At 42.0% G+C, this 72,089-nt stretch overlaps 3 protein-coding genes across 3 annotated transcripts; 1 reads left to right on the top strand and 2 right to left on the bottom strand.

Moving 5' to 3' along the window:
* Positions 1 to 7,530: 7,530 nt before the first annotated feature.
* LOC145877065 (uncharacterized) lies at positions 7,531 to 12,264 on the bottom strand. Its single transcript, XM_082972364.1, has 2 exons — positions 12,210 to 12,264; positions 7,531 to 10,226 (listed from the first exon to the last, which is right to left on the bottom strand). The coding sequence occupies exons 1-2, from the start codon at positions 12,262 to 12,264 to the stop codon at positions 9,208 to 9,210; spliced, it is 1,074 nt and encodes a 357-aa protein (XP_082828490.1). The 3' UTR covers positions 7,531 to 9,207.
* A 4,267-nt stretch (positions 12,265 to 16,531) lies between these two features.
* LOC145877064 (uncharacterized) lies at positions 16,532 to 32,044 on the top strand. Its single transcript, XM_082972363.1, has 2 exons — positions 16,532 to 16,560; positions 28,311 to 32,044. Exons 1-2 carry the CDS (start codon positions 16,532 to 16,534, stop codon positions 29,647 to 29,649), a joined length of 1,368 nt encoding a protein of 455 aa, XP_082828489.1. The 3' UTR covers positions 29,650 to 32,044.
* Positions 32,045 to 38,532: 6,488 nt separating this feature from the next.
* LOC145877058 (uncharacterized) lies at positions 38,533 to 48,476 on the bottom strand. Its single transcript, XM_082972359.1, has 2 exons — positions 47,972 to 48,476; positions 38,533 to 41,390 (listed from the first exon to the last, which is right to left on the bottom strand). Exons 1-2 carry the CDS (start codon positions 48,258 to 48,260, stop codon positions 39,658 to 39,660), a joined length of 2,022 nt encoding a protein of 673 aa, XP_082828485.1. The 5' UTR covers positions 48,261 to 48,476; the 3' UTR covers positions 38,533 to 39,657.
* Positions 48,477 to 72,089: the final 23,613 nt, after the last annotated feature.

Below are 72,089 nucleotides of genomic sequence, written 5' to 3'. Positions count from 1 at the left end.
AACAAGAGCCATGGAACGATGATGGCCCATTAGACACCTGGCGCGCGAGTTCATGTTGGGTACCCTCGTTCCAATACGTTATAAAAGAGAATGCATTCGTCCACCTTGAATATTATTCATGTTCTGGTTAAAAAAGGCCCTAATGATTTATGCTATACAACGTTTGACATGTTTGAACGAACGTAAATATATTTTTTCCCCTCGTTCATGAAGTGAAGTCCGGCGGGCTTAGATCATGTGCTAACAAGACGGAGATTTTTGGACATAAATGATGAGCTTTTTTGAACAAAACTACATTCGTTATGGACCTGTGATACCTGGAAGTGACATCTGATGAAGAGAATCAAAGGTAATGGATTATTTACATAGTATTTTCGATTTTAGATCTCCCCAACATGACGACTAGTCTGTATCGCAACGCGTATTTTTCTGGGCGCAGTGCTCAGATTATTGCAAAGTGTGATTTCCCAGTAAGGTTATTTTTAAATCTGGCAAGTTGATTGCGTTCAAGAGATGTAAATCTATAATTCTTTAAATGACAATATAATATTTTACCAATGTTTTCTAATTTTAATTATTTAATTTGTGATGCTGACTTGACTGCCGGTTATTGGAGGGAAACGATTTCCTCAACATCAATGCCATAGTAAAACGCTGTTTTTGGATATAAATATGAACTTGATAGAACTAAAAATGCATGCATTGTCTAACATAATGTCCTAGGAGTGTCATCTGATGGAGATTGTAAAAGGTTAGTGCATCATTTTAGCTGGTTTTATGGTTTTGGTGACCCTGTCTTTGAATTGACAAAACATTACACACAACTCTTGTAAATGTACTGTCCTAACATACTCTAAATTTATGCTTTCGCCGTAAAACCTTTTTGAAATCGTAAAACGTGGTTAGATTAAGGAGATGTTTATCTTTCAAAGGGTGTAAAATAGTTGTATGTTTGAAAAATTTGAATTTTGACATTTATTTGGATTCAAATTTGCCGCTCTTGAAATGCACCTGCTGTTGATGGAGTGCACCACGGGGGGGACGCCGCCTGCGTCCCACCTAGCCCATAGAGGTTAAGCATCAGCTATCCGAGCAGCTTACCGATCGCTGCAGCTGTACACAGCCCATCTGTAAATAGCACATCAAACTGCCTACCTCATCCCCATGTTTTATTTACTTTTTCTGCTCTTTTGCACATCAGTATTTCTACTTACACATCATCATCTGCACATCCATCACTTCAGTGTTAATTTGTTAACCTGTTGGGGGTAGGGGGCAGTATTTACACTGCCGGATAAAAAACGTACCCGATTTAATCTGGTTATTACTACTGCCCAGAAACTAGAATATGCATATAATTATTGGCTTTGGATAGAAAACACCCTAAAGTTTCTAAAACTGTTTAATGGTGTCTGTGAGTATAACAGAACACATATGGCAGGCAAAAACCTGAGAAGATTCTGTACAGGAAGTGGCCTGTCTGACCATTCCTTGAGCTTCTTGACTCTGTTTATTGAAGACTGAGGATCTTTGCTGTAACGTGACACTTCGTACGGCTCCCATAGGCTCTCAAAAGGCGGGAAAAAGCTGAATGATGTAATTCCAGCCACTGGCTGAAAAACATTAGCGCTTTTGGCAAGTGGCCGATCAGAGTACTATGGGCTTAGGCGCGTTCCCGAGTCGACCGAATGCTTTATTGTCTTTCGTCTGTTTACCTAAACGCAGATTCCCGGTTGGAATATTATCACTTTTTTACGAGAAAAATGGCATAAAAATTAATTTTAAACAGCGGTTTACATGCTTCGAAGTACGGTAATGGAATATTTTGAATTTTTTTGTCACGAAATGCGTCGTGCGCGTCACCCTTCTTTACCATTCGGATAGTGTCTTGAACGCACGAACAAAACAGAGGATATTTGGACATAACTATGGATTATTTTGAACCAAACCAACATTTGTTATTGAAGTAGAAGTCCTGGGAGTGCATTCTGACGAAGAACAGCAAAGGTAATAACATTTTTCTTATAGTGAATCTGATTTTGGTGAGTGCTAAACTTGGTGGGTGTCTAAATAGCTAGCCCTGTGATGCCGGGCTATCTACTGAGAATATTGCAAAATGTGCTTTCACCGAAAAGCTATTTTAAAATCGGACATAGCGAGTGCATAGAGGAGTTCTGTATCTATTATTCTTAAAATAATTGTTATGTTTTTTGTGAGTAATTTAGTAAATTCACCAGAAGTTTGCTAGTTCTGAACGTCACATGCTAATGTAAAAAGCTGGTTTTTGATATAAATATGAACTTGATTGAACAAAACATGCATGTATTGTATAACATAATGTCCTAGGGTTGTCATCTGATGAAGATCATCAAAGGTTAGTGCTGCATTTAGCTGTGGTTTGGGTTTATGTGACATTATATGCTAGCTTGAAAATGGCTGTCTGATTATTTCTGGCTGGGTACTCTGCTGACATAATCTAATGTTTTGCTTTCGTTGTAAAGCCTTTTTGAAATCGGACAGTGTGGTTAGATTAACGAGAGTCTTGTCTTTAAAATGGTGTAAAATAGTCATATGTTTGAGAAATTGAAGTAATAGCATTTCTAAGGTATTTGAATAACGCGCCACGGGATTCAACTGGCTGTTGAGTAGGTGGGACGATTTCGTCCCGCCGACCCTAGAGAGGTTAAATTGTAATTACTTCGCTACTATGGCCTATTTATTGCTTTTCCTCCGTACTCCAGATTTTTCTATTGTGTTATTGACTGTACTTTTGTTTATCCCACGTGTAACTCTGTTGTTTTTTCGTCGCAGTGCTTTGCTTTATCTTGGCCAGGTCGCAGTTGTAAATGAGAACTTGTTCTCGACTGGCCTACCTGGTTAAATAAAAAATAAAATCTTAACTTTATTGACAACACCCAAATGGATACTGTCATTAACACGGTTCTTTAATAATTACACACAATTCATAATACTGTAGCAAATATTATATTAAACATTACATTCAAACGAGCCTTACAATTATAATCCAAAGTAGTGTGAAATGAACTCATAAGCAACCTGGAAATGGAGGTTACTCCCCTGAGTTTCACCCATTCACATTCAGAATACATTGTGAAAAACTAAAATCTTTGCTCACCATTTTTGCTCCTGACAGATATAGTACATCCATAACTATCGGTTTCTTCATTAGCAGGGAGGAGTTTCTGCAATCAAATTGCCCTCGTGCTGCAATTTTAGCAAACACAGAAAGGGGCCTATATTGGAGACCAATTAGTCGTCTGGCACACTGCTTAGAGTTTCAACAACATGAATAACTTATTTCTAGCCTACAATCATCTATGTTACTACTAATGTGAAAACAAGACAAAATATGACTATTCTTGCTCATTTTAAGACAATTGTCAAATAATTTTAACATTCATGACAGACGTCAATTGTTGTCCAACATCATGGCTACGCTGTTGGCATCCCCTTTTACAGTGGATTACCGCTGTTGTGGGCCTTTAACCATCTGTCTGACTTTATTGTTCACACAGGAGAGATACGGGACTATCGTGGATCCTGGTTAAATAAAGGTGAAAAACAAAATGTACTAAAAAATACATTTAAAAAATCATAAGTTTATTGACAACACCCAAATGGATACTGTCATTAACTCGGTTCTTAATACTGTAGCAAACATTATATTAAGCAGGACATTCAAGCGAGCTTTACAATTATAATCCAAGGTAGTGTGAAATGCACTCATAAGCAACCTGGAAATGGAAGTTACTTCCCTGAGTTTTTCCCCCATTCACATTCAGAATACATTGTGAAAAACTTTAATCTTTGCTCACCATTTTTGCTCCAGGCAGATATAGTACATCCATAACTATCGGTTTCCTCATTACCAGATATACTACATCCATAACTAGTGATTTCCTCATTACCAGATATACTACATCCATAACTAGTGGTTTCCTCATGACCAGATATACTACATCCATAACTAGTGGTTTCCTCATTACCAGATATACTACATTCATAACTAGTGGTTTCCTCATTACCAGATATACTACATCCATAACTAGTGGTTTCCTCATTACCAGATATACTACATCCATAACTAGTGGTTTCCTCATTACCAGATATACTACATCCATAACTAGTGGTTTCCTCATTACCAGATATACTACATCCATAACTAGTGGTTTCCTCATTAGCAGGGAGGTGTTTCTGCAATCAAATTGTCCTCGTGCCGCAATTTTATTAAACACAGAAAGGGGCCTATATTGGAGACCAAAAGTCGTCTGGCACACTGCTTAGAGTTTCAACAACATGAATAACTTATTTCTAGCCTACAATCATCGATTTCACTACTAATGTGAAAACAAGACAAAATATGACAATTCTTGCTCATTTTAAGACATTTGTCCAACAATTTTAACATTCATTACAGACGTCAATTGTTGTCCAACATCATGGCTCCGCTGTTGGCATCACCTTTTACAGTGGATTACCGCTGTTGTGGGCCTTTAACCATCTGTCTGACTTTGTTGTTCACACAGGAGAGATATGGGACTATCGTGGATCCTCTGGGGAGCCTCAACAACCTCGTGATGCTGAAGAGGCAGAGAAGAGTCTCTCCAGATCAGAACACCTCAAGAAACACCAGCAGAGATCCACAGGGAAGAGAACTCACTGCTGCTCTGACTGTGGGAAGAGATTCACCTCATCAGGCATTAAAATTAATCAGATAATCCACACACTGGAGAGAAACCTTTTAGCTGTGATCAATGTGGGAGGAGTTTTACTACATCTGATCATCTGACAGTACACCAGAGAACACACACAGGAGAGAAACCTTATAGCTGTCATCAATGTGGGAAGAGTTTTGTTCAATCTACATCTCTGACAGTGCACCAGAGAATACACACAGGAGAGAAACCTTATAGCTGTGGTCAATGTGGGAAGAGTTTTAGTCAATCTTGCTATCTGACAGTGCACCAGAGAATACACACAGGAGAGAAACCGTATAGCTGTGGTCAATGTGGGAAGGGTTTTGCAGCATCTACCTATCTTACTCTACACCAGAGAATACACACAGGAGAGAAATCTTATAGCTGTGGTCAATGTGGGAAGAGTTTTAGTCAATCTGGCCATCTGACAGTGCACCAGAGAACGCACACAGGAGAGAAATCTTATAGCTGTGATCAGAGATAATCTGATAAAAAAAATCTCTGATCAAATATCAGAAAATACATACATGAAGAAGTTGTTTCATGATATCTATGAATTAATGTCACAATGTAGAAAGTTTTAACATTGTAGTAGGAGTATTTTAATGATGTCACAATGTAGAACCCTAAACGTTTGTCCCCTGTTCTATTGATTTCAACATGATATGGATATTAGCCTCAGGGGGAAAATCCAGGCTCTGAAATGGAAGAGTTACTATTTATGAGATTTAACAAAAAGTGACTAACACAAAAAGAGGTGTGTTACACTTACCATGTTGGTTACGCACTTGAATCAAAATCTATCTGGCTGTTTTCTACAAATTGTCCTCTAACCAGTGAGGTAAAATATATCTCCCATTTCCATGTGTTTATTTTAGTTGTGTTAGTTTCAACAGCACGTACAACCTGATTACCCCCCTAAATGATATCAGTGATTTATTGCTACTTGTCAAAACAACAGTGTTTCTGGTGCTTGTACAGTTTATAAGGTGCTTGTTTTAAAAAATACAAGTAATATGATTATTGTGGCAGATGTTTGTGTACATAGCACATTTTATGTTTAGGTTTGCAATATATCACAAACTGACATTGTTGCCCTGCTTTTAGAATATCAGGGTTCATTCTCAGATGTGCCAAACCAAATGTACTAGAGCATGACATTGGGGACTGGGCCCGATCCAACAACATGCCTATCTAGTGAACCCTGAAAAGAGAGAGAAGCTCCACAGTGGTTTGCTTCCTGTCTTTAAGTTTGGAATACACACTCAGAGCCTCCTGACTGGGCCCTGTTTACACCACACAGGAATACACACTCAGAGCCTCCTGACTGGGCCCTGTTTACACCTCCACACAGGAATACACACTCAGAGCCTCCTGACTGGGCCCTGTTTACACCTCCACACAGGAATACACACTCAGAGCCTCCTGACTGGGCCCTGTTTACACCTCCACACAGGAATACACACTCAGAGCCTCCTGACTGGGCCCTGTTTACACCTCCACACAGGAATACACACTCAGAGCCTCCTGACTGGGCCCTGTTTACACCTCCACACAGCAATACACACTCAGAGCCTCCTGACTGGGCCCTGTTTACACCTCCACACAGGAATACACACTCAGAGCCTACGAGGCTTTTCTAAAAACTCCACTTTGCGTGTTTCACTCACCTCTTTTTTTAAACTAGGTTTGAGATGTGGTATCCACTCGGCTCGCTGCCTCTCAGATTAAAGGTGGGTCCATTTGTTCTGTTCCCGAACTGAGATCCCAAGTTAGAGGGATCCCTGGAGCACCATTTACCCAGGTCACCAAGTCAAGATTCACATCCCCATCGCCAAATGTGGTGAATTTCTTTAATATTAATTGAGACAAACTTATCACACAAGTCAGAGTTATTCTTAAACTAAATCTTTATTCACTTATAAGGGAGCAGGTCAATACAACACACATATAAAGTCAATCAATTGGGTGCCCTATGATAATGATGGCTGGTCGACGAATCACCCCCAGATGATTCATTGAGAGATGAATCACCCCCAGATGATTCGTTGAGAGATGAATCACCCCCAGATGATTCGTTGAGAGATGAATCACCCCCAGATGATTCGTTGAGAGCCACGATACAAAAGTACAAAGGTCTTTTACAGCCAAGATACACCCCTTTCAACCTACATGACCAACAACAGATGTATAGAACGGGTCACAAGGTTAAGATTTGTATGAAAGATACTTATAATTCTCAGCAGACAGTATCTGCTGTAAAAACAGTACTCTTTATGTAGAGACCAGGGTCTGGCCCTGAGGTCATCTCTCCCTGGTACCATATAGAACAGAAACATTAACTCATGTTCTGGAATGCGGTCTCTTCAGGTTTTATCACCCAAAAGACATTGTAAATCTCCTGTCAGTGTTTTCTCCCAGAGGCCCATCCTCAGTAGAACACAGACACAATAGTTCTAAGAACCCTCTATTCTGTTGCATAAAACAACCATTTGATGCAATAAAAGTATTATTACATAATGTTGCAGTTTTGCTCTCAGTGTCCACTGGAAGTTGACTAGTAACAACAACTGGGACCTAAAAGACACCCACCATGAGACCCACTAAATCTGCCCAAGAAGAGGAAAACAAAATAAAAACCCACACCAAACTTAAAGACAGGAAGCAAACCAAAAAGGTAGAGCAACTAAAGGTGTTGACTCTCCACATGTATCAAGACAACTGGAGCACTGGGCCAGACACTCTTAAATAGAACCTGGACCAGCTCAGGTGAAACACCTTCCCACTAACGAGATGGACAAGCCAGCACAGGTGTAACACATACTGACTAACGAGGTGACACCAATCAGTGCGTCCTACGTGCTAACGGAGCTGTACGTGCTAACGAGCTAGACGCGCAAACGAGCTAGATGCGCAAACGAGCTAGACGCGCAAACGAGCTAGACGTGCTAACGAGCTAAAGTCCAACCTCAAAACATAAATGGAAAAACCAAAGCCTGTAACACCTTCCCCCTTAAGACAACAAATATATCCTATATTTCTTTTGGACAAGTTTGCTCACCACCAACAGAAAACAACTTCCATTTCACATTATAATCAACTAAATGTATTCCCTTCTACAATATAAACATGGTGTCTACTGGCTGTCAACAATTAAAAACAAGAAAAAACATTTCTAAATAATATACAGTATCTTTTCTCCTTCATCTTTCGTTCTATACAATCCTTCCTTAGCTTCTAGAACTCTCGTCCTCTTGGAACGAGCCCAAACAAAACTCATCTCCAATAGGACACAGACATGTCTGATTTCAAGAGGAAACTCCTGCAATATCTGTACTAACTTTCCACCTCACTGCAGAGCTTCTCTCTCTTTTCAGGGTTCACTAGATAGGCATGTTGTTGGATCGGGGCCCAGTCCCCAATGTCATGCTCCAGTACATTTGGGTTGGCACATCTGGGAATGAACCCTGATATTCTAAAAGCAGGGCAACAATGTCAATATAATTGTACCAAAAAAATTGTCAGTTGGTTGAATAATCATGATTACTAAATGTTACATGAAATGAAAATATGAAATAGCCCCAATGTCAAAACACAGTTTAAACGTGTCCAAATCAATAACCAATACGCAGAAACAGTTTGGGATGAATTGAAAACCTAAACATAAAATGTGCTACATACACAAACATCAGCCATAATAATCATATTACTTGTATTTTTTTTTAAACAAGCACCTTGTTTTGACAAGTAGCAATAAATCACTGATAATCAATTAGGGGGGAAATCAGGTTGTACGTGATGTTGAAACTAACAACTAAACAAAACACATGGAAATGGGAGATATATTTTACCTCACTGGTTAGAGGACAACCTGCAGAAGACAGTCAGCTACATTTTGGAGTGATGCATTTAAATTTAGGGGTCGCTAAACAAAGGAACACAACACTTATTTGTCATAACTCATCGATATCATGCTAAAATCATTTGTGTGACAGAAGGGAGATGAGGTTGCACGTCCTGTTAAAACTAACAGCTCAAAAACCACACGGAATCTGTGAGTAATGTGTACATCACTGGTGAGAGGACAATTTGTAGAAAACAGCTAGCTACATTTTGAAGTGGTGCATTTTGATTCCAGTGGGTCACCAACGTGGTAAGTGTAACAACTTTTTTGTTAGTAACTTTTTGTTAAATCACATATATAGTACTCTTTCAATTCAGAGCCTGGATTTTCCCCCTGAGGATAATATCCATATCATGTTGAAATCAATAGAACAGGGGACAAACGTTTAGGGTTCTACATTGGGACATCATTAAAATACTCCTACTACAATGTTCAAAAATTCTACATTGTGACATTAGTTCATTGATATCATGAAACAACTCCTTCATGTAAGTAGTTTCTGACATTTGATCAGAGATCTTTTATCAGATTATCTCTGGTCACAGCTATGAGGGTTCTCTCCTGTGTGTGTTCTCTGGTGTTTAGTCAGACGACGAGACTCAGTAAAAAACTCTTCCCATACTGATCACAGCTATTCGGTTTCTCTCCTATGTGTGTTCTCTGGTGTTTAGTCAGACCCCCAGACTCAGTAAAACTCTTCCCACACTGATCACAGCTATATGGTTTCTCTCCTGTGTGTGTTCTCTGGTGCACTGTCAGATGGCCAGATTGAACAAAACTCTTCCCACATTGACCACAGCTATAAGGTTTCTCTCCTGTGTGTGTTCTCTGGTGTAGCGTCAGAGTGCTAGATGCAGCAAAACTCTTTCCACATTGATCACAGCTATAAGGTTTATCTCCTGTGTGTGTTCTCTGGTGTAATGTCAGATGGCCAGATTGAACAAAACTCTTCCCACATTGACCACAGCCATAAGGTTTCTCTCCTGTGTGTGTTCTCTGGTGTAGATTCAGATTGGTAGATGCAGCAAAACTCTTCCCACATTGATCACAGCTATAGGGTTTCTCTCCTGTGTGTATTCTCTGGTGCACAGTCAGTTCTCCAGATCGACCAAAACTCTTCCCACATTGATCACAGCTATAAGATTTCTCTCCTGTGTGTGTTATCTTGTGTTGAGTCAGAATGTTAGATGTAATAAAACTCTTCCCACATTCATCACAGCTATAAGGTTTCTCTCCTGTGTGTGTTCTCTGGTGTTTAGTCAGACCCCCAGACTCAGTAAAACTCTTCTCACACTGATCACAGCTATACGGTTTCTCTCCTGTGTGTGTTCTCTGGTGTGATGTCAGATTGCCAGATTGAACAAAACTCTTCCCACATTGATCACAGCTATAAGGTTTCTCTCCTGTGTGGATTCTCTGATTCATTTTAATGCCTGATGAGGTGCATCTCTTCCCACAGTCAGAGGAGCAGTGAGTTCTCTTCCCTGTGGATCTCTGCAGGTGATTATTGAGGTGTTCTGATGTGGAGAGACTCTTCTCTGCCTTGTCAGCATCAAGAGGTTGTTGAGGCTCCCCAGAGGATCCACGATAGTCCCGCCTCTCTCCTGTGTGAACAACAAAGTCAGACAGATGGTTAAAGGCCCACAACAGCAGAAATCCATTGTTTATTTGAGGTAAAAGGTCCTACCCATGAAGTTGTACAACAATTGACGTCTGTTCAATTATTTGACAATTAAGACAGTCAACTTAGCAACAATCATATTTTGTCTTGTTTTCACATTAGTAGTAACTAGAAATAAGTTATTCATGTTGTTGAAACTCTAAGCAGTGTACCAGACGACTTTTGGTCTCCAATATTATCCCCTTTCTGTGTTTGCTAAAATTGCAGCACGAGGGCGATGCACACACAATCTGGTTGTAGAAACTCCTCCCTGCTAATGAGGAAACCACTAGTTATGGATGTAGTATATATGGTAATGAGGAAACCGCTAGTTATGGATGTAGTATATCTGGTAATGAGGAAACCACTAGTTATGGATGTAGTATATCTGGTAATGAGGAAACCACTAGTTATGGATGTAGTATATCTGGTAATGAGGAAACCACTAGTTATGGATGTAGTATATCTGGTAATGAGGAAACCACTAGTTATGGATGTAGTATATCTGGTAAGGAGGAAACCACTAGTTATGGATGTAGTATATCTGGTAATGAGGAAACCACTAGTTATGGATGTAGTATATCTGGTAATGAGGAAACCACTAGTTATGGATGTAGTATATCTGCTAATGAGGAAACCACTAGTTATGGATGTAGTATATCTGCCTGGAGCAAAAATGGTGAGCTAAGATTTTAGTTTTTCACAATGTATTCTGAATATTACAGCGCAAGATCAGGAGTGCTACTCAAGGAAACTCACATTAAGCTCTGTGTCTACTCACTAATTCACCACCATGGGGGAAAACTCAGGGGAGTTCTCATAGGCTGACAGCAAAAATAGCCTCCATTTCCAGGTTGCTTATGAGTGCATTTCACATTACTTTTGGATTATAACTGTAAGGCTCGTTTGAATCTCCTGCTTAATATGTTTGTGTTATTGTCGCAAATCAACTAATTTATACTTAAAAAACACTTCAACCAGTAAAATGCTCTTTAGCTAGCTTTGCCATCAGCCTGAAACTGAGGGTTTGTACATTTGCATCTAGACGTTCCGCTAGCGGAACGCCTCACTAATATCCAACGGTAGAGCGTGGCGCGGAATACAAAAACCTTAAAAATGCTATAACTTCAATTTCTCAAACATATGACTATTTTACACCATTTGAAAGATAAGACTAAGTATCTCTGTGTCCAAACAGACTAACGAGACCCCGCTGTAAATCAAGCAGACAATAACACACTATAAACATCAATTTGTTAGGGATGTTGGATCCAACATGGAGCACGGCATAACTGTCTTTACCAGAGTAATGAATGAAGAAGCACTTTGGTTGTTGTTGCATGTCGTGATGTTTGTCATGTGACTGTCATTCAGAAAATGATTTCCTGGATCAGCTGATGATAGTTGAACATGTGACTGTAACTAAACAGCTACAGTATTAAGTATTATGTGTAATTATTGAAGAACCACGTTAATGACAGTATCCATTTGGGTGTTGTCAATAAAGTTAAGATGACTCTTGGTTAGAACCATTGGATTTAGCAAACTCTGAAATGATTTAGGATTTCTGTGCCCATGAAAACTGTTTTCCCAGCGTAACACAAGGAGACACTAAATGTTACGTAATTAGAGAGCATTTCAGAGATCTGAATACAAAAAACTGTCTGACAGCAAGATCCAGTATTTAAGTTGAAGTTCATCATATGACAAGCTTAATGTTATGACTATAACTACTGTTCCCTGAAGGAGGGAAACTAGGTACAACATACAATTAAATCCTCATGCTATGACTATAACTATTGTTCCCTGAAGGAGGAAAACTAGGTACAACATACTATTAAATCCGTGCCTCTCTGGAAGCCCCGCCTTCCACAGGTGATGACTGTGAGGCTCGGATTTATTCCTTAAATTTAATACCGCTCTTCACCGACCCAGGAAAGGGCAGCGCCAAACACGTGTTGCACCTCGTTTCCCTCCTTCATGGAAGAGTAATTATAATCAAAGTTACACTCCCTTTCAGTTGGTCAACTTCGGTACAACATACTATGGGGAAATACAATCATTCCCCAACTGACCCAAATGGATACTAAATGAAACGGCCCCTGGCAGACCACCCAGACCTTACCCCGCAGTTTTGTCAATTTATTCATTGTCTTTTGTTTGAAACTCCTGTCAATGTTGAGTAAGGACGGGCACCTGATTACACATATAGAAGTAGGATTAATCTACCTGGCCTGTACACAAATGTAGGCCTATAAATGTGCCCATTTGGGGATGTCTGATAGTATTTCAACCTGGTCGAGAATAATTTTTATTTTATTAACCTCTTACATCTAGACGTTCCGCTAGCGGAACACCTGCTCCAATATCCAATGATAGGCGTGGCGCGAATTACAAATTCCTCAAAAATACGACTATTTCACAGCATTTTAAAGATAAGACTCTCCTTTATCTAACCACACTGTCCGATTTCAAAAAGGCTTTACAGCGAAAGCAAAACATTAGATTATGTCAGCAGAGTACCAAGCCAGAAATAATCAGACACCCATTTTTCAAGCTAGCATATAATGTCACAAAAACCCAGAAGACAGCTAAATGCAGCACTAACCTTTGATGATCTTCATCAGATGACACACCTAGGACATTATGTTATACAATACATGCATGTTTTGTTCAATTAAGTTCATATTTATATCAAAAAACTGCTTTTTACATTAGCATGTGACGTTCAGAACTAGCATACCCCCCGCAAACTTCCAGGGAATTTGCTAACAATTTACTAAATTACTCACGATAAATGTTCACAAAAAGCATAACAATTATTTTAAGAATTATAGATACATAACTCCTCTATTCACTCGATATTTCCGATTTTAAAATAGCTTTTTGGTGAAAGCACATTTTGCAATATTCTAAGTACATAGCCCAGGCATCACGGGCTAGCTATTTAGACACCCGGCAAGTTTAGCACTCACCAATATCAGATTTACTATTATAAAAGTTTGATTACCTTTTGTTGTCTTCGTCAGAATGCACTCCCAGGACTGCTACTTCAATAACAAATGTTGGTTTGGTCCAAAATAATCCATCGTTATATCCGAATAGCGGCGTTTTGTTCGTGCGTCCCAGACACTATCCGAATGGTAAAGAAGGGTCGCACGCATGGCGCAATTCGTGACAAAAAAAATCTAAATATTCCATTACCGTACTTCGAAGCATGTCAACCGCTGTTTAAAATCCATTTTTATGCCATTTTTCTCGTAAAAAAGCGATAATATTCAGACCGGGAATGTCCATTTAGCTAAACAGAGGAATGAAAACAAACCTTTCGGTCGACGCGGGCACGAGCCTGAGTCTCACAGTACTGTAACCAGCCACTACCCAAACGCGCTACTTTGTTTCAGCCAGAGCCTGCAAAGCCACGATTCCGCTTTTTGCCGCCTTCTGAGAACATATGGCAGCCGTAGGAAGTGTCACGGGACAGCTAAGATCCTCACTCTTCAATAAACAGAGACAAGAAGAACGACACCTTGTCAGACAGGCCAGTTCCTGCATGAAATCTTCTCAGGTTTTTGCCTGCCATATGAGTTCTGTTATACTCACAGACACCATTCAAACAGTTTTAGAAACTTTAGGGTGTTTTCTATCCAAAGCCAATAATTATATGCATATTCTAGTTACTGGGCAGGATTAGTAACCAGATTAAATCGGGTACGTTTTTTATCCAGCCGTGAAAATACTGCCCCCTAGCCATAACAGGTTAATACACGTGGGTGGTGTTTATATATGGAAAAATACACATTCGAAATTTTCAACCAATCGATTGGTAGAAACAAAATTAGACTCTTGGTTGGCCAAGATTTATTTTAGTTGGGGACAGCACTAGAAGATGATTTTGGGGCTCCCGAGTGGTGCATTTCAGTGCTTGAGGCGTCACTACAGACCCTGGTTCGAATCCTGGCTGTATCCCAACCGGCCGTGATTGGGAGTCCCATAGGGAGACGCACAATTGGCCAAGCGTCGTCCGTCATTGTAAAAAAGAATTTGTTCTTAACTGACTTGTCTAGTTAAATAAAGGTTACATTTGAAAAATATAATAAAACATAGAGCATTCAGAAAGTTCAGACCCCTTCCCCTTTTCCACATTTTGTTAAATTACAGCTTTATTCAAATGTTTAATGCCCATCCAAGAGACTGTCGACCAATCATGTTCACATTGTCATGCTGTGACACGCAGTTCCTAAAATACATGTTATAAACTAAGCTAATTGTCCCAAAATCCCTTTTAAAAAGTCAGGGTACGAGTGAGAAACCGTCAAGGCACCAACTTTGAGAAGGTTCTAAAACAAAGGTTTCAAACCAATTCATGAATGTTATTGAATCATATAAATGTTATTGAATCTAGGTATGTTTCACCCTTAATGTAATTGAATCTATGTATACAGTTGAAGTCGGAAGTTTACATACACATTAGCCAAATACATTTAAACTCAGTTTCTCACAATTCCTAACATTTAATCCGAGTGGAAATTCTTCCCTGTCTTAGGTCAAGTAGGATCACCACTTTATTTTAAGAATGTGAAATGTCAGAATAATAGTAGAGAGAATGATTTATTTTAGCTTTTATTTCGTTCATCACATTCCCAGTGGGTCAGAAGTTTACATACACTCAATTAGCATTTGGTTGTATTGCCTTTAAATTGTTTAACTTGGGTCAAACGTTTTGGGTAGCCTCCCACAAGCATCCCACAATAAGTTGGGTGAATTTTGGCCCATTCCTCCTGACAGAGTTGGTGTAACTGAGTCTGGTTTGTAGGTCTCTTTGCTCGTACACGCTTTTTCAGTTCTGCCCACAAATGTTCTATAGGATTGAGGTCAGGGCTTTGTGATGGCCATTCCAATACATTGTTGTCCTTCAGCCATTTTGCCACAACTTTGGAAGTATGCTTGGGGTCATTGTCCATATGGAAGACTCACTTGCAACCAAGCTTTAACTTCCTGACGGATGTCTTGAGATATTGCTTCAATATATCAACATACCTTTCCTTCCTCATGATGCCATCTATTTTGTGAACTGCACTAGTCCCTATTGCAGCAAAGCATCCCCACAATATGATGCTGCCACCCCTGTGCTTCACAGTTGGGATGGTGTTCTTCGGCTTGCAAGCCTCCCCCTTTTCCCTCCAAACATAACGATGGTCATTATGGCCAAACAGTTCTATTTTTGTATAATCAGACCAGATGACATTTTTTCAAAATGTACGATCTTTGTCCCCATGTGCAGTTGCAAACCGTAGTCTGGCTTTTTTTTATGGCAGTTTTGGAGCAGTGGCTTCTTCCTTGGTGAGCGGCCTTTCAGATATAGGACTTGTTTTACTTTGGATATAGATACTTTTGTACCTGTTTCCTCCAGCATCTTCACAAGGTCCTTTGCTGTTGTTCTGGGATTGATTTGCTCTTTTCGCACCAAAGAACGTTAATCTCTAGGAGACAGAACGCGTCTCTATCCTGAGCGGTATGACAGCCGCGTGGTCCCATGGTGTTTATACTTGCGTACTATTGTTTGTACAGATGAACGTGGTACCTTCAGGCGTTTGGAAATTGCTCCCAAGGATGAACCAGACTGAGGTCTTGGCTGATTTCTTTTGATATTCCCATGATGTCAAGCAAAGAGGCACCGAGTTTGAAGGTATGCCTTGAAACACATCCACAGGTACACCTCCAATTGACTAAAATGATGTCAATTAGCCTATCAGAAGCTTCTAAAGCCATGGCATAATTCTCTGGAATTCTCCAAGCTGTTTAAAGGCACAGTCAACTTAGTGTATGTAAACTTCAAACCCACTGGAATTGTGATACAGTGAATTATAAGTGAAATAATCTGTCTGTAAACAACTGTTGAAAAAATTTGTTGTGTCATGCACAAAGTAGATGTCCTAACCGACTTGCCAAAATTACAGTTAGTTAACAAGAAATGTGTGGAGTGGTTGAAAAACGAGTTTTAATGACGCCAACATAAGTGTATGTAAACTTCCAATTTGACAACAATTTGACCCCCACAGCAAATCTTAACTGCCAATTATAGAATATACTATATAGCCTTCAAATCAGGTTAAAACTATAATTTTGACCTCATGGGTGGCCAGTCCTTGTATTTATAGTGTAGTCAATTCAGGGGGTAGCCCTGAGCTGGACTCAAACCTGGGTCCAGCAACTGTCAAGCCAACATCTTATAACTGTTACGCCAAGATGTCTGAACTTCTTGAAGAGGTCGCTAGGTTTTGGATTAAGGTTGATACAATAGCTTCCTCTATGAATTTGAGAGTGGTTACACTTCTCCTTCCCCCATCCCTCAGCTGTTTACCAAACCAAGTCTCAGGGCGGATAATTTTTTGCTATTTAAATCCTAGGTTATCCCTATAAAATAGCCACACATCTATCAACCAATCTGCAGTTGAAACAATAACAAAGCTGTCATTCCACCACTAGTTTGGTTATAAGATGATGATGGGGCTGGAGAAATGTAACTAATCTCAAATTCATAGACAGACCTGCGGATGCAAGGACTGACCATCCATGATATCAACATTATAGTTTTAACCATGTTGAGGCTATACAGTGTTGGTTTACATTGTTTCTAAACATTGGAGTAAAAAAAGCTTATTTGGGGTTCTGATGGGGTACAACAGTTGAACTAAGCTCATGAGACGTGTGTTATATTCTTCAAGAATCAATGGCTATAAATAAATAATGTAAAAAGTCTAAATATGGATGTAGCTATTGCATATTTCCCCTTTAACACCACACATCAGTTCAACAACTGCAGAGTTTGTGCCTCTGTTTTTAAGACAGTACTTACTAGTGTTAATCAGGGAACGGTTTCTCAAAACCATCTTATGGCTAAGTTCACCGTTAGAACCATTGGACGCCTTAAGATGCGTTTGGGAAACCGGGCCCAGATGTCCAGTTTCCTCCTCTTCTTCTTCCTCCAATGTGACAGTGATCTCCTCCTCCTCCTCTTTCACTCCAAAAACGACATCCTCCTCTTTCTCATCCTCCTCTTCTTTTACTGTAACATCCTCCTCCTCTTTCACTCTGAACGAGTCTTCCTCTTCTTTCACTGAAACGTCTTTCTCTTCATCTTTCACTGTAACAGCCTCACCCTCCACTTGTTTTTGCATTGAAACATCCTCCCCTTCTTTCACTAGAGCTTCTTTCTCCGTCCAGCAGACCTCCTCTTCTTTAGCAGGAGGAGAGTAGCTTAGTAAACTCATGGTCGGAGATGTTAGCTAGTTAGCATTAGCGACTAGCCTAGTTCTAAGATAACTTAGCAAACCAGCTAGCTGACAAACAACGTAAATATAGAATTAAATGGGCCAACACGTACATACGACATAAGTGTGTTTAACACACAGCGACTAATATACACCAAAACAGTGTAAAGAGCGTGAATGTTGTAGCTATGTTTGCTAGAAAGCTACCGAGGTGTCTGACTAGCTGTTGTTGTTGAAGGAGCGTCCCGTCCACTAGATTCTACGTCACACTGGCAGCATCGCCTGAACCTAAAAGACGCACATCGCCATCTGCTGACTGGACTGGGCAACGCAGTTGAGGAACCAAACGTTTATTTTTCATTTATTTCAGGAAAGTTTAATATTATATTAAGTCGTTCAAAGAGAAGCATGTGTTAATTGATTCGTTTTTAATGAGTGAGAATTTAAAACAAACTTTACACCCACTACATATTTGCATTGAACCATACTTCTGACATGGATCATTTTGACCCCAGAGGCATATCTTTTATCATAGCCAAAATGTATTTTATTCAATTCTTCCAAATTTTCATGACTTTGTCAATCAACTTGTTCTTAATAAATCTAAATCATGGTTTAGTGTTTCTGTATCAATATGGACTTTTAACAAATTCAAATCCTTTGGAGTCATTTTGACTCCAGCCAAAAGCATCTTTGATAAATAGGACGTTTATTTCAAATCAAAATCACATTTTATTGGTCACATACACGTGTTTAGCAGATGTTATTGTGGGTGTAGTGAAATGCTTGTGTTTCTATCTCAGACGGTGCAGTAATATCTAACAAGTAATATCTAACAATTTCACAACATAGACCCAATACACACACATCTAAGTATTTGAATCTAGGTTTCTCTGTAGATATGATCCATCCCACCAGAGGGTGGAGGGGCTCCTGTATCAGTGGTTTTGACCAGATAGACACCTGCAGACACACAGTATAGTGCCTCCCATGTACTCTCCTATGATTGGACTCTTCTATACCACGTATCACATGACTGTGTACAAAACTGCATTCATTAAGTATTCAGACCCCTTCACTTTTTAAACATTTAGTTACATTACAGCCTTATTCTAAAGTTGAATAATTTTATAATTGAATAATCAATACCCCATAATGACATCACAATAACCCATAATGAGAAAACAAAATCATTTTTTAAAAACATTTTTCCAAATGTATTTACTTAAGTATTCAGACCCTTTGCTATGAGACTCGAAATTGAGCTCAGATGCATCCTGATTCAATTGATCTTCCTTGAAATGTTTCTACAACTTGATTGGAGTCCACTTGTGGTAAATTAAATTGATTAGACATGATTTGGAAAGGCACACACCTGTCTATATAAGGTCCCACAGTTTACAGTGCATGTCAGAACAAAAACCGAGCCATGTGGTCAAAGGAATTGTCCATAGAGCTCTGAGACAGGATTGTGTCGAGGCACAGATCTGGGGAAAGGTACCAAAAAATGTCTGCAGCATTGAAGGTCCCCAAGAACACAGTGGCCTCCATCATTCTTAAATGGAAGAAGTTTGGAACCACCAAGACTCTTCCTAGAGCTGGCCGCCTGGACAAACTGAGAAATCGTGGGAGAAGGGCCTTGGTCAGGGAGGTGAACAAGAACCCGATGTTCACTCTGACAGAGCTCCGGATTTCCTCTGTGGAGACGAGAGAACCTTCCAGAAGGACAACCATCTCTGCAGCACTCCACCAATCAGGCCTTTATGTTGCAATGATTAAAGTGTCAAAATGTATTTCAATGGACAATTCAGTGAACTGTTCTGTGAAAGGTGTTGGCTAGAGATGACATGCAGGAGCTTGCAGGGATTTGTAGTCTTGCATGTCGTCTACTTTGATGCTAATTAGCATTTTAGAATCCAAGAGTAAAGAGACACAAATATATTGATACAAGTATTTGTATTGATTATGGATCCCCATTAGTTCCTGTCAAGGCAGCAGCTACTCTTCCTGGGGTTTATTATGGATCCCCATTAGTTCCTGCCAAGTTAGGTCAGGGAGCGTGCCAGCCTGCCTGAACCGCCCCTGAATTAACAGGTATAAATGATGGATTATGAACTAACAGGTATAAATGATGGGTTATGAATTAACAGGTATAAATGATGGGTTATGAACTAACAGGTATAAATGATGGGTTATGAATTAACAGGTATAAATGATGGGTTATGAATTAACAGGTATAAATGATGGGTTATGAACTAACAGGTATAAATGATGGGTTATGAATTAACAGGTATAAATGATGGGTTATGAATTAACAGGTATAAATGATGGGTTATAAATGATGGGTTATGAATTAACAGGTATACATGATGGGTTATGAATTAACACATCCCCTGCGAGCCCAGGCATTTCAATACATTCAGGATTTCTTACGGTCCATGTGCAATGTATATGGTTATCTCTGTCTCTTTCTCCATCTCTTCTTTAACAAGCAGCCATGTTGTTGTCATTCCACTAGGGACCTGTTTTCAGCATTTTAAATCTGCAGTCAATAACCAGTGCACTGGGATTATCCCTTTACACCCTTTACACATGTACTGTACTGGAATAATCCCTCTACACCCTTTACACATGTACTGCACTGGGATTATCCCTCAACACCCTTTACACATGTACTGCACTGGGATTATCCCTCTACACCATTTACACATGTACTGCACTGGAATTATCCCTTTACACCCTTTACACATGTACTGCACTGGGATTATCCCTCAACACCCTTTACACATGTACTGCACTGGGATTATCCCTCAACACCCTTTACACATGTACTGCACTGGAATTATCCCTCAACACCCTTTACACATGTACTGCACTGGAATTATCCCTTTACACCCTTTACACATGTACTGTACTGGGATTATCCCTCTACACCCATTACACATGTACTGCACTGGAATTATCCCTTTACACCCTTTACACATGTACTGCACTGGGATTATCCCTCAACACCCTTTACACATGTACTGCACTGGAATTATCCCTCAACACCCTTTACACATGTACTGCACTGGGATTATCCCTCTACACATGTACTGCACTGGAATTATCCCTCTACACCCTTTACACATGTACTGTACTGGAAATATCCCTCAACACCCTTTACACATGTACTGCACTGGGATTATCCCTCTACACCCTTTACACATGTACTGCACTGGGATTATCCCTCTACACCCTTTACACATGTACTGCACTGGGATTATCCCTCTACACCCTTTACACATGTACTGCACTGGAATTATCCCTCAACACCCTTTACACATGTACTGTACTGGAATTATCTTTTTACACATGTACTGTACTGGAATTATCCTTTTACACATGTACTGCACTGGGATTATCCCTCTACACCCTTTACACATGTACTGCACTGGGATTATCCCTCTACACCCTTTACACATGTACTGCACTGGGATTATCCCTCTACACCCTTTACACATGTACTGCACTGGAATTATCCCTCAACACCCTTTACACATGTACTGCACTGGGATTATCCCTCTACACCCTCTACACATGTACTGTACTGGGATTATCCCTCTACACCCTTTACACATGTACTGCACTGGAATTATCCCTTTACACATGTACTGCACTGGAATTATCCTTTTACACATGTACTGCACTGGGATTATCCCTCTACACCCTTTACACATGTACTGTACTGGAATTATCCCTTTACAGTTAGAAGCACTCCCTTTAAGAGTGTGCTCCTAATCTCAGCTCGTTACCTGTATAAAAGACACCTGGGAGCCAGAAATCTTTCTGATTGAGAGGGGGTCAAATACTTATTTCCCTCACTAAAATGCAAATCAATTTATAACATTTTTGACATGCATTTTTCTGGATTTTTTTTTTTGTTATTCTGTCTCTCACTGCTCAAATAAACCTACTATTAAAATTATAGACTGATTATTTCTTTGTAAGTGGGCAAATGTACAAAATCAGCAGGGGATCAAATACTTTTCCCCCCCACTGTACATCTACATGATGTATTGTTACACCATGTAGGAGCAGTATAGACCTAGTCTGTTAATTATATACATCTACATGATGTATTGTTACACCATGTAGGAGCAGTATAGACCTAGTCTGTTCATTATATACATCTACATGATGTATTGTTACACCAAAAAAAAGGGAAATTATATTATTTTATACTAATACAATTGCTCAGAGAAAGAGATTTAGTTTAACATGTAATTCTCAAAAGGTAGGGGTCTGAATTATTGCTACCCATGTTTTCAATACTCCAGCACCCTCCCCTTGGGAGGATAATGACACTGAAATGTTTTATGAGATTAGAGTACACATTGGGTGGGATCTTAGACCATTCCTCCATACAGAATCTCTCCAGGTCCTTGATTTATTTAGTCTGTCTTATGGACTGCCCTGTTCAATTCAAACCATAGGTTTTCAATGGAGTTCAAGTCCGAAGACTGAGTTGGCCATAGAACATTTTTGATTTTGTGCCCAATTTACAGTTTCTTTGTTTTGCTGGAAGATCCACTTATGGCCAAGTTTCAGCCTCCTAGCAGAGAGGTAACCAGGTTTTGGGCTAAAATATCCTGGTAGTGGTGTATTTATTTTATACATTTTTGCTCATCTTTATCAAGGGTATTAATAACTAGGTGCTTATTTTGATATCTTGTTTTTTGACTGAGTCAGAAATACAGATGTGGAGTAGATGTAGAGTTTGTTTTAAATTCTCATAAAAAACTGAATTAATCAAACAGCACTTGTTGCTCTTTATACGTGTTGATATAATATTAATATTTAATGGAGAGAAAAAAACGTTTCCCTAAACTGCTTTATAATATTATAATTCAATGAAGAATAAAAATAGTTTTCCCTCCTCAACTGCGTTTCCTCCCTCCAGACAGCAGATGGCGATATGTGTCTTTCAGGCGATGTTTCTAGTGTGACGTAAAATCTAGTGGACGGAACGCTTCTTCAACAACTGCAGCCACCTCGGTAGCTCGCTAGCCGACAAAGTCGGAACATTCAAGTTCTTTAGACACTTTCCTGGTTTAATTGTAACTGTGATTTAAACATACTTATGTGTAAACAACTAGCTACCCCATTTAATTTAATATTTACGTTGTAAGTCAACTATCTGGCTGGTTAAGTTAGCACTAGCCTAGCTAGCTAACATCCCCGACTTGCGCTCACTAAGCTACTCTCCTCCTGCTAAAGAGGAGGTCTGTTGGACGGAGAAAGAAGCTCTGGGGCTGAACGTTGTCGTGAAAGAGGAGAAGGAAGAGGAGGATGTCACAATACAACAAGAAGTAGAGGGTGAGGGTGTTACCGTGAAAGAAGAAGAGAAAGACGTTACAGAGAAAGAAGAGGAAGACGCCTTCAGAGTGAAAGAGGAGGAGGATGTTATTGTGAAAGAAGAGGAGGAAGTGAAAGAAAATGAAGACGTTTTTGGAATGAAGGATGAAGAGGGGGAGATTACTGTCACATTAGAGGAGGACGAAGAAGAGAAGACTGGAGAACTGATTAACACCAGTAAATACAGTGAGTACTATCTAATAAAACAGGGACATTGATCTGATTAACACCAGTAAATACAGTGAGTACTATCTAATAAAACAGGGATATTGATCTGATTAACAACAGTAAATACAGTGAGTACTATCTAATAAAACAGGGACATTGATCTGATTAACACCAGTAAATACAGTGAGTACTATCTAATAAAACAGGGACATTGATCTGATTTAACACCAGTAAATACAGTGAGTACTATCTAATAAAACAGGGACATTGATCTGATTAACACCAGTAAATACAGTGAGTACCATCTTATAAAACAGGGACATTGATCTGATTAACACCAGTAAATACAGTGAGTACTATCTAATAAAACAGGGGCATTGATCTAATTAACACCAGTAAATACAGTGAGTACTATCTAATAAAACAGGGGCATTGATCTGGTTAACACCAGTAAATACAGTGAGTACTATCTAATAAAACAGGGACATTGATCTGATTAACACCAGTAAATACAGTGAGTACTATCTAATAAAACAGGGGCATTGATCTGATTAACACCAGTAAATACAGTGAGTACTATCTAATAAAACAGGGACATTGATCTGATTAACACCAGTAAATACAGTGAGTACTATCTAATAAAACAGGGACATTGATCTGATTAACACCAGTAAATACAGTGAGTACTATCTTATAAAACAGGGGCATTGATCTGATTAACACCAGTAAATACAGTGAGTACTATCTAATAAAACAGGGACATTGATCTGATTAACACCAGTAAATACAGTGAGTACTATCTAATAAAACAGGGGCATTGATCTGATTAACACCAGTAAATACAGTGAGTACTATCTAATAAAACAGGGACACAAACTCTGCAGTTGTTGAACTAATGTGTGATTTTTAAAAGGGCATTCTACACTTGAATATGTTTTTGTACTGTATGAATTGTTCATGACGTCCTTTCCTGTTGAAAAGTGATATATAAATACAGTAAATTATAAACACACTAAAGGGAAACAAATAAATGTTTTGAGCAAAATAGTGTTTTTTTAACAACTGCAAACTAGAAGGAGTGAGTGATGTCATAGTAAGGCCTTCAAGGAGTTGGCTTGATGGGAAGTCGTCATGTCATCCAATAGGAGGCTGATCTTCATGTGAATATTCATTATTCTTTTTAAAATCCTTCCTGTTCTGTCAAGTTGGTTGTTGATCATTGCTAGAAAGCCATTTTCAAGTCTTGCCATAGACTTTCAAGATGATTTAAGTCCAAACTGTAACTAGGCCACTCAGGAACATTCAATGTCATCTTGGTAAGCTCCTCCAGTGTAGATTTGGCCTTGTGGTTTAGGTTATTGTCCTGTTAGGACGGTTTTCTGTATTCAGATCTCTGAAATGCTCTCTAACTACGTAACATTTAGTGTCTCCTTATGTTACGCTGGGAAAACAGTTTTTATGGGCACAGAAATCCTAAATAATTTCAGAGTTTGCTAAATCCAATGGTTCTAACCGAGAGTCACCTTAACTTTATTGACAACACCCAAATAGATACTGTCATTAACGTCGTTCTTCAATAATTACACATAATACTTAATACTGTAGCTGTTTAGTTACAGTCACATGTTCAACTATCATCAGCTGATCCAGGAAATCATTTTCTGAATGACAGTCACATGACAAACATCACGACATGCAACAACAACCAAAGTGCTTCTTCATTCATTACTCTGGTAAAGACAGTTATGCCATGCTCCACGTTGGATCCAACATCCCAAACAAATGTATGTTTATAAAGTGTTATTGTCTGCTTGATTTACAGTAGGGTCTTGTTAGTCTGTTTGGACACAGAGATACTTAGCTCATAATGTGTAGAGAACTGTTCCTTGATGGATAGGCTATTGTTCAGGACATTTAGAATGACAACACATTACAGAGTAGCCTAGTGGGATTATTCACAAAATTATCTGGTGATCAGGTTATGAAATGTCACGACAAAAACATTTTAGTTTCCATGTTTCACCTGAAATATTAAATGATTTATAGTCCTAGGTCTATGTTATTGTTAGGTGAAGTTATGGGTCCTACAGTAGGTCTATGTTATTGTTAGGTGAGATTATAGACCATTTTGGCATACACTTAGTGGACAAAATCTCATTGTCAGGCTGATGTCAGGCTGATGGTAAACTGGCCAATGATCATTTTACTGGTTGAAGTCGTTTTTAAATATAAAGTAGTACATTTTCGACAATAACACAAACATTATATTAAATCAGGACATTCAAACGAGCCTTACAATTATAATCCAAAGTAGTGTCAAATGATAATAATAATAATCATAATCAACCTGGAAACGGAGGCTTTATTTGCTGTCAGCCTATGAGAACTCCCCTGAGTTTTCCCCCACGGTGGTGAATTAGTGAATAGACACAGAGCTTAATGTGAGTTTCCTTGAGTAGCACTCCTGATCTTGTGCTGTAATATTCAGAATACATTGTGAAAACTAAAATCTTTGCTCACTATTTTTTGCTCCAGGCATATATACTACATCCATAACTAGTGGTTTCCTCATTACCAGATATACTACATCATTAACTAGTGGTTTCCTCATTAGCAGATATACTACATCCATAACTAGTGGTTTCCTCATTACCAGATATACTACATCCATAACTAGTGGTTTCCTCATTACCAGATATACTACATCCATAACTAGTGGTTTCCTCATTAGCAGATATACTACATCCATAACTAGTGGTTTCCTCATTACCAGATATACTACATCCATAACTAGTGGTTTCCTCATTACCAGATATACTACATCCATAACTAGTGGTTTCCTCATTACCAGATATACTACATCCATAACTAGTGGTTTCCTCATTACCAGATATACTACATCCATAACTAGTGGTTTCCTCATTACCAGATATACTACATCCATAACTAGTGGTTTCCTCATTAGCAGATATACTACATCCATAACTAGTGGTTTCCACATTACCAGATATACTACATCCATAACTAGTGGTTTCCTCATTACCAGATATACTACATCCATAACTAGTGGTTTCCTCATTAGCAGATATACTACATCCATAACTAGTGGTTTCCTCATTACCAGATATACTACATCCATAACTAGTGGTTTCCTCATTACCAGATATACTACATCCATAACTAGTGGTTTCCTCATTACCAGATATACTACATCCATAACTAGTGGTTTCCTCATTACCAGATATACTACATCTATAACTAGTGGTTTCCTCATTACCAGATATACTACATCCATAACTAGTGGTTTCCTCATTAGCAGATATACTACATCCATAACTAGTGGTTTCCTCATTAGCAGATATACTACATCCATAACTAGTGGTTTCCTCATTAGCAGATATACTACATCCATAACTAGTGGTTTCCTCATTACCAGATATACTACATCCATAACTAGTGGTTTCCTCATTACCAGATATACTACATCCATAACTAGTGGTTTCCTCATTAGCAGATATACTACATCCATAACTAGTGGTTTCCTCATTACCAGATATACTACATCCATAACTAGTGGATTCCTCATTACCAGATATACTACATCCATAACTAGTGGTTTCCTCATTAGCAGATATACTACATCCATAACTAGTGGTTTCCTCATTACCAGATATACTACATCCATAACTAGTGGTTTCCTCATTACCAGATATACTACATCCATAACTAGTGGTTTCCTCATTACCAGATATACTACATCCATAACTAGTGGTTTCCTCATTACCAGATATACTACATCCATAACTAGTGGTTTCCTCATTACCAGATATACTACATCCATAACTAGTGGTTTCCTCATTACCAGATATACTACATCCATAACTAGTGGTTTCCTCATTAGCAGATATACTACATCCATAACTAGTGGTTTCCTCATTACCAGATATACTACATCCATAACTAGTGGTTTCCTCATTACCAGATATACTACATCCATAACTAGTGGTTTCCTCATTACCAGATATACTACATCCATAACTAGTGGTTTCCTCATTAGCAGATATACTACATCCATAACTAGTGGTTTCCTCATTACCAGATATACTACATCCATAACTAGTGGTTTCCTCATTAGCAGATATACTACATCCATAACTAGTGGTTTCCTCATTACCAGATATACTACATCCATAACTAGTGGTTTCCTCATTAGCAGATATACTACATCAATAAATAGTGGTTTCCTCATTACCAGATATACTACATCCATAACTAGTGGATTCCTCATTACCAGATATACTACATCCATAACTAGTGGTTTCCTCATTAGCAGATATACTACATCCATAACTAGTGGTTTCCTCATTACCAGATATACTACATCCATAACTAGTGGTTTCCTCATTACCAGATATACTACATCCATAACTAGTGGTTTCCTCATTAGCAGATATACTACATCCATAACTAGTGGTTTCCTCATTACCAGATATACTACATCCATAACTAGTGGTTTCCTCATTACCAGATATACTACATCCATAACTAGTGGTTTCCTCATTACCAGATATACTACATCCATAACTAGTGGTTTCCTCATTAGCAGATATACTACATCCATAACTAGTGGTTTCCTCATTACCAGATATACTACATCCATAACTAGTGGTTTCCTCATTACCAGATATACTACATCCATAACTAGTGGTTTCCTCATTACCAGATATACTACATCCATAACTAGTGGTTTCCTCATTAGCAGATATACTACATCCATAACTAGTGGTTTCCTCATTACCAGATATACTACATCCATAACTAGTGGTTTCCTCATTACCAGATATACTACATCCATAACTAGTGGTTTCCTCATTACCAGATATACTACATCCATAACTAGTGGTTTCCTCATTACCAGATATACTACATCCATAACTAGCTGTTTCCTCATTAGCAGGGAGGTGTTTCTGCAATCAAATTGTGTGCGCATTGCCCTCGTGCTGCAATTTTAGCAAACACAGGGCCTATATTGGAAACCAAAAGTCATCTGGCGCACTGCTTAGGATTTCAACAACTTTAATAACTTATTTCTAGTTACTACTAATGTGAAAACAAGACAAAATGTGATTGTTGCTAAGTTAACTGTCTTAATGGTCAAATCATTTAACAGAAGTCAATTGTTGTACAAGTTCATGGGTATGCTCTGGGCATCACCTTTTACCTCAAATAAACAGTGGATTTCTGCTGTCGTGGGCCTTTAACCATCTGTCTGACTTTGTTCTCACAGGAGAGAGACGGGACTATTGGGATCCTGGGGATCCTCAGCAACATCATGATGCTGATGAGGCAGAGAAGAGTCTCTCCAGATCAGAACTCCTCAAGAAACACCAGCGAGTTCACACAGGAGAGAAATCTCACTGCTGCTCTGACTGTGGGAAAAGATTAAACTCTTCACTAGGCCTTAAAATACATCAAAGAATTCACACTGGGGAGAAACCTTATGGCTGTGATCAATGTGGGAAGAGTTTTACTGACTCTAGCAGTCTGACTCAACACCAGAGAATACACACGGGAGAAAAACCTTATAGCTGTGGTCAATGTGGGAAGAGTTTTGTTACATCTAGCCAGCTCACATTACACCAGAGAACACACACAGGAGAGAAAACTTATTGCTGTGGTCAATGTGGGAAGAGTTTTACTAAATCTAGCAGTCTGACTAAACACCAGAGAATACACACAGGAGAGAAACTGTATAGCTGTGATCAATGTGGAAAGAGTTTTACTAAATCTAGCAGTCTGACTAAACACCAGAGAATACACACAGGAGAAAAATCTTATAGCTGTGGTCAATGTGGGAAGAGTTATGTTAAATATGCACATCTGACTCGACACCAGAGAACACACACAGGAGAGAAATCTTATAGCTGTTGTCAATGTGGAAAGAGTTTTGCTGCATCTGGCAGTCTGACTCGACACCAGAGAACACATACAGGAGAGAAATCTTATAGCTGTTGTCAATGTGGAAAGAGTTTTGCTGCATCTGGCAGTCTGACTCGACACCAGCGAGTACACACAGGAGAGAAATCATTCCACTGTTCAGATTGTGGGAAAAGATTCTCAACTTCACAGAATTTGAAGACGCACCAGAGAACACACACAGGAGAGAAACCTTTTAGCTGTGATCAATGTGGGAAGAGTTTTACTACATCTAGCAGTCTGACTAAACACCAGAGAATACACACAGATGATAAACCTTATAGCTGTGATCAATGTGGGAAGAGTTTTGTTAAATCTACACATCTGACAGTGCACCAGAGAACACACACAGGAGAGAAACCTTATAGCTGTACTCAATGTGGAAAGAGTTTTACTAAATCTAGCAGTCTGACTCTACACCAGAGAATACACACAGGAGAAAAACCTTATAGCTGTGGTCAATGTGGGAAGAGTTTTGTTCAATCTACAGATCTGAGAGTGCACCAGAGAATACACAGAGGAGAGAAACCTCTTAGCTGTGACCATAGATAATCTGATAAAAGATCTCTGATCAAATATTAGAAAATACATTAAGGAGTTGTTTCATGATATCAATGAATTAATGTCACAATGTAGAATGTTTAAACATTGTAGAAGGAGTATTTTAATGATGTCACAATGTAGAACCCTAAACGTTTGTCCCCTGTTCTATTGATTTCAACATGATATGGATATTAACCTCAGGGGGAAAATCCAGGCTCTGAAATGGAAGAGTTACTATTTATGAGATTTAACAAAAAGTGACTAACAAAAGAAGAGTTGTGTTCCACTTACCACGTTGGCGACCCTCTTGAATCAAAATGCAACACTTCAAAATGTAGCTAGCTGTTTTCTACAAATTGTCCTCTAACCAGGGATGTACACATTACTCCCAGATTCCGTGTGGTTTTTGAGCTGTTAGTTTTAACAGGACGTGCAACTTCAACTCCCTCCTGTCACACAAATGATCATTCCTTTGTTTAGGGACCCCTACATTTAAATGCATCACTCCAAAATGTGGCTGACTGTCTTCTGCAGGTTGTCCTCTAATCAGTGAGGTAAAATATGTCTCCATTTCCATGTGTTTTTTTTTAGTTGTGTTAATTTCAACAGCATGTACAACCTGATTTCCCCCCTAATTGATATCAGTGATTTATTGCTACTTGTCAAAACAACAGTGTTTCTGGTGCTTGTGCAGTTTATAAGGTGCTTGTTTTTAAAAAGTAATATGATTATTGTGGCAGATGTTTATGTATATAGCACATGTTATGTTTACGTTTTCAATTTATCACAAACTGTTTCTGCATGTTGGTTATTGATTTAGACACGTTAAAACTGTGTTTTGACATTGGGGATATCCCACCTAGCAAAATATAATATAAATAATAATATGTTTCCTCTTGAAGTCAGACATGTCTGTGATAAGGACGACTTGGTTGCTGATTGTCTCAAGGGTGGGCAGTCAAAAACATTTGTGTTTTGCGTTTAGCCAGTGCGTTGCCATGGATAACAATTTATTTTGACTGGACTTTTTTCCATATTGGAGATGTGTTTTGTTTGAGTTCTAGAGTTCTGATTCTTAGGAAGAATTTTATATTGTAGAAGGTGAAGCATTGTAGTTGATTATAATGTGAAATGGAAGTTGTTTTCTGTTGGTGGTGAGCAAACTTGTCCAACAAAAATATAGGATATATTTGTTGTCTTAAGGTGTTACAGGCTTTGGTTTTTCCATTTATGTTTTGAGGTTGGACTTTAGCACGTCTAGCTCGTTAGCACGTCTAGCTCGTTAGCACGTCTAGCTCGTTAGCACGTCTAGCTCGTTAGCGCGTTTAGCTCGTTAGCGCGTCTAGCTCGTTAGCGCGTCTAGCTCGTTAGCACGTCTAGCCCGTCAGCACGTCTAGCTCGTCAGCACGTCTAGCTCGTTAGCACGTCTAGCCCGTTAGCCCGTCTAGCTCGTTAGCACGTCTAGCTCGTCAGCACGTCTAGCTCGTCAGCACGTCTAGCTCGTTAGCCCGTCTAGCTCCGTTAGCACGTCTAGCTCGTTAGCACGTAGGACGCACTGATTGGTGTCACCTCGTTAGTCAGTATGTGTTACACCTGTGCTGGCTTGTCCATCTCGTTAGTGGGAAGGTGTTTCACCTGAGCTGGTCCAGGTTCTATTTAAGAGTGTCTGGCCCAGTGCTCCAGTTGTCTTGATACATGTGGAGAGTCAACACCTTTAGTTGCTCCACTTCCTGTCTTTAAGTTTGGTGTGGGTTTTTCTTTTGTGGACACTGAGAGCAAAACTGCAAGATTATGTTATAATACTTTTATTGCATCAAATGGTTGTTTTATGCAACAGAATAGAGGGTTCTTAGAACTATTGTGTCTGTGTGTTCTACTGAGGATGGGCCTCTGGGAGAAAACACTGACAGGATATTTACAATGTCTTTTGGGTGATAAAACCTAGAGACTGCATTCCAGAACATGAGTTAATGTTTCTGTTCTATATGGTACCAGGGAGAGATGACCCCAGGGCCAGACCCTGGTCTCTACACAGAGTACTGTTTTTACAGCAGATACTGTCTGCTGAGAATTATAAGTATCTTTCATACAAATGTTAACCTTGTGACCCGTTCTATACATCTGTTGTTGGTCATGTAGGTTAAAAGGGGTGTGTCTTGGCTGTAAAAGACCTTTGTACTTTTGTATCGTGGCTCTCAACGAATCATCTGGGAGTGATTCATCTCTCAACGAATCATCTGGGGGTGATTCATCTCTCAACGAATCATCTGGGGGTGATTCATCTCTCAACGAATCATCTGGGGGTGATTCATCTCTCAACGAATCATCTGGGGGTGATTCGTCGACCAGCCATCATTTATCGTAGAGCACTCAATTGATTCACCCTATATTTGTGTGTTGTATTGACCTGCTCCCTTATTAATAAGTGAATAAAGATTTAGTTTCAGAATAACTCTGACTTGTGTGATAAGTTTGTCTCATTTGATATTAAAGAAATGAACCACATTTGGGGATGTGAATCTTCACTTGGTGACCGCTCCTGGTGACCTGGGTCAATGGTGCACCAGGGATCCCTCTAACTTGGGATCTCAGGGAGACCACACTGCGGGAACAGAGCAAATGGACCCACCTTTGATCTGAGAGGCAGCGAGCCGAGTGGATACCATCAGTATAGTATATATAGTGGATACCATCAGTATAGTATATATAGTGGATACCATCAGTATAGTGTATATATAGTGGATACCATCAGTATAGTGTATATAGTGGATACCATCAGTATAGTATATATAGTGGATACCATCAGTATAGTATATATAGTGGATACCATCAGTATAGTGTATATATAGTGGATACCATCAGTATAGTGTATATAGTGGATACCATCAGTATAGTATATATAGTGGATACCATCAGTATAGTATATATAGTGGATACCATCAGTATAGTATATATAGTGGATACCATCAGTATAGTATATATAGTGGATACCATCAGTATAGTATATATAGCGGATACCATCAGTATAGTATATATAGTGGATACCATCAGTATAGTATATATAGTTGATACCATCTGTATAGTGTATATAGTGGATACCATCAGTATAGTATATATAGTGGATACCATCAGTATAGTATATATAGTGGATACCATCAGTATAGTATATATAGTGGATACCATCAGTATAGTATATATAGTGGATACCATCAGTATAGTATATATAGCGGATACCATCAGTATAGTATATATAGTGGATACCATCAGTATAGTATATATAGTGGATACCACATCTTGAACGTTGTTAAAAAGAAAAGAATGTGAGCGAAGCAAAGTGGAGTTTTTAGAAAAGCCTCGTAGGCTCTGAGTGTGTATTCCTGGGTGTGGGGGGGGGGGGGGGGGGGGGCCTTGGAGGTGTAAACAGGGCCCAGCCAGCCATCTGTGAACTGAATGAAAACTGGAATCTGTGTTTACTAGTTAAGACCATTTATGATATAGTATAAGCTAGTAAGGTGCACCTGTAATTATTTTAAACATATACTTGATTTAAACCTGTAATAGTTAGTTAACGAAGCTAACGTTAGCTAGTTTATTATCACAAAAGTGAGAACTGCTCTAGATTGGAAACTTACGTTAATGAGTGTAAAGCCATATTGTCTTTATGGAAACGATATACAATATATGGGAAAGAATATAGTTGAGGAAATAATCCAAACCTAGTTGTGCCTAGTTAGGACATAACGTTAGCTAGCTAGCTAACGGTACTGTACTGTAGCTCATACAACGCCGACGGTCAAACCCGGCTTTCTAATATTTACGTTCATTAACTATAGTAACGTTATGGAAGATATTCACAGAAAACCATCATTGTCTTCGTTATTCATTATTAGTATGTTATATTATTATAATACATTATTTCGAGACATATTCAGAGCCAAACATCAACCCAACTTAACCTTTTTAACTGTTGTCGCATCCAAACTTGTCACCATCGTTTTCAGTTGTAATTGCGAAGTTCCCGGAAGAACTCCAGCAACAACGGAGGTTCCTCGATGAACCCACCTTCTAACAAGTTCTTTGAAGAACCTTTTGGGGCTGTTTTTCATTGACCAAGAACCCTACTGTTCTTAGGGGATCTGAGAACAACTCCAGTTGAACCCTTCATTTTTAGAGTGTAGTCGGCTCTATTTACTCTCAGATTCAAACATGATGATTAGCATCAACGATCAAGTCAGCTGCTGCTGCTCCAATACAGTATGAGGTGAGACGGTGAACTGATGTTGAACTGGGCAGTCAGCTGCTGCTGCTCCAATCCAGTATGAGGTGAGACGGTGAACTGATGTTGAACCGGGCAGTCAGCTGCTGCTGCTCCAATACAGTATGAGGTGAGACGGTGAACTGACGTTGAACCGGGCAGTCAGCTGCTTCTGCTCCAATACAGTATGAGGTGAGACGGTGAACTGACGTTGAACCGGGCAGTCAGCTGCTGCTGCTCCAATACAGTATGAGGTGAGACGGTGAACTGACGTTGAACCGGGCAGTCAGCTGCTGCTGCTCCAATACAGTATGAGGTGAGACGGTGAACTGATGTTGAACTGGGCAGTCAGCTGCTGCTGCTCCAATACAGTATGAGGTGAGACAGTGAACTGATGTTGAACTGGGCAGTCAGCTAATGCTGCTCCAATACAGTATGAGGTGAGACGGTGAACTGATGTTGAACCGGGCAGTCAGTCATTCATTCTGTACTATGAGTCTATCAAATCAAATTGAATTTGACCTTACAGTGAAATGCTTACTTACAAGCCCCTAACCAACAATGCAGTTTTAAAAAGCACAAATAAGAATAAGAAATAAAAGGAACAAGAATGAAAGAGCAGAAGTTAAATAACAATAGCTAGACTATATACAGGGGGTACCGGTACAGAGTCAATGTGTGGGGGCACCGGTTAGTAGGTAATATGTACATGTAGGTAGAGTTATTAAAGTGACTATGCATAGATGATAACAGAGAGTGTGGGGGGGGCCTTCCTCTGACACCGCCTGGTAAAGAGGTCTTGGATGGCAGGGAGCTTGGCCCCAGTGATGTACTGGGCTGTACGCACTACCCTCTGTAGTGCCTTGCGGTCAGAGGCAGAGCAGTTGCCATACCAGGCAGGGATGCAACCAGTCAGGATGCTCTCGATGGTGCAGCTGTAGAACCTTTTGAGGATCTGAGGACCCATGCTAAGTCTTTTCAGTCTCCTGAGGAGGAATAGGTTTTGTCGTGCCCTCTTCACGATTATCGTGGTGTGCTTGGACCATGATAGTTTGTTAGTGATGTGGACACCAAGGAACTTGAAGCTCTCAACCTGCTCCACTGCAGCCCCGTCGATGAGAATGGGGGCGTGCTCAGTCTTCTTTTTCCTGTCGTCCACAATCATCTCCTTAGTCTTGATCACGTTGAGGGAGAGGTTGTTTTTCTGGCACCACACGGCCAGGTCTCTGACCTCCTCCCTATAGGCTGTCTCATCGTTGTTGGTGAGCAGGCCTACCACTGTTGTGGCATCGGCAAACTTAATAATGGTGTTGGAGTCGTGCCTGGCTGTGCAGTCATGAGTGAACAGGGAGTACAGGAGGGGGCTGAGCACGCACCCCTGAGGGGCCCCTGTGTTGAGGGTCAGTGTGGCGGATGTGTTGTTACCTACCTTTAAAAAACATGAGCTGGCGCACACCCAGAAGAATAGTTTGTGAGGAGGTCCTGACTAATGGCGAATAAACTATAAACTATCAAAATAAAGTTGCACACTCCATGTATAAACTCCCAGCAATTGAATGGGTATTTACCAACGTTTCAGCATCACTGTGCCTTCCTCAGGGTGATGTCATGAATACTTCAACCAGGTTATATAGACAACCAGTGCAATTAGTGCAACCAATGACAATAGAGAGGGGTGTGTCATAATGATTTAGTTAATTAAAATGAATTAGTGAAACTGTTAAATAGTATATGACATTAAATATTTTACTGTATTGTTATCATATAGAAACATCATGGAATATTGTACATCATATTAAATATATTACTCTATTGTTATCATATAGAAACATCATGGAATATTGTACATCATATTAAATATATTACTCTATTGTTATCATATAGAAACATCATGGAATATTGTACATCATATTAAATATATTACTCTATTGTTATCATATAGAAACATCATGGAATATTGTACATCATATTAAATATATTACTCTATTGTTATCATATAGAAACATCATGGAATATTGTACATCATATTAGCATCAACATACATTATTGTTTCATTCAATTTCACATAATAAGGATATTTAATATTTTCAAGTTCAGAAGTCAGAACTCATCTCCTGCTATGTAAAAGAGACAGAAGAATGCACAATGGTCAATGCTATCTGGGATCCTTGGGACATCCCTACCCTAAACCCTAACCTTAACCCCTACCTTAACCATTTTAAATGTCAACTTCAACGGGCTAGGGACGTCCCAAGGATGTATCTCTACCTGAAAATACATGATCTAAGTGATTGATAGTTGGTATTCAGCAGTCATAAAGCCTTATTTACTTTAATGAACTACTAAAATAGTGATTTAGTCAGACAGCATAGACAGCAGCTCTACACTTTATTGACTGACTGATCCATTCATCCTTCCATCCCTCCTCAGCCTTCCTCTCCTCTGAAGACCCAGTGAGGGTGGAGCTCAGTCAGAGAGCTGTTGAGGGACTGGTTAGGAAGAACACTTCTACAGCCAGAGAGGTGAGAGGTCACACATGGTTTAGATGGTAAATATTTATGTCCCCTTAGCGGTTCATCACGTCAGCTAAAAGGAATATGTTCCATCATCTATGTTTATTTACATTAGTACAAATTGTCCACTGATATTGGTGTAATTTCTCACCCCTTTTGGCTGTATGAAAGTTAATTTCCCCTCAGACACACATTTGTTCTTTGATATAATGAAGGTCATTTGTGTCAAATGTACTTTTCCCCACTCATTCACCCCATCTCTTTACATTGCTGATGCATATTCAGTGGCCTGACTGCGTCAAGGCCCATCCTGGTAGATCTGAACCTAATGCAGCTTGGAGTGATCAGAAGTCACATTTAGGTGCCAGGTGTAACTGAGGCCATAGATGCTCCATATCCATTACTTTGAGTGTTTTATATAATAAGACTTAATGTGTTTCTGTGTTGCAGGGACAGTCAATAAATGGAACAGCAAGGCCACAGAACATGACATAAGCAGAGCTGTGGGAGACCACCTCAAGCCCCTGGTAGAGCCGGGGGTGGTGTTTACCACTCCACCACGCCTTCAGCAGGCTGGAAAAGTGGGATTGATCTGGTTGATCCATTTGTTTGTTTCGGTTTGCAGTAGTTGAATCCTTTGACGTATTGTTGAATTAAACATTTATCTTCAACAAATGCACTAGGTTGGTTGAAAAGTGATACTAAATGTACAGACCAGCACTATTTTAACATAGTGGGAGATTTACTGAATTTATACTTTTTTCATAATAAGATGGACCAAGATACGTATTGGTTTAGCAAGAGTCTGTTGATTTCTTTTGCAATATGTTCAAATCAAGCTTTATTTATACAGCACATTTCAGACATGGATGCTTCACAGGAAAAAAAATAAAACAATGAAAATAAACAGAAATATTTACCACAACAAACATAAGATTAACAACTGAAAGACGAATTAGCATTCTAAGGAAAATCCATTGATTAAAATATTAATTGGATGCAACATCCAACCCAAAATATAAGCTTGTTTTTTAGGAGGGGCTCTGAAAGACACTATGGGGGTGTCCACTGGAAGTTGACTAGTAACAACAACTGGGACATAAAAGACACCCACCATGAGACCCACTAAATCTGCCCAAGAAGAGGCAAACAAAAGAAAAACCCACACCAAACTTAAAGACAGGAAGCAAACCAAAAAGGTGGAGCAACTAAAGGTGTTGACTCTCCACATGTATCAAGACAACTGGAGCACTGGGCCAGACACTCTTAAATAGAACCTGGACCAGCTCAGGTGAAACACCTTCCCACTAACGAGATGGACAAGCCAGCACAGGTGTAACACATACTGACTAACGAGGTGACACCAATCAGTGAGTCCTACGTGCTAACGAGCTAGACGGGCTAACGAGCTAGACGGGCTAACGAGCTAGTGGTGCTAACGAGCTAGACGTGCTAACGAGCTAGACGGGCTAACGAGCTAGACGGGCTAACGAGCTAGACGGGCTAAAGTCCAACCTCAAAACATAAATGGAAAAACCAAAGCCTGTAACACCTTCCCCTTAAGACAACAAATATATCCTATATTTTTGTTGGACAAGTTTGCTCACCACCAACAGAAAACAACTTCCATTTCATATTAAAATCAACTAAAATGCTTCACCTCCTGTCAACAATTAAAAACAAGAAAAACACACTTATTTCTAAATAATAATATACAATTGAAATATTTTTTTCTCCTTTTTCTCTTCTTTCTATAGAATCCTAAAACTCACTAGCTTCTAGAACATTCGTCTTCCTAAAACTCACTAGCTTCTAGAACTCTGGTCCACTTGGAACGAGCCCAAACAAAACATCTGCAAAACGGAAAAAGTCAAAATGAATTGTGATCAAATGTACACCCCTTGGTTAATATGTATTGGCAATAATTAACTTAATGGTGAGGCATGGAATAATAAAACGTATATTTTGTCAGGCTGAATGTTTGAAATATGAGGTGATTTGAGACATGATTCTTCAGTAGTGGAATAAAGACAATTAACGCTTGAATGTTGTGAAGAAATACTGGAGTGATGTAGGATTGTTAATAAAATTGATTACAGACCAAATGATTATACTGCGTCCATGTGTATTTATTTCTTTATTTTAACCTTCATTTAACAGTAACCGAAAGGTTGCTGGATTGAATCGCGAGCTGACAAGGTAAATCTGTCGTTCTGCACCTGAACATGGCAGTTAACCCTCTGTTCCCCGGTAGGCAATAATTGTCAATAAGTCAGTTATGAACAAATTCTGATTTACAATGACGGCCCAACGCTCTAACCACTAGGCTACCTGCAACTAAAGTTGAAATTAAGTTTTTTTCAAGTCACTGAAAAAACGGGGCATAGTCTTCTTTTCAATTACATGTTGCTAGATGGGATATCCCCGATGTCAAAACACAGTTTTAACGTGTCCAAATCAATAACCAATAAGCAGAAACAGTTTGTGATAAATTGAAAACCTAAACATAAAATGTGCTATATACACAAACATCTGCCACAATAATCATATTACTTGTAATTTTTAAAACAAGCACCTTATAAACTGCACCAGAAACGCTGTTGTTTTGACAAGTAGCAATAAATCACTGATATCAATTAGGGGGGAAATCAGGTTGTACATGATGTTGAAACTAACAGAACTAAACAAAACACATGGAAATGGGAGATATATTTCACCTCACTGGTTAGAGGACAACCTGAAGAAGACAGTCAGCTACATTTTGGAGTGATGCATTTAAATGTAGGGGTCGCTAAACAAAGGAACTTATTTGTCATCACTCATCGATATCATGTTGAAATCAATTATGCAAGAGGAGGGACATGAGGTTGCACATCCTGTTAAAACGAACAGCTGAAAAACCACATGGAATCTGGGAATAATGTGTACATCCCTGGTCAGAGGACAACTTGTAGAAAGCTGCTAGCTACATTTTGAAGTGTTGCATTTTGATTCAAGTGGGTCACCAACATGGTAAGTGTAACACAGCTCTTTTTTTGTTAATCACTTTTTGTTAAATCTCATAAATAGTAACTCTTCCATTTCAGAGCCTGGATTTTCCCCCTGAGGCTAATATCCATATCATGTTGAAATCAATAGAACAGGGGACAAACGTTTAGGGTTCTACATTGTGACATCATTAAAATACTCCTTCTACAATGTTTAAACATTCTACATTGTGACATTATATCATTGATATCATGAAACAACTCATTCATGTATTTTCTGATGTTTGATCAGATGTCTTTTACCGGAGAATCTCTTGTCACACTGATCACAGCTAGAAGGTTTCTCTCCTGTGTGTGTTCTCTGGTGTCGAGTCAGACAGCCAGATGTAGTAAAACTCTTCCCACATTCACCACAGCTATAAGGTTTCTCTCCTGCGTGTCTTCTCTGGTGTCGAGTCAGAGAGCAGGATGCAGCAAAACTCTTCCCACATTGATCACAGCTGAAAGGTTTCTCTCCTGTGTGTATTCTCTGGTGTAGAGTCAGAGAGAAAGATGAAGTAAAACTCTTCCCACATTGAGTACAGCTAAAAGGTTTCTCTCCTGTGTGGGTTCTCTGATGAATTTTAATGCCTGACGAAGAGGTGAATCTCTTCCCACAGTCAGAGCAGCAGTGAGATCTCTTCCCTGTGGATCTCTGCAGGTGTTTCTTGAGGTGTTTTGATCTGGAGAGACAGCCAGATGTAGTAAAATTCTTCCCACATTGACCACAGCTATAAGGTTTCTCTCCTGTGTGTCTTCTCTGGTGTCGAGTCAGAGAGCCAGATGTAGTAAAACTCTTCCCACATTGATCACAACTATAAGATTTCTCTCCTGTGTGTGTTCTTTGGTGTAGAGTAAGATAGCCAGATGTAGTAAAATTCTTCCCACATTGACCACAGCTATAAGGTTTCTCTCCTGTGTGTCTTCTCTGGTGTCGAGTCAGAGAGCCAGATGTAGTAAAACTCTTCCCACATTGATCACAACTATAAGGTTTCTCTCCTGTGTGTGTTCTTTGGTGTAGAGTAAGATAGCCAGATGTAGTAAAACTCTTCCCACATTGACCACAGCTATAAGGTTTCTCTCCTGTGTGTCTTCTCTGGTGTCGAGTCAGAGAGCCAAATGTAGTAAAACTCTTCCCACATTGACCACAACTATAAGGTTTATCTCCTGTGTGTGTTCTCTGGTGTAGAGTCAGAGAGCCAGATGCAGCAAAACTCTTCCCACATTGATCACAGCTATATTGTTTCTCTTCTGTGTGTGTTCTCTGGTGTAATATCAGGCTGTCTGGCCGAGTAAAACTCTTCCCACATTGATTACAGCTATAAGGTTTCTCTCCTGTGTGTACTCGCTGGTGTCTAGTCAGATGGCAAGATGAAATATAAGTCTTCCCACATTGATCACAGCTATAAGGTTTCTCTCCTGTGTGTGTTCTCTGGTGTACAGTCAGGTCACTAGATGAAATAAAACTTTTCACACATTGATTACAACTAAAAGATTTCTCTCCTGTGTGTATCCTCTGGTGTGATAACAGGTTGCTTGACTGAGTAAAACTCTTCCCACATTCAGTACAGCTGTACGGTTTCTCTCCTGTGTGTATTCTCTGGTGTAGAGTCAGAGAGAAAGATGTAGTAAAACTCTTCCCACATTGATCACAGCTGTAAGGTTTCTCTCCAGTGTGAATTCTCAGGTGTACTTTTAGTGCTTTTAATCTTAAGTAACTCTTCCCACAATCAAAACAGTGGTGAGATTTCGCTCCTGTGTGTGTTCGCTGGTGTATTTTAAGTTCTGATGAAGATTTGCAATGTTTTCCACAGTCAGAGCAGCAGATAGATTTCTTCCCTGTGGGTCTCTGCTGGTGTTTCTTGAGGTGATAGAATCTGGACAGACTCTTCTCTGACTCGTTAGCATCATGATGTTGAGGCTCCCCAGAGGATCCATGATAGTCACGTCTCTCTCCTGTGTGAACAAGTCAGACAGATAGTTAAAGGCTCACAACAGCAGAAATCCACTGAAAAAGGTGATGCCAACAGCGTAGCCATGATACTGTACAACAATTGACGTCTGTAATGAATGTTAAAATTACTTGACAATTGTCTTAAGACAGTCAAGTGAGCAACAATAGTCATATTTAGTCTTGTTTTCACATTAGTAGTAACTAGAAATAAGTAAAAGGTGTTGAACTCCTAAGCAGTGTGCCAGGCGACTTTTGTTCTCAAATATAGGCACCTTTCTGTGTTTCCTAATATTGCGACAAGGGCGATGCGCACACAATTTGATTGCAGAAACACCTCCCTGCTAATGCAGAAACTGCTAGTTATGTATGTAGTATATCTGCCTGGAGCAAAAATGGTGAGCAAGTGGCCTAAGCTGTGCCATTAGAGATTCTGGGTTCGAGTCCAAGCTCTGAGGCCCATGGGCTAGGTGGCACCAAATCGTCCCACCTACGTAACAGCCAGTTGAATCCTGTGGCGCGATTTTCAAATACCTTAGAAATGCTATTACTTCAATTTCTCAAACATATGACTATTTTACAGCATTTTAAAGACAAGACTCTTGTTAATCTAACCACACTGTCCGATTTCAAAAAGTCTTTACAACGAAAGCAAAACATTAGATTATGTCAGCAGAGTACCCAGCCAGAAATAATCAGACACCCATTTTTCAAGCTAGCATATAATGTCACAAAAACCCAGAAGACAGCTAAATGCAGCACTAACCTTTGATGATCTTCATCAGATGACACACCTAGGACATTATGTTATACAATACATGCATGTTTTGTTCAATCAAGTTCATATATATATCAAAAAACAGCTTTTTACATTAGCATGTGACGTTCAGAACTAGCATACCCCCCGCAAACTTCCGGGGAATTTACTAACAATTTACTAAATTACTCACGATAAACGTTCACAAAAAGCATAACAATTATTTTAAGAATTATAGATACAGAACTCCTCTATGCACTCGATATGTCCGATTTTAAAATAGCTTTTTGGTGAAAGCACATTTTGCAATATTCTAAGTACATAGCCCAGCCATCACGGGCTAGCTATTTAGACACCCGGCAAGTTTAGCCTTCACCAAAATCAGATTTACTATAAGAAAAATGTTATTACCTTTCCTGTTCTTCATCAGAATGCACTCCCAGGACTTCTACTTCAATAACAAATGTAGGTTTGGTCCCAAATAATCCATCGTTATATCCAAACAGCGGCGTTTTGTTCGTGCGTTCTAGACACTATCCGAAATGGTAAATACGTTTTTTATCCGGCCGTTTAAATACTGCCCCCTAGCCCTAACAGGTTAAATCCACACCTCGCTGGAAGCCCCGCATTCCACAGGTGATGAGCGTGAGACTTGGATATATTCCTTAAATGATTTAATCCTTAAATGTAATACCTCACTTCACCGACCCAGGAAGTGGAGGAGCCAAACAGGTGTTGTAACTCGTTCATAACTGGCAAGCAGATCGGTAGAAATGGTAAGATAAATTGGCACTTCAAACGGAAATGGAAAAAGTTTGCCTATTTTACCGGAAACTCCAGGAGCATTACGTCAGAATTAACGAAGGCCAGCAGCAGGTGGGGAATTGGTTATTTTCTTCTGGTTATATTGACCTCTGGATTCCTCAAGTCATTTGTGTGTGTTAATTATTTAATCAAACGCTTGAAGCATCAGTTCAATTCAAGTTCTGCACATACAGTTGATTTTATTAAACACATGGAGAGTGTCTATATGAACAAATACACGTCATAACATTTCAACCAATCAATTGGTAGAAAGAAAATACTATTTTTTTTTAAATCTGCCCTAGGACATACAACATACATGCATTCAGACCCCTTCACCTTTTTACATATTTTTATTATGAAATAGATTTTTTTTTCAATTATCAATTTTCAGACAATACCTCATAAAGACATCACAATACCCCATAAAAGTGAGAAAAAAAGTTTAGAAATGCTTGTATATATATATATATATATATATATATATATAGGTCATGCCAGTAGGCTACAGTAGGTTGTATCTCTCTAGGTCATGCCAGTAGGTTACAGTAGGTTGTAACTCTCTAGGTCATGCCAGTAGGTTACAGTAGGTTGTAACTCCCTAGGTCATGCCAGTAGGTTGTATCTCTCTAGGTCATGCCAGTAGGTTACAGTAGGTTGTATCTCTCTAGGTCATGCCAGTAGGTTACAGTAGGTTGAATCTCTCTAGGTCATGCCAGTAGGTTACAGTAGGTTGTATCTCTCTAGGTCATGCCAGTAGGTTACAGTAGGTTGTAACTCTCTAGGTCATGCCAGTAGGTTACAGTAGGTTGTAACTCCCTAGGTCATGCCAGTAGGTTGTATCTCTCTAGGTCATGCCAGTATGTTACAGTAGGTTGTATCTCTCTAGGTCATGCCAGTAGGTTACAGTAGGTTGAATCTCTCTAGGTCATGCCAGTAGGTTACAGTAGGTTGTAACTCTCTAGGTCATGCCAGTAGGTTACAGTAGGTTGTATCTCTCTAGATCATGCCAGTAGGTTACAGTAGGTTGTAACTCTCTAGGTCATGCCAGTAGGTTACAGTAGGTTGTAACTCTCTAGGTCATGCCAGTAGGTTACAGTAGGTAGTATCTCTCTAGGTCATGCCAGTAGGTTACAGTAGGTTGTATCTCTCTAGGTCATGCCAGTAGGTTACAGTAGGTTGTATCTCTCTAGGTCATGCCAGTAGGTTACAGTAGGTTGTAACTCTCTAGGTCATGCCAGTAGGTTACAGTAGGTTGTATCTCTCTAGGTCATGCCAGTAGGCTACAGTAGGTTGTAACTCTCTAGGTCATTCCAGTAGGTTACAGTAGGTTGTATCTCTCTAGGTCATGCCAGTAGGCTACAGTAGGTTGTAACTCTCTAGGTCATGCCAGTAGGTTACAGTAGGTTGTAACTCTCTAGGTCATGCCAGTAGGTTACAGTAGGTTGTAACACTCTAGGTCATGCCAGTAGGTTACAGTAGGTTGTATCTCTCTAGGTCATGCCAGTAGGTTACAGTAGGTTGTATCTCTCTAGGTCATGGCAGTAGGCTACAGTAGGTTGTAACTCTCTAGGTCATGCCAGTAGGTTACAGTAGGTTGTAACTCTCTAGGTCATGCCAGTAGGTAGTATCTCTCTAGGTCATGCCAGTAGGTTACAGTAGGTTGTATCTCTCTAGGTCATGCCAGTAGGTTGTATCTCTCTAGGTCATGCCAGTAGGTTACAGTAGGTTGTATCTCTCTAGGTCATGCCAGTAGGTTACAGTAGGTTGTAACTCTCTAGGTCATGCCAGTAGGTTACAGTAGGTTGTAACTCTCTAGGTCATGCCAGTAGGTTACAGTAGGTTGTAACTCTCTAGGTCATGCCAGTAGGTTACAGTAGGTTGTAACTCCCTAGGTCATGCCAGTAGGTTGTATCTCTCTAGGTCATGCCAGTAGGTTACAGTAGGTTGTATCTCTCTAGGTCATGCCAGTAGGTTACAGTAGGTTGAATCTCTCTAGGTCATGCCAGTAGGTTACAGTAGGTTGTATCTCTCTAGGTCATGCCAGTAGGTTACAGTAGGTTGTAACTCTCTAGGTCATGCCAGTAGGTTACAGTAGGTTGTAACTCCCTAGGTCATGCCAGTAGGTTGTATCTCTCTAGGTCATGCCAGTATGTTACAGTAGGTTGTATCTCTCTAGGTCATGCCAGTAGGTTACAGTAGGTTGAATCTCTCTAGGTCATGCCAGTAGGTTACAGTAGGTTGTAACTCTCTAGGTCATGCCAGTAGGTTACAGTAGGTTGTATCTCTCTAGATCATGCCAGTAGGTTACAGTAGGTTGTAACTCTCTAGGTCATGCCAGTAGGTTACAGTAGGTTGTAACTCTCTAGGTCATGCCAGTAGGTTACAGTAGGTAGTATCTCTCTAGGTCATGCCAGTAGGTTACAGTAGGTTGTATCTCTCTAGGTCATGCCAGTAGGTTACAGTAGGTTGTATCTCTCTAGGTCATGCCAGTAGGTTACAGTAGGTTGTAACTCTCTAGGTCATGCCAGTAGGTTACAGTAGGTTGTATCTCTCTAGGTCATGCCGTAGGCTACAGTAGGTTGTAACTCTCTAGGTCATTCCAGTAGGTTACAGTAGGTTGTATCTCTCTAGGTCATGCCAGTAGGCTACAGTAGGTTGTAACTCTCTAGGTCATGCCAGTAGGTTACAGTAGGTTGTAACTCTCTAGGTCATGCCAGTAGGTTACAGTAGGTTGTAACACTCTAGGTCATGCCAGTAGGTTACAGTAGGTTGTATCTCTCTAGGTCATGCCAGTAGGTTACAGTAGGTTGTATCTCTCTAGGTCATGGCAGTAGGCTACAGTAGGTTGTAACTCTCTAGGTCATGCCAGTAGGTTACAGTAGGTTGTAACTCTCTAGGTCATGCCAGTAGGTAGTATCTCTCTAGGTCATGCCAGTAGGTTACAGTAGGTTGTATCTCTCTAGGTCATGCCAGTAGGTTGTATCTCTCTAGGTCATGCCAGTAGGTTACAGTAGGTTGTATCTCTCTAGGTCATGCCAGTAGGTTACAGTAGGTTGTAACTCTCTAGGTCATGCCAGTAGGTTACAGTAGGTTGTAACTCTCTAGGTCATGCCAGTAGGTTACAGTAGGTTGTAACTCTCTAGGTCATGCCAGTAGGTTACAGTAGGTTGTAACTCCCTAGGTCATGCCAGTAGGTTGTATCTCTCTAGGTCATGCCAGTAGGTTACAGTAGGTTGTATCTCTCTAGGTCATGCCAGTAGGTTACAGTAGGTTGAATCTCTCTAGGTCATGCCAGTAGGTTACAGTAGGTTGTATCTCTCTAGGTCATGCCAGTAGGTTACAGTAGGTTGTAACTCTCTAGGTCATGCCAGTAGGTTACAGTAGGTTGTAACTCCCTAGGTCATGCCAGTAGGTTGTATCTCTCTAGGTCATGCCAGTATGTTACAGTAGGTTGTATCTCTCTAGGTCATGCCAGTAGGTTACAGTAGGTTGAATCTCTCTAGGTCATGCCAGTAGGTTACAGTAGGTTGTAACTCTCTAGGTCATGCCAGTAGGTTACAGTAGGTTGTATCTCTCTAGATCATGCCAGTAGGTTACAGTAGGTTGTAACTCTCTAGGTCATGCCAGTAGGTTACAGTAGGTTGTAACTCTCTAGGTCATGCCAGTAGGTTACAGTAGGTAGTATCTCTCTAGGTCATGCCAGTAGGTTACAGTAGGTTGTATCTCTCTAGGTCATGCCAGTAGGTTACAGTAGGTTGTATCTCTCTAGGTCATGCCAGTAGGTTACAGTAGGTTGTAACTCTCTAGGTCATGCCAGTAGGTTACAGTAGGTTGTATCTCTCTAGGTCATGCCGTAGGCTACAGTAGGTTGTAACTCTCTAGGTCATTCCAGTAGGTTACAGTAGGTTGTATCTCTCTAGGTCATGCCAGTAGGCTACAGTAGGTTGTAACTCTCTAGGTCATGCCAGTAGGTTACAGTAGGTTGTAACTCTCTAGGTCATGCCAGTAGGTTACAGTAGGTTGTAACACTCTAGGTCATGCCAGTAGGTTACAGTAGGTTGTATCTCTCTAGGTCATGCCAGTAGGTTACAGTAGGTTGTATCTCTCTAGGTCATGGCAGTAGGCTACAGTAGGTTGTAACTCTCTAGGTCATGCCAGTAGGTTACAGTAGGTTGTAACTCTCTAGGTCATGCCAGTAGGTAGTATCTCTCTAGGTCATGCCAGTAGGTTACAGTAGGTTGTATCTCTCTAGGTCATGCCAGTAGGTTGTATCTCTCTAGGTCATGCCAGTAGGTTACAGTAGGTTGTATCCAAGTGGAAACAATTATCAACCCAATGTGGAAAGTGTTGAATTTGGTCAACAACAAAATGAATGGCTTATTTGCTACGTGAGGTTTACTTGATCTAACAGAAGTTTCGTAATGATTAAGTTGTTACGTGGACACGTGACATACCGACAACTTTGATAAAAACACTATAGGAGTTGTCTCCAGATTGCTATGCATATTCATGCTAGTAGCTTAGCATCTCTCTCCATTGAATACAGGCGGTTGACGACAACAACCCTCATAGAATATAAACAATAGATTACAATAATAAGATGTATCCACCATTCCAAAGAAAAGATAAACGGGAGCTAGAAGACCCGCAGTGCAGCTTTGTGGACAACGACTCCCCTTGTTAGGACGGAGAGACATCTTGTCAGTATATCCATAATCTTTGGTGTAGCCAACCCAACTCTCACATGGCTCTCATGGGGGGAACGGTGTGTAGTAAAACATCACTACATTAAAATCACTACATGCCGTGGCCCCCAGTCTGCGGTCAGCAGATAGACCCTCCTCAAATATATATGTTAAGTCACTTTTTGGAAACGGAACGGAGAAAACAAGGGGTAGCTTGCTCTCTACGTCGTCTGATTCTAGACATATCAGTCATCATCCCAGGGCCCTCCGTTGAAGAGGTATTGACGAGCCAACTCCGAATATCCAAAGTTAAAAACTAATTGAAGGCGGTACTTACTGGTGTTAATCAGATCTCCCGTCTCCTCCTCTTCATCTTTCAATGTGACAGTAATCTCTCCTTCCTTCTTCACTCCAAAAACAGCATCATCCTCTTCTTCCTCTTGTTTAACTGAAACGTCTCTCTCTTCATCTTTCACTGTAACAGCCTCACCCTCTACTTCTTGTTTTACTGTAACATCCTCCTCTTCCTTCTCCTCTTTCACGACAATGTTCAGCCCCAGAGCTTCTTTCTCCGTCCAGCAGACCTCTTCTTCTTTAACAGGAGGGGAGTAGTTTAGGGAGCTCATGTTCGGGGATGTTAGCTAGCTAGCTATCATTAGCGACTAGGCTAATGCTAACTTAACCAGTCAGCTACTATAGCTGACTAATAAAAAATAACGTAATATTAAATTAAATAGGTTAACAAGTAGATACGACAGAAGTGTGTCTAAAACACAGTAGCTAATATAGACCGAAAGCGTATAAATAGCTTGAATCTTTCGGCTATGTCGGCTAGCAAGCTACCGAGGTGGTTGACCAGCTGTTTATGAAGAACCGTCCACTAGATTATACGTCACGCTGCAGCATCGCCTGAAAGACGCACATCGCCGTCTGCTGACTGGAGGGAAACGCAGTTGAGGATCAGATTTTATTTTCAGACAAAGATTATTTTACATGGATTTAATTAAATAATACTATTGAGACATACAAAGACAGGAATGTGGTGATTGATTAGTGAGAATAAAAAATGTTTACTACAGCACATTTAAGGCAGTTTCATTCAGTCAAACAACATATAAATAAGTAGCCAGCTACTGTAGGTCTATACTGCTCCTACATGGTGTAACAATACATCATGTAGATGTATATAATGAACAGACTAGGTCTATACTGCTCCTACATGGACTAACAATACATCATGTAGATGTATATAATGAACAGACTAGGTCTATACTGCTCCTACATGGTGTAACAATACATCATGTAGATGTATATAATGAACAGACTAGGTCTATACTGCTCCTACATGGTGTAACAATACATCATGTAGATGTATATAATGAACAGATTAGGTCTATACTGCTCCTACATGGACTAACAATACATAATGTAGATGTATATAATGAACAGACTAGGTCTATACTGCTCCTACATGGTGTAACAATACATCATGTAGATGTATATAATGAACAGACTAGGTCTATACTGCTCCTACATGGTGTAACAATACATCATGTAGATGTATATAATGAACAGACTAGGTCTATACTGCTCCTACATGGTGTAACAATACATCATGTAGATGTATATAATGAACAGACTAGGTCTATACTGCTCCTACATGGTGTAACAATACATCATGTAGATGTATATAATGAACAGACTAGGTCTATACTGCTCCTACATGGTGTAACAATACGCCACTACCGTTCAAATGTTTGGGGTCACTTAAATATCATTTTTTTAAGAAAAGCACATTATTTGTAAACAGTGTTTTTGCATGCAGCAATTCAACCATGAAGGCCTGATTCACGCAGTCTCTGACTAAATCACAGACAGTGTCACCAGCAAAGCACCCCCCACCATCACATCTCCATTTTTCACGGTGGGAATCGCACACGCGGAGATCATCCGTTCACATACTCTGCGTCTCACAAAGACACGGCGGTTAGAATCAAAGATCTCAAATTTGGACTCATCAGACCAAAGGACAGATTTCCCTGGTCTAATGTCTATTTCTTGGCCCAAGAAAGTCTCTTCTTATTATTGGTGTCCTTTAGTAGTGGTTTCTTTGCAGCAATTCGACCATGAAGGCCTGATTCACACAGTCTCCTCTGAACAGTTGATGTTGATATGTGTCTGTTACTTGAACTCTGAAGCATATATTTGGGCTGCAATCTGAGGTGCAGTTAACTCTAAGGAACATATCTTCCGCAGCAGAGGTAACTCTGGGTCTTCATTTCCTGTGGCAATCCTCATGAGAGCTTCCCATACCTTGTCACAACACAACTGATTGGCTCAAACGCATTAAGAAGGAAAGAAATTCCTCAAATTAACATTTCACTAGGCACACCTGTTAACAAATTAATTCCAGGTGACTACCTCATGAAACTGGTTGAGAGAATGCCAAGAGTGTGCAAAACTGTCATCAAGGCAAGGAGTGACTGCTTTGAAATATCTCAAATATAAAATATATTTTGATTTGTTTAACCCTTTTGTCACAAAAAATGTCATGGTGTTGCAGGGAAGACCAAAATGCAGCAGAGTGGCTCTTTTAATTCACAAAAACAAGAGTAAAACACAGAAAAAAACAAAACAATAAACGATGCTCACGACACCAACAGTTTTGCAGGCTATACTAACGCAGTGCAAAAACAATTCCCCACAAACACACCCAACTAATATAGGACTTCCAATCAAAGGCAACACCACACAGCTGCCTTCAATTGGAAGTCCACCCCAATTAACTCTACATAGAAACACCCAACCTAGACAGAACATAGAAAACAGAACTTCTACTGCCACGCCCTGACCAAAACTATACACCTACTCCACCTGCTGGTCAGGACGTGGCACCTTTTTTGGTTACTACATGATTCCATGTGTTATTTCATAGTTTTGATGTCTTCAATGTTATTCTACAATGTAGAAAATAGTCAAAATAAAGAAAAACCATTGAATGAGTAGATGTGTATAAACTTTTGACTGGTACTGTATGTAAATGTGATATTTCAGTTGTTGCTTTTGTTACATTTGCAAACATTTCTAAAAAACGTTTTTTGCTTTGTCATTATGGGGTATTGTGATGTCATTATGGGGTATTGTGATGTTATTATGGGCTATTGTGATGTCGTTATGGGGTATTGTGAAGTCATTATGGGGTATTGTGTGTAGATGGATTAAATCAATGTTTTCCTCATAAATTTTAGAATAATGTAACAAAATGTGTAAAAAGTGAAGGGGTCTGAATACTTTCCGACAGCACTGTATAAATTGGGGCAGTACTTAGTGACATCACTTCCTGAAACAGGAGGTGCAAATATATAACAGGTTCACAATATCAACATTCAATGTATCAAAATATATGACCAAGCTGGAAGTGTAAACACCAGCCCAGCCACAATCCTAGAGGTTCACTGATGATCAACCTCCTCCTTCACATCTGACTCCTGATGATCAACCTCCTCCTTCACATCTGACTCCTGATGATCAACCTCCTCCTTCACATCTGACTCCTGATGATCAACCTCCTCCTTCACATCTGTCTCCTGATGATCAACCTCCTCCTTCACATCTGACTCCTGATGATCAACCTCCTCCTTCACATCTGACTCCTGATGATCAACCTCCTCCTTCACATCTGTCTCCTGATGATCAACCTCCTCCTTCACATCTGACTCCTGATGATCAACATCCTCCTTCACATCTGACTCCTGATGATCAACCTCCTCCTTCACATCAGACTCCTGATGATCAACCTCCTCCTTCACATCTGACTCCTGATGATCAACCTCCTCCTTCACATCTGACTCCTGATGATCAACCTCCTCCTTCACATCTGACTCCTGATGATCAACCTCCTCCTTCACATCAGACTCCTGAGGATCAACCTCCTCCTTCACATCTGACTCCTGATGATCAACCTCCTCCTTCACATCTGACTCCTGATGATCAACCTCCTCCTTCACATCTGACTCCTGATGATCAACCTCCTCCTTCACATCTGACTCCTGATGATCAACCTCCTCCTTCACATCTGACTCCTGATGATCAACCTCCTCCTTCACATCTGAGTCCTGATGATCAACCTCCTCCTTCACATCTGACTCCTGATGATCAACCTCCTCCTTCACATCTGTCTCCTGATGATCAACCTCCTACTTCACATCTGACCAGCTATCTATTTATCACTGTAAAAAAACAAACTCCAAATGTAGAACAGCCATGGAGGAGGGTGAAAGGATAGCAGCCCCAACTGTCAGTGAGAGAGGAGGCTATTCTGGATAGGGCAGGTACTTTTGTGTAGTTCCTGTCCCTAGAAGTGAGGATGGAGATAATAGTAACATAATATTCAGTGTGGTGTAATTTGACTATAATGAAGTCTGTTTCTTGTGAGGTTTTCTGTCCTCAGATAAAGAGCTCTATGAAAGCCAGTCTACATATGAAGAGGTCTCAATGAAGAGCAGTGGTTCTCAGTCCTGGGGACTCAAAGAGGGGCATATTTTTGTTTTTGCCTTCACACTGCAAAGCTGATTCAAATGATCAACTCATCATCAAGCTTCATGTGGTATTTATGTATTCATTTGTGATGCCATCCTTGATATGATTCTGTCATTGTCACATGCTACACATGTACATATGTGTGCCCATGCATCTATCAATCCAATGTTATCATGATTTGTTATCAGGGACATTATACTTTAGTAATCCACAATGACCTGGTGATGTAACAGTCTAATAATTACATTGTCTTCCATATTTCTACAGATACCTTGTAACTGGAGATTCCTTCATAACGATTGCCTACAGTTACCGTGTAGGGCACTGCAAGGTTGGGTGACCAGGGTCATCTAGGACTGCCTCCTGGAGGAATTCAGGTGTGTGAAGGCTACCTGTGTCCTGCGTGACTTCATGAGGATGGACACGAGGACCCTAGACTACACTATGCACAACCAAAGGCTCTTTTAAGAGCCATTCACATTGCAATAAGAGTATTCTTCCATTTACTGAGCTATGTCAACTGCAGTTATTCAATTCACAGTTTCTCTCCCTTTGATTTCTACTTCTCAGGTGAGGGTGCTGTTTAGGTAAGGGTGTGATGTCTGTGCAAAAACAAAACAGGCTATTTTAAATCACCCATATTGAAAAAATGTAGAACAATTAGACACCCTATAACCCACACCTACACACACATGTATCAATCTGATGGATTGTGTTGTGCAGTAAGCAGGTTCAGGTGTATAACTGTGGCTCCTTCCACCTTCGATCGAATAGGCAAGAGGGCCAACCATGGAGAATAGTAAGACACTTCATTATTTCTATAACTACGCTGTATTGTTTATCCTTGTGGGTCCGTTCATGTTTTTCAGCATAAAGTACTCTGCAGCCACTTAGTGTGGTGTGGACACCAGGTGAGGCCACACACAGATTCCTGTTGAACACTGTCGCTTTAACTACCTTATTTTCTCAATAACAGTCTCTCTCCTTCACTTCATCCCTCTCTCCCCTTCTCCCTAAATCCTCTAGGTTATATCAGCTGTGTCGGTGAACCCCTCCTGCATCTGAACTGGCTACATAGAGGGCACAGCATGATCAGAGGTGAGAGGTCACTTGGTCAGGTCAACAGGAAGTATTATTAAAGAGATGCTTTACATTGAAATACAGATAGAGATGCAGTAGTCCCAGAGTTAATGATCCCAGGTCAGTTTATATTATACAGGAAGTATTATTAAAGAGATGCTTTACATTGAAATACAGATAGAGATGCAGTAGTCCCAGAGTTAATGATCCCAGGTCAGTTTTGCATTTCACCTCCTGATTGATGACTAACAATGTTAGAATAAAAAATAAAAACACAAGGTTTAAACATGCTCTCTCTCTCTCCATCTGTCTCTCGTCTGCAGATATGTTTTGATGTGAGAGGATGCCAACCCCCAGTCCCATCATCACCACCTCACCTGCTTTTAAGAACCTTTGGGTCGACTAGAGACACTATTATGTAATTGTGATGAACTGAGAGAATATTTATGTAGCACTGTGATTCATTAATCATGTGCTGCCTTCCCTGCTCCTATGTGCTTACCTCTTTCCCTTTCTGTCTTTTACACCTCTCTCACCACCTCCTCTTTCTTCCTCTGTTTTTATAATGCACAACAGATGTGCATTGAAGTACAGATTAAACTTGTATTTATAACACTTGGATAATGAGCTTTTCAATAAAGCGTTTCACATTCTCTACTGGTTGAAATGAAGTGTAATGTGATGAAATACTCCACCTATCCTGTGTTTATCAGATCAATGCAGATGAAGGGCATTAGATGTTGAGATGAACCAGTGTTAGAGTATTTACATGATGCATAGGAAGTGTAGTGTACTGTTTTTTAACATTATATTTCTGTATATATGAATTAACTAGTTAAATCCTGTATCTAGTCTATTAGTTACAATGTGTAACCATTGATGTCCCAGGACCAAGATTGGTAAACACTGTTGAAGTGTATAATTGTAATACATCCATGCAGACACAGCGTCATTCAAAGACTGGAATTTGATACTCCTGGTATTGGATATGACTGAAAAATAATCTCAAAGACATTCATACCTAAACTGCAACTTTATTTGCCAAGGTAGAGTACATGATCAGTGAATATATTAAATGTACAGGCTACAATGTGGGGATCTCATGCATGGTAATAACTACATGTATATACGACTTGCATCCTTGGCACAACATGATATTATATTCTACTCAATCCATAGGCTTCATTAATGTCATTCAGGCTGTTTTGAAGTTGATACAACTGGCTATGATAGCTGAGGTTCATAGGTTCTGAACTAATATGTATACCAAACGTTTGGGTCCATACACAGATCGGCTAGATAGCTAGCTACACATCCATAGGCATACAGGTATTTTAATCATCCACTGCACAATAAGCAAGAACATAGCTAGCTACGTTATTTCATCTATCTGCATGGCAAATATCAGCAAGGCAAGCTTACACAATTGTACATTCAATTTTCAGTGAATTCTTCAGCTAGGTAGATTATATACATTCACTGTTTCACAAAACGACAGCCTGGTTTGCTGGTTGTTTCAGGAGTCCCTAAAACAACCAGAATGACAATTACATACTCATGTCACAACACCCATAATGCTAGTCAGCTAGCTGGCTAATGTTAGCTAGTCAGCTAGTTGGTTCATGTTAGCTAGTCAGCTAGCTGGTTATTGTTAGCTAGTCAGCTAGCTGGTTAATGTTAGCTAGTCAGCTAGCTGGCTAATGTTAGCTAGTCAGCTAGCTGGTTAATGTTAGCTAGTCAGCTAGCTGGTTAATGTTAGCTAGTCAGCTAGCTGTTTAATGTTAGCTAGTCCGTTAGCTGGCTAATGTTAGCTATTCAGCTAGCTGGCTAAATCGCGATTTTCGTAAATAAACTTTATGATAAGAAAAAGCATAATCGTTTGTCTCTACATTAACTAACATTTCTGTCAAATGTACATGTTTCTGCATGATTCGTTATGACGTTATAATCCCTTACATTTGCTTCCATCCTAGTATTTCTGTCCGCCATCTTTGATCCAGTTCAGTTCTGTGTAGGGGTACCCCTCTCTCCTAGTGTTTCTGTCCGCCATCTTTGATACAGTTCAGTTCTGTGTAGGGTTACGCCTCTCTCCTAGTATTTCTGTCCTCCATCTTTGATCCAGTTCAGTTCTGTGTAGGGGTACCCCTCTCTCCTAGTATTTCTGTCCGCCATCTTTGATCCAGTTCAGTTCTGTGTAGGGGTACCCCTCTCTCCTAGTATTTCTGTCCTCCATCTTTGATCCAGATCAGTTCTGTGTAGGGGTATCCCTCTCTCCTAGTATTTCTGTCCGCCATCTTTGATCCAGTTCAGTTCTGTGTAGGGGTACGCCTCTCTCCTAGTATTTCTGTCCGCCATCTTAGATCCAGTTCAGTTCTGTGTAGGGGTACCCCTCTCTCCTAGTATTGCTGAAGAAAGTAATGAATATTTTATGACCAGCGATGTCCCTTATTCCTACCCTTTAACTTTTTGTCTGACAAAATATACATTTTACTCAACTGCGTTACCCACTCCAGTCAGCAGATGGCGGTCTGGGAATTTAACGCGATGCTGTTGGTGTGACGTATAATCTAGTGGACGGAACTCTTCTTTCAACAGCAGCAACAGTTAGTCAGACACCACGGTAGCTTGCTAGACAAAATAGCCGAACAATAAAGCTCTTTAGACGCGTTAGTGTATATTAGCCACTGTGTTTTAAACCCTCTTCTGTCGTCTAGTTAGTTATCCGATTTAATTTCATATTTACGGTGTTGTTGTTATTATTCAGCTAGCGGGCTGGTTAAGTTAGCATTAGCCTAGCTAGCTAACATTCCCAACCATGCGGTCACTGATCTACTCTCCTGCTAAAGAAGAGAATATCACAGTAAAACAAGACGTAGAGGGTGAGGCCGTTACTGTGAAAGAAGAAAAAGACGCGTTCAGAGTGAAAGAGGAGGAGGATGTTACAGTAAAAGAAGAGGAGGATGTTACAGTAAAAGAAGAGGAGGATGCAGTTTATGGAGTGAAAGATGAGGAGGAGATGACTGTTACATCGATAGAGGAGGAAACTGGACATCTGGGCCCGGTTTCCCAAACGCATCTTAAGGCGTCCAATGGTTCTAACGGTGAACTTAGCCATAAGATGGTTTTGAGAAACCGTTCCCTGATTAACACTAGTAAGTACTGTCTTAAAAACAGAGGCACAAACTCTGCAGTTGTTGAACTGATGTGTGGTGTTAAAGCGGAAATATGCAATAGCTACATCCATATTGTGACTTTTAAATTATTAATTTATAGCCATTGATTGTTGAAGAATATAACACATGCCTCATGAGCTTAGTTCACCAGTTTACCCAATCAGATCCCCAAATAAGCTTTTTTTACTCCAATGTCTAGAAACAATGTAAATCAACACTGTATAGCCTCAACATGGTTAAAACTATAATGTTGATATCATGGATGGTCAGTCCTTGCATCCATAGGTCTGTCTATGAATTTGAAAGTAGTTACATTTCTCCAACCCCCTAATCATCTTATTACCAAAACTGGTGGAATGACAGCTTTGTTGTTGTATGAACGGCAGATTGCTGGGTTGTGTGGGTTTTTTCAACAGTAACAAAATGGCTGCCCAGAGGCTTGGTTTGGTAAACAGCTGAGGGATGGGGGAAGGAGGAGTGTAACCACTCAAATTTATTCATCCAGGATGTCATAATGATAGTTTAACCAGGTTTCTAGGATATATAGTATATTCTAGAATTCATCCATGATGTCATAATGATAGTTTAACCAGGTTTCTAGGCTATATAGTATATTCTAGAATTCATCCATGATGTCATAATGATAGTTTAACCAGGTTTCTAGGATATATAGTATATTCTATAACTGCCAGTGTAGATTTCCTGTGGAGGCAAATTATTAGAGCTGTTAAGTCATTGTATAATATTCAGCCAATTGTTTTTCATGCCATCACATTAAAGGCAAGACATACCTAGATTCAATTACATTCATGAATTGGTTTGAAACCTTTGTTTTAAACCCTTCTCAAAATTGGTGCCTTGCCGGATTTGTAAAAAATGGATTGTCATGAAACTCTATTTTTTAAATGTATTTAAATGTAACCTTTATTTAACTAGGCAAGTCAGTTAAGAACAAATTCTTATTTACAATGACTGCCTACCCCGGACACCGCTGGGCCAATTGTGCGCCGCCCTATGGGACTCCAAATCACGGCCGGTAGTGATACAGCCTGGATTTGAACCAGGGTGTCTGTAGTGAAGCCTCAAGCACTGAGATGCAGTGTCCGCTGCGCCACTCGGGAGCCCCAAAATCATGTTCTAGTGCTGTCCCCAACTAAAATACATCTTGGTCAACCAAGAGTCATCTGTTCTTTCTACAAATCGCCCCATGTGTTTTTATAAAATCAACTGTATGTACTGAACTTGTCTGATGCTTTAAGCACGCTGTTTGATTAAATAATTTAAACACAAATGACTGGAGGGAGCCAGTCATCACTATAACCTGACTAGAGGGAGGGAGCCAGTCATCACTATAACCTGACTAGAGGGAGGGAGCCAGTCATCACTATAACCTGACTAGAGGGAGGGAGCCAGTCATCACTATAACCTGACTAGAGGGAGGGAGCCAGTCATCACTATAACCTGACTAGAGGGAGGGAGCCAGTCATCACTATAACCTGACTAGAGGGAGGGAGCCAGTCATCACTATAACCTGACTAGAGGGAGGGAGCCAGTCATCACTATAACCTGACTGGAGGGAGCCAGTCATCACTATAACCTGACTAGAGGGAGCCAGTCGTCACTATAACCTGACTAGAGGGAGGGAGCCAGTCATCACTATAACCTGACTAGAGGGAGGGAGCCAGTCATCACTATAACCTGACTAGAGGGAGGGAGCCAGTCGTCACTATAACCTGACTAGAGGGAGCCAGTCATCACTATAACCTGACTAGAGGGAGGGAGCCAGTCATCACTATAACCTGACTAGAGGGAGGGAGCCAGTCATCACTATAACCTGACTAGAGGGAGCCAGTCGTCACTATAACCTGACTAGAGGGAGGGAGCCAGTCATCACTATAACCTGACTAGAGGGAGGGAGCCAGTCATCACTATAACCTGACTAGAGGGAGCCAGTCATCACTATAACCTGACTAGAGGGAGGGAGCCAGTCATCACTATAACCTGACTACAGGGAGGGAGCCAGTCATCACTATAACCTGACTAGAGGGAGGGAGCCAGTCGTCACTATAACCTGACTAGAGGGAGGGAGCCAGTCATCACTATAACCTGACTAGAGGGAGGGAGCCAGTCATCACTATAACCTGACTAGAGGGAGCCAGTCATCACTATAACCTGACTAGAGGGAGCCAGTCATCACTATAACCTGACTAGAGGGAGGGAGCCAGTCATCACTATAACCTGACTAGAGGGAGGGAGCCAGTCATCACTATAACCTGACTAGAGGGAGGGAGCCAGTCATCACTATAACCTGACTAGAGGGAGCCAGTCAGTCATCACTATAACCTGACTAGAGGGAGGGAGCCAGTCACCACTATAACCTGACTAGAGGGAGGGAGCCAGTCATCACTATAACCTGACTAGAGGGAGGGAGCCAGTCATCACTATAACCTGACTGGAGGGAGCCAGTCACCACTATAACCTGACTAGAGGGAGCCAGTCATCACTATAACCTGACTAGAGGGAGGGAGCCAGTCATCACTATAACCTGACTAGAGGGAGGGAGCCAGTCATCACTATAACCTGACTAGAGGGAGGGAGCCAGTCATCACTATAACCTGACTAGAGGGAGGGAGCCAGTCATCACTATAACCTGACTAGAGGGAGGGAGCCAGTCATCACTATAACCTGACTAGAGGGAGGGAGCCAGTCATCACTATAACCTGACTAGAGGGAGGGAGCCAGTCATCACTATAACCTGACTAGAGGGAGGGAGCCAGTCGTCACTATAACCTGACTAGAGGGAGGGAGCCAGTCATCACTATAACCTGACTACAGGGAGGGAGCCAGTCATCACTATAACCTGACTAGAGGGAGGGAGCCAGTCATCACTATAACCTGACTAGAGGGAGGGAGCCAGTCATCACTATAACCTGACTAGAGGGAGCCAGTCAGTCATCACTATAACCTGACTAGAGGGAGGGAGCCAGTCATCACTATAACCTGACTAGAGGGAGGGAGCCAGTCATCACTATAACCTGACTAGAGGGAGGGAGCCAGTCATCACTATAACCTGACTAGAGGGAGGGAGCCAGTCATCACTATAACCTGACTAGAGGGAGGGAGCCAGTCATCACTATAACCTGACTAGAGGGAGGGAGCCAGTCATCACTATAACCTGACTAGAGGGAGCCAGTCAGTCATCACTATAACCTGACTAGAGGGAGGGAGCCAGTCACCACTATAACCTGACTAGAGGGAGGGAGCCAGTCATCACTATAACCTGACTAGAGGGAGGGAGCCAGTCATCACTATAACCTGACTGGAGGGAGCCAGTCACCACTATAACCTGACTAGAGGGAGCCAGTCATCACTATAACCTGACTAGAGGGAGCCAGTCGTCACTATAACCTGACTAGAGGGAGGGAGCCAGTCATCACTATAACCTGACTAGAGGGAGGGAGCCAGTCATCACTATAACCTGACTAGAGGGAGGGAGCCAGTCATCACTATAACCTGACTAGAGGGAGCCAGTCATCACTATAACCTGACTAGAGGGAGCCAGTCATCACTATAACCTGACTAGAGGGAGCCAGTCATCACTATAACCTGACTAGAGGGAGGGAGCCAGTCATCACTATAACCTGACTAGAGGGAGCCAGTCATCACTATAACCTGACTAGTGGGAGCCAGTCATCACTATAACCTGACTAGAGGGAGGGAGCCAGTCATCACTATAACCTGACTAGAGGGAGGGAGCCAGTCATCACTATAACCTGACTAGAGGGAGGGAGCCAGTCATCACTATAACCTGACTAGAGGGAGGGAGCCAGTCATCACTATAACCTGACTAGAGGGAGCCAGTCGTCACTATAACCTGACTAGAGGGAGGGAGCCAGTCATCACTATAACCTGACTAGAGGGAGGGAGCCAGTCATCACTATAACCTGACTAGAGGGAGCCAGTCATCACTATAACCTGACTAGAGGGAGGGAGCCAGTCATCACTATAACCTGACTAGAGGGAGCCAGTCATCAATATAACCTGACTAGAGGGAGGGAGCCAGTCATCACTATAACCTGACTAGAGGGAGCCAGTCATCACTATAACCTGACTAGAGGGAGGGAGCCAGTCATCAATATAACCTGGCTAGAGGGAGCCAGTCATCACTATAACCTGACTGGAGGGAGGGAGCCAGTCATCACTATAACCTGACTAGAGGGAGGGAGCCAGTCATCACTATAACCTGACTAGAGGGAGCCAGTCATCACTATAACCTGACTAGAGGGAGCCAGTCATCACTATAACCTGACTAGAGGGAGGGAGCCAGTCATCACTATAACCTGACTAGAGGGAGGGAGCCAGTCATCGCTATAACCTGACTAGAGGGAGGGAGCCAGTCATCACTATAACCTGACTAGAGGGAGGGAGCCAGTCATCACTATAACCTGACTAGAGGGAGGGAGCCAGTCATCACTATAACCTGACTAGAGGGAGCCAGTCGTCACTATAACCTGACTAGAGGGAGCCAGTCGTCACTATAACCTGACTAGAGGGAGGGAGCCAGTCATCACTATAACCTGACTAGAGGGAGGGAGCCAGTCATCACTATAACCTGACTAGAGGGAGGGAGCCAGTCATCACTATAACCTGACTAGAGGGAGGGAGCCAGTCATCACTATAACCTGACTAGAGGGAGGGAGCCAGTCATCACTATAACCTGACTAGAGGGAGGGAGCCAGTCATCACTATAACCTGACTAGAGGGAGGGAGCCAGTCATCACTATAACCTGACTAGAGGGAGGGAGCCAGTCATCACTATAACCTGACTAGAGGGAGCCAGTCATCACTATAACCTGACTAGAGGGAGGGAGCCAGTCATCACTATAACCTGACTAGAGGGAGTGAGCCAGTCATCACTATAACCTGACTAGAGGGAGGGAGCCAGTCATCACTATAACCTGACTAGAGGGAGGGAGCCAGTCATCACTATAACCTGACTAGAGGGAGGGAGCCAGTCATCACTATAACCTGACTAGAGGGAGGGAGCCAGTCATCACTATAACCTGACTAGAGGGAGGGAGCCAGTCATCACTATAACCTGACTAGAGGGAGGGAGCCAGTCATCACTATAACCTGACTAGAGGGAGGGAGCCAGTCGTCACTATAACCTGACTGGAGGGAGGGAGCCAGTCATCACTATAACCTGACTAGAGGGAGGGAGCCAGTCATCACTATAACCTGACTAGAGGGAGGGAGCCAGTCATCACTATAACCTGACTAGAGGGAGGGAGCCAGTCATCACTATAACCTGACTAGAGGGAGCCAGTCATCACTATAACCTGACTGGAGGGAGCCAGTCATCACTATAACCTGACTAGAGGGAGGGAGCCAGTCATCACTATAACCTGACTAGAGGGAGGGAGCCAGTCATCACTATAACCTGACTAGAGGGAGCCAGTCATCACTATAACCTGACTAGAGGGAGGGAGCCAGTCATCACTATAACCTGACTAGAGGGAGGGAGCCAGTCATCACTATAACCTGACTAGAGGGAGGGAGCCAGTCATCACTATAACCTGACTACAGGGAGGGAGCCAGTCATCACTATAACCTGACTAGAGGGAGGGAGCCAGTCATCACTATAACCTGACTAGAGGGAGGGAGCCAGTCATCACTATAACCTGACTAGAGGGAGGGAGCCAGTCATCACTATAACCTGACTAGAGGGAGGGAGCCAGTCATCACTATAACCTGACTAGAGGGAGGGAGCCAGTCATCACTATAACCTGACTAGAGGGAGGGAGCCAGTCATCACTATAACCTGACTAGAGGGAGGGAGCCAGTCGTCACTATAACCTGACTAGAGGGAGGGAGCCAGTCATCACTATAACCTGACTAGAGGGAGGGAGCCAGTCATCACTATAACCTGACTAGAGGGAGGGAGCCAGTCATCACTATAACCTGACTAGAGGGAGGGAGCCAGTCATCACTATAACCTGACTAGAGGGAGGGAGCCAGTCATCACTATAACCTGACTAGAGGGAGGGAGCCAGTCATCACTATAACCTGACTAGAGGGAGGGAGCCAGTCATCACTATAACCTGACTAGAGGGAGGGAGCCAGTCATCACTATAACCTGACTAGAGGGAGGGAGCCAGTCATCACTATAACCTGACTAGAGGGAGGGAGCCAGTCATCACTATAACCTGACTAGAGGGAGGGAGCCAGTCATCACTATAACCTGACTAGAGGGAGCCAGTCATCACTATAACCTGACTAGAGGGAGGGAGCCAGTCATCACTATAACCTGACTAGAGGGAGGGAGCCAGTCATCACTATAACCTGACTAGAGGGAGGGAGCCAGTCATCACTATAACCTCACTAGAGGGAGGGAGCCAGTCATCACTATAACCTGACTAGAGGGAGGGAGCCAGTCACCACTATAACCTGACTAGAGGGAGGGAGCCAGTCATCACTATAACCTGACTAGAGGGAGCCAGTCATCACTATAACCTGACTAGAGGGAGGGAGCCAGTCACCACTATAACCTGACTAGAGGGAGCCAGTCATCACTGTAACCTGACTAGAGGGAGGGAGCCAGTCATCACTATAACCTGACTAGAGGGAGGGAGCCAGTCATCACTATAACCTGACTAGAGGGAGCCAGTCATCAATATAACCTGACTAGAGGGAGGGAGCCAGTCATCACTATAACCTGACTAGAGGGAGCCAGTCATCACTATAACCTGACTAGAGGGAGCCAGTCATCACTATAACCTGACTAGAGGGAGGGAGCCAGTCATCACTATAACCTGACTAGAGGGAGGGAGCCAGTCATCACTATAACCTGACTAGAGGGAGGGAGCCAGTCATCACTATAACCTGACTAGAGGGAGCCAGTCATCACTATAACCTGACTAGAGGGAGGCAGTCATCACTATAACCTGACTAGAGGGAGGGAGCCAGTCATCACTATAACCTGACTAGAGGGAGGGAGCCAGTCATCACTATAACCTGACTAGAGGGAGCCAGTCATCACTATAACCTGACTAGAGGGAGGGAGCCAGTCGTCACTATAACCTGACTAGAGGGAGCCAGTCATCACTATAACCTGACTAGAGGGAGGGAGCCAGTCATCACTATAACCTGACTAGAGGGAGGGAGCCAGTCATCACTATAACCTGACTAGAGGGAGCCAGTCATCACTATAACCTGACTACAGGGAGGGAGCCAGTCATCACTATAACCTGACTAGAGGGAGGGAGCCAGTCATCACTATAACCTGACTAGAGGGAGGGAGCCAGTCATCACTATAACCTGACTAGAGGGAGGGAGCCAGTCATCACTATAACCTGACTAGAGGGAGCCAGTCATCACTATAACCTGACTAGAGGGAGCCAGTCATCACTATAACCTGACTACAGGGAGGGAGCCAGTCATCACTATAACCTGACTAGAGGGAGGGAGCCAGTCATCACTATAACCTGACTAGAGGGAGGGAGCCAGTCATCACTATAACCTGACTAGAGGGAGGGAGCCAGTCATCACTATAACCTGACTAGAGGGAGCCAGTCATCACTATAACCTGACTAGAGGGAGCCAGTCATCACTATAACCTGACTAGAGGGAGCCAGTCATCACTATAACCTGACTAGAGGGAGGGAGCCAGTCATCAATATAACCTGACTAGAGGGAGCCAGTCATCACTATAACCTGACTAGAGGGAGCCAGTCATCACTATAACCTGACTAGAGGGAGCCAGTCATCACTATAACCTGACTAGAGGGAGCCAGTCATCACTATAACCTGACTAGAGGGAGGGAGCCAGTCATCACTATAACCTGACTAGAGGGAGGGAGCCAGTCATCACTATAACCTGACTAGAGGGAGGGAGCCAGTCATCACTATAACCTGACTAGAGGGAGGGAGCCAGTCATCACTATAACCTGACTAGAGGGAGGGAGCCAGTCATCACTATAACCTGACTAGAGGGAGGGAGCCAGTCATCACTATAACCTGACTAGAGGGAGCCAGTCATCACTATAACCTGACTAGAGGGAGGGAGCCAGTCATCACTATAACCTGACTAGAGGGAGGGAGCCAGTCATCACTATAACCTGACTAGAGGGAGGGAGCCAGTCATCACTATAACCTGACTAGAGGGAGCCAGTCATCAATATAACCTGACTAGAGGGAGGGAGCCAGTCATCACTATAACCTGACTAGAGGGAGCCAGTCATCACTATAACCTGACTAGAGGGAGCCAGTCATCACTATAACCTGACTAGAGGGAGGGAGCCAGTCATCACTATAACCTGACTAGAGGGAGGGAGCCAGTCATCACTATAACCTGACTAGAGGGAGGGAGCCAGTCATCACTATAACCTGACTAGAGGGAGCCAGTCATCACTATAACCTGACTAGAGGGAGGCAGTCATCACTATAACCTGACTAGAGGGAGGGAGCCAGTCATCACTATAACCTGACTAGAGGGAGGGAGCCAGTCATCACTATAACCTGACTAGAGGGAGCCAGTCATCACTATAACCTGACTAGAGGGAGGGAGCCAGTCGTCACTATAACCTGACTAGAGGGAGCCAGTCATCACTATAACCTGACTAGAGGGAGGGAGCCAGTCATCACTATAACCTGACTAGAGGGAGGGAGCCAGTCATCACTATAACCTGACTAGAGGGAGCCAGTCATCACTATAACCTGACTACAGGGAGGGAGCCAGTCATCACTATAACCTGACTAGAGGGAGGGAGCCAGTCATCACTATAACCTGACTAGAGGGAGGGAGCCAGTCATCACTATAACCTGACTAGAGGGAGGGAGCCAGTCATCACTATAACCTGACTAGAGGGAGCCAGTCATCACTATAACCTGACTAGAGGGAGCCAGTCATCACTATAACCTGACTACAGGGAGGGAGCCAGTCATCACTATAACCTGACTAGAGGGAGGGAGCCAGTCATCACTATAACCTGACTAGAGGGAGGGAGCCAGTCATCACTATAACCTGACTAGAGGGAGGGAGCCAGTCATCACTATAACCTGACTAGAGGGAGCCAGTCATCACTATAACCTGACTAGAGGGAGCCAGTCATCACTATAACCTGACTAGAGGGAGCCAGTCATCACTATAACCTGACTAGAGGGAGGGAGCCAGTCATCAATATAACCTGACTAGAGGGAGCCAGTCATCACTATAACCTGACTAGAGGGAGCCAGTCATCACTATAACCTGACTAGAGGGAGCCAGTCATCACTATAACCTGACTAGAGGGAGCCAGTCATCACTATAACCTGACTAGAGGGAGGGAGCCAGTCATCACTATAACCTGACTAGAGGGAGGGAGCCAGTCATCACTATAACCTGACTAGAGGGAGGGAGCCAGTCATCACTATAACCTGACTAGAGGGAGGGAGCCAGTCATCACTATAACCTGACTAGAGGGAGGGAGCCAGTCATCACTATAACCTGACTAGAGGGAGCCAGTCATCACTATAACCTGACTAGAGGGAGGGAGCCAGTCATCACTATAACCTGACTAGAGGGAGGGAGCCAGTCATCACTATAACCTGACTAGAGGGAGGGAGCCAGTCATCACTATAACCTGACTAGAGGGAGGGAGCCAGTCATCACTATAACCTGACTAGAGGGAGGGAGCCAGTCATCACTATAACCTGACTAGAGGGAGGGAGCCAGTCATCACTATAACCTGACTAGAGGGAGCCAGTCATCACTATAACCTGACTAGAGGGAGCCAGTCATCACTATAACCTGACTAGAGGGAGGGAGCCAGTCATCACTATAACCTGACTAGAGAGAGGGAGCCAGTCATCACTGTAACCTGACTAGAGGGAGGGAGCCAGTCATCACTATAACCTGACTAGAGGGAGGGAGCCAGTCATCACTATAACCTGACTAGAGGGAGGGAGCCAGTCATCACTATAACCTGACTAGAGGGAGCCAGTCATCAATATAACCTGACTAGAGCGAGGGAGCCAGTCATCACTATAACCTGACTAGAGGGAGCCAGTCATCACTATAACCTGACTAGAGGGAGGGAGCCAGTCATCACTATAACCTGACTAGAGGGAGGGAGCCAGTCATCACTATAACCTGACTAGAGGGAGGGAGCCAGTCATCACTATAACCTGACTAGAGGGAGGGAGCCAGTCATCACTATAACCTGACTAGAGGGAGGGAGCCAGTCATCACTATAACCTGACTAGAGGGAGGGAGCCAGTCATCACTATAACCTGACTAGAGGGAGGGAGCCAGTCATCACTATAACCTGACTAGAGGGAGGGAGCCAGTCATCACTATAACCTGACTAGAGGGAGGGAGCCAGTCATCACTATAACCTGACTAGAGGGAGGGAGCCAGTCATCACTATAACCTGACTAGAGGGAGGGAGCCAGTCATCACTATAACCTGACTAGAGGGAGCCAGTCATCACTATAACCTGACTAGAGGGAGCCAGTCATCACTATAACCTGACTAGAGGGAGGGAGCCAGTCATCACTATAACCTGACTAGAGGGAGGGAGCCAGTCATCACTATAACCTGACTAGAGGGAGGGAGCCAGTCATCACTATAACCTGACTAGAGGGAGGGAGCCAGTCATCACTATAACCTGACTAGAGGGAGGGAACCAGTCATCACTATAACCTGACTAGAGGGAGGGAACCAGTCATCACTATAACCTGACTAGAGGGAGGGAACCAGTCATCACTATAACCTGACTAGAGGGAGGCAGTCATCACTATAACCTGACTAGAGGGAGCCAGTCATCACTATAACCTGACTAGAGGGAGGGAGCCAGTCATCACTATAACCTGACTAGAGGGAGGGAGCCAGTCATCACTATAACCTGACTAGAGGGAGGGAGCCAGTCATCACTATAACCTGACTAGAGGGAGGGAGCCAGTCATCACTATAACCTGACTAGAGGGAGGGAGCCAGTCATCACTATAACCTGACTGGAGGGAGGGAGCCAGTCATCACTATAACCTGACTAGAGGGAGGGAGCCAGTCATCACTATAACCTGACTAGAGGGAGGGAGCCAGTCATCACTATAACCTGACTAGAGGGAGCCAGTCATCACTATAACCTGACTAGAGGGAGGGAGCCAGTCATCACTATAACCTGACAAGAGGGAGGGAGCCAGTCGTCACTATAACCTGACTAGAGGGAGCCAGTCATCACTATAACCTGACTAGAGGGAGGGAGCCAGTCATCACTATAACCTGACTAGAGGGAGGGAGCCAGTCATCACTATAACCTGACTAGAGGGAGCCAGTCATCACTATAACCTGACTACAGGGAGGGAGCCAGTCATCACTATAACCTGACTAGAGGGAGGGAGCCAGTCATCACTATAACCTGACTAGAGGGAGGGAGCCAGTCATCACTATAACCTGACTAGAGGGAGGGAGCCAGTCATCACTATAACCTGACTAGAGGGAGCCAGTCATCACTATAACCTGACTAGAGGGAGCCAGTCATCACTATAACCTGACTAGAGGGAGGGAGCCAGTCACCACTATAACCTGACTAGAGGGAGCCAGTCATCACTATAACCTGACTAGAGGGAGGGAGCCAGTCATCAATATAACCTGACTAGAGGGAGCCAGTCATCACTATAACCTGACTAGAGGGAGGGAGCCAGTCATCACTATAACCTGACTAGAGGGAGCCAGTCATCACTATAACCTGACTAGAGGGAGCCAGTCATCACTATAACCTGACTAGAGGGAGCCAGTCATCACTATAACCTGACTAGAGGGAGGGAGCCAGTCATCACTATAACCTGACTAGAGGGAGCCAGTCATCACTATAACCTGACTAGAGGGAGGGAGCCAGTCATCACTATAACCTGACTAGAGGGAGGGAGCCAGTCATCACTATAACCTGACTAGAGGGAGCCAGTCATCACTATAACCTGACTAGAGGGAGGGAGCCAGTCATCACTATAACCTGACTAGAGGGAGGGAGCCAGTCATCACTATAACCTGACTAGAGGGAGCCAGTCATCACTATAACCTGACTAGAGGGAGCCAGTCATCACTATAACCTGACTAGAGGGAGCCAGTCATCACTATAACCTGACTAGAGGGAGGGAGCCAGTCATCACTATAACCTGACTAGAGGGAGCCAGTCATCACTATAACCTGACTAGAGGGAGGGAGCCAGTCATCACTATAACCTGACTAGAGGGAGGGAGCCAGTCATCACTATAACCTGACTAGAGGGAGCCAGTCATCACTATAACCTGACTAGAGGGAGGGAGCCAGTCATCACTATAACCTGACTAGAGGGAGGGAGCCAGTCATCACTATAACCTGACTAGAGGGAGGGAGCCAGTCATCACTATAACCTGACTAGAGGGAGGGAGCCAGTCATCACTATAACCTGACTAGAGGGAGGGAGCCAGTCATCACTATAACCTGACTAGAGGGAGGGAGCCAGTCATCACTATAACCTGACTAGAGGGAGCCAGTCATCACTATAACCTGACTGGAGGGAGGGAGCCAGTCATCACTATAACCTGACTGGAGGGAGGGAGCCAGTCATCACTATAACCTGACTAGAGGGAGGGAGCCAGTCGTCACTATAACCTGACTAGAGGGAGGGAGCCAGTCATCACTATAACCTGACTAGAGGGAGGGAGCCAGTCATCTCTATAACCTGACTAGAGGGAGGGAGCCAGTCATCACTATAACCTGACTAGAGGGAGGGAGCCAGTCATCACTATAACCTGACTAGAGGGAGCCAGTCATCACTATAACCTGACTAGAGGGAGGGAGCCAGTCATCACTATAACCTGACTAGAGGGAGCCAGTCATCACTATAACCTGACTAGAGGGAGGGAGCCAGTCATCACTATAACCTGACTAGAGGGAGGGAGCCAGTCATCACTATAACCTGACTAGAGGGAGGGAGCCAGTCGTCACTATAACCTGACTAGAGGGAGGGAGCCAGTCGTCACTATAACCTGACTAGAGGGAGGGAGCCAGTCATCACTATAACCTGACTAGAGGGAGGGAGCCAGTCATCACTATAACCTGACTAGAGGGAGCCAGTCATCACTATAACCTGACTAGAGGGAGGGAGCCAGTCATCACTATAACCTGACTAGAGGGAGGGAGCCAGTCATCACTATAACCTGACTAGAGGGAGCCAGTCATCACTATAACCTGACTAGAGGGAGCCAGTCATCACTATAACCTGACTAGAGGGAGGGAGCCAGTCATCACTATAACCTGACTAGAGGGAGGGAGCCAGTCATCAATATAACCTGACTAGAGGGAGGGAGCCAGTCATCACTATAACCTGACTAGAGGGAGCCAGTCATCACTATAACCTGACTAGAGGGAGGGAGCCAGTCATCACTATAACCTGACTAGAGGGAGGGAGCCAGTCATCACTATAACCTGACTAGAGGGAGGGAGCCAGTCGTCACTATAACCTGACTAGAGGGAGGGAGCCAGTCGTCACTATAACCTGACTAGAGGGAGGGAGCCAGTCATCACTATAACCTGACTAGAGGGAGGGAGCCAGTCATCACTATAACCTGACTAGAGGGAGGGAGCCAGTCATCACTATAACCTGACTAGAGGGAGGGAGCCAGTCATCACTATAACCTGACTAGAGGGAGGGAGCCAGTCATCACTATAACCTGACTAGAGGGAGGGAGCCAGTCATCACTATAACCTGACTAGAGGGAGCCAGTCATCACTATAACCTGACTAGAGGGAGGGAGCCAGTCATCACTATAACCTGACTAGAGGGAGGGAGCCAGTCATCAATATAACCTGACTAGAGGGAGGGAGCCAGTCATCACTATAACCTGACTAGATTGAGGGAGCCAGTCATCACTATAACCTGACTAGAGGGAGGGAGCCAGTCATCACTATAACCTGACTAGAGGGAGGGAGCCAGTCATCACTATAACCTGACTAGAGGGAGGGAGCCAGTCATCACTATAACCTGACTAGAGGGAGGGAGCCAGTCATCACTATAACCTGACTAGAGGGAGCCAGTCATCACTATAACCTGACTAGAGGGAGGGAGCCAGTCATCACTATAACCTGACTAGAGGGAGGGAGCCAGTCATCACTATAACCTGACTAGAGGGAGGGAGCCAGTCATCACTATAACCTGACTAGAGGGAGGGAGCCAGTCGTCACTATAACCTGACTAGAGGGAGGGAGCCAGTCATCACTATAACCTGACTAGAGGGAGGGAGCCAGTCATCACTATAACCTGACTAGAGGGAGCCAGTCATCACTATAACCTGACTAGAGGGAGGGAGCCAGTCATCACTATAACCTGACTAGAGGGAGGGAGCCAGTCATCACTATAACCTGACTAGAGGGAGGGAGCCAGTCATCACTATAACCTGACTAGAGGGAGGGAGCCAGTCGTCACTATAACCTGACTAGAGGGAGGGAGCCAGTCGTCACTATAACCTGACTAGAGGGAGGGAGCCAGTCGTCACTATAACCTGACTAGAGGGAGCCAGTCATCACTATAACCTGACTAGAGGGAGCCAGTCATCACTATAACCTGACTAGAGGGAGCCAGTCATCACTATAACCTGACTAGAGGGAGCCAGTCATCACTATAACCTGACTAGAGGGAGGGAGCCAGTCATCAATATAACCTGACTAGAGGGAGGGAGCCAGTCATCACTATAACCTGACTAGAGGGAGGGAGCCAGTCATCACTATAACCTGACTAGAGGGAGGGAGCCAGTCATCACTATAACCTGACTAGAGGGAGGGAGCCAGTCATCACTATAACCTGACTAGAGGGAGGGAGCCAGTCATCACTATAACCTGACTAGAGGGAGGGAGCCAGTCATCACTATAACCTGACTAGAGGGAGGGAGCCAGTCACCACTATAACCTGACTAGAGGGAGGGAGCCAGTCATCACTATAACCTGACTAGAGGGAGGGAGCCAGTCATCACTATAACCTGACTAGAGGGAGGGAGCCAGTCATCACTATAACCTGACTAGAGGGAGGGAGCCAGTCATCACTATAACCTGACTAGAGGGAGGGAGCCAGTCATCACTATAACCTGACTGGAGGGAGGGAGCCAGTCATCACTATAACCTGACTGGAGGGAGGGAGCCAGTCATCACTATAACCTGACTAGAGGGAGGGAGCCAGTCATCACTATAACCTGACTAGAGGGAGGGAGCCTGTCATCACTATAACCTGACTAGAGGGAGGGAGCCAGTCACCACTATAACCTGACTAGAGGGAGGGAGCCAGTCATCACTATAACCTGACTAGAGGGAGGGAGCCAGTCATCACTATAACCTGACTAGAGGGAGGGAGCCAGTCATCACTATAACCTGACTAGAGGGAGGGAGCCAGTCATCAATATAACCTGACTGGAGGGAGCCAGTCATCACTATAACCTGACTGGAGGGAGCCAGTCATCAATATAACCTGACTAGAGGGAGCCAGTCATCACTATAACCTGACTAGAGGGAGCCAGTCATCACTATAACCTGACTGGAGGGAGCCAGTCATCAATATAACCTGACTGGAGGGAGCCAGTCATCACTATAACCTGACTGGAGGGAGCCAGTCATCAATATAACCTGACTAGAGAGAGCCAGTCATCACTATAACC

This window comes from Salmo salar, unplaced genomic scaffold, assembly GCF_965601325.2.
Source record: "Salmo salar unplaced genomic scaffold, fSalSal1 ptg000669l, whole genome shotgun sequence".
Classification (NCBI taxonomy): domain Eukaryota; kingdom Metazoa; phylum Chordata; class Actinopteri; order Salmoniformes; family Salmonidae; genus Salmo; species Salmo salar.
Note: the sequence above shows the minus strand (reverse complement) of the source record. Positions and strands in the feature narration are given on the sequence as shown.

Bases quoted from the DNA above. Each gene is read 5' to 3' on its own strand.
- LOC145877064 (XM_082972363.1), top strand. From the start codon at position 16,532: ATGTCTGAACTTCTTGAAGAGGTCGCTAG. The intron at 16,561-28,310 runs GTTTTGGATTAA...TTGTTGTACAAG, and splicing joins CTTCTTGAAGAGGTCGCTAG to TTCATGGGTATGCTCTGGGC.
- LOC145877058 (XM_082972359.1), bottom strand. From the start codon at position 48,260: ATGAGCTCCCTAAACTACTCCCCTCCTGTTAAAGAAGAAGAGGTCTGC. The intron at 41,391-47,971 runs GTAAGTACCGCC...TTGTTCACACAG, and splicing joins GGGAGATCTGATTAACACCA to GAGAGAGACGTGACTATCAT.
- LOC145877065 (XM_082972364.1), bottom strand. From the start codon at position 12,264: ATGAAGGAGGGAAACGAGGTGCAACACGTGTTTGGCGCTGCCCTTTCC. The intron at 10,227-12,209 runs GTGAAGAGCGGT...TTGTTCACACAG, and splicing joins CGCTGCCCTTTCCTGGGTCG to GAGAGAGGCGGGACTATCGT.